Genomic DNA, 56837 nt, shown 5'->3' with positions numbered 1-56837 from the left:
AACATTTCAACATTTTAATCTCTTATTAACTCTTAAACCATTCTAATTTTCTATTTCTAATACAAATGCTACAATACCATCTTATGTACCTTGCAAAATCTTTTTAAAGAAATTGTACTTTACCCTTTATCCCTAAAAAAAATTCCTCTTTTCCCATCTGATTTCAAAACTTTGTGGCTTTTCTCCACCTTTTCCCTTTCTTTCTTCCCCCACCAGACCTTCCTACCCCCTTCTCCTAGCCTCTGCCTTGCTGGCTTCCCTTCTCTGTTGTGTTCCTTTTTCTTTTTCTTTTTTTAAACAAGTTTTATTAAAAATTTCAACAACAAACAAATCATTACATATTTAAATCTTTTCCTGTCTTTCTACAGAAATTTCCCCAATATTCTCATAAAGCACAAACAAACACAAACAAACATTAAAAAATCTTTTAGTAAAGTACCTTGGCCCCAGTTACCTCTCTTTGCATGGGCAGCGCATATCACTCTTCACAATTCTATCTTATTTAATCCATCTTAATTAAATCATTATATTTATATCTTTTGCCCATTCATTATCCCTCTATCTCTTCTTATAATAAAAAGAATTTCTCCTGAAATCACTAATCAGAGTATGATGCCTTTCTATCCTCCCCTAAGTTAGTAAAATTAACATTCAACATAACAAATACCCAATTCGGTTCTGCTTGGTACATTCTATCCACCAAAAATGTTTAAATACATTGTATCCTCCTTTCCTTCAATATTTTATTACATTTTAAAAATCAATCATTATTAAAGACTTCAACATTTTAATTTCTTATTAAATCTTAAACCATTCTAATTTACTATTTCAAATATAAATGTTACAATACCATCTTCTGTACCTAGCAGAATCTTTCTTACAGAAGTTTATATTTCATCCTTTGTCCCTAAAAAAATTCCTCTTCTCCCATCCAATTTTAAAACTTTGAGGCTTTTCTCCGCCTTTCCCTTTCTTTCTTCCCCCACCAAATCTTCCTACCCCCTTCTTCTTCTAACCTCTGCCTTGCTGGGATCCCTTCTCTGTTGTGTTCCCTTTTTCTTGTTTGCTATCATTATATTTACTTTGCATCATATTTTTCTCTTTCTCAAATGTTTTTTAGATCTTAAGTCCTTCATTTTCCTTGCTCTCTTCCTTCCTTCTTCCTTAGATAAGTTTTGGGATTCAATAAAGATGGCATCTTCATCTTTTCCTTGTTGTTGTTCTTCTGTTTCCATCTGTTTCATTGTCTGTTGATAATTGACCAGCGCCATTTCTAGAAATAGAAAAGCTTTTTCCATACCATCTTTGCAGGCTGCTTTTGTTTGCTCATGTTCATCCCTCAGGTCTTCAAAAGGGAAAGCCATTATAAATAAATCTTTTCTTTTCTTTATTCCTCTTTCTTCTTACACCAACCAAATATTCCGAGAGAAAGGTAAAACAATCCCAAAATCCACAATCCTCAATAAATCCAAGCAAGCCAAAATTCCCCTTCCTCTTCCAGGGTGGTATCAAACAAATAAAAAGAGAGTCCAAATCTATATTTTAAAGCCTTATTAAAATTATGTTTCTGTCCTCAAATCTTCAAGGCATCTCCTCCAACAAGATCCAGATTTATATATTTTCTTTATCCTCTCCCTTCCGGCTCAATTCCATCGGGAGGAGAGTAAACTTTCCTTTCAGCACCTCAAAATTGCCGCTTTTTTTCTCTTGTGGAAAAAATCATCAAAAAACCATCTTTTCCAGGAATTAAATTAGATAAATCTCAAAGCCCTGGGTCGACCAAGAAGAACTTTCACTTTCAATAACTTTCTCTTCTTCCTCCTGCGCATACTTGCCCGGCTGCCGACTTCTTTGTGGCGGCCATTACGGACCGCCGCTGCACCGTCCTGGTAAAGGGGGTTCTGCCGCCAGGGAGGGGGTCTGCAACACCCCAGACCCTTCCTCCGGATCCCCTTACCTTCAGCTACCCTGCAGGGCAGCCTTGCTCGCACCCGTCCGGATCGGAGCCCCAAAACGGCTAGCGCGGCAGGGATCGCGCAGCCGCGAATCCCTACCGCCGAAGCCGACAAACCGGAAACTCCCTTTTTTCTTTTGTTTACTATCATTATATTGATTTTACACCTTATTTTTCTCTTTCTTGAATGTTTTTTTAAATCTTAAGTCCTTCATTTTCCTTCCTTTCTTCCTTCCTTCTTTCTTAGTTAAATTTTGAAAATCATTAAAGATGGCTTCTTCTTCTTCTGCTGCTGCTGCCTCCATCTGTTGTAGTGTTTGTTGATAGTTAGCATATTACATACTTATATGCAGCCACACTTTTTGACATATAGCTAGCTGCTGACAGTAGATTCTGGCGGTAGATGATAGAAATAGGGGGCTTTTTGTATCCATCTTACTTCAGTATGTTCCCTGTTTGAGCAAAGTCCATATGTTACTGATCTATCTAGTCAATCTAAGGAGGCAGAAGGGAGTCTTTTTGCAATTGGCCATGTTGGGGGTATTTTGGTAATTGGGGCAATGGCTTCTCTGTACCTATTGACATGGTGGCTACAATCCTCTCCCCCTCTTCAAAAAAGTAGGCCACTGTATCACCTGAGAGAAACTTCCCCTTTGTCAGCTTCCCTTTTTTACGCTCTGGCAATTCTGAAGAATAAATGCATGTAAGAAAACCACTGCACTGAAAAGAATTGTTATATGTGTGGGTGTTTTCTCAATCTTAGCAACTTTAAGATGTTTAAACTTCAAATCTCAAAAATCACCAGCCAGCAAATTTGGATATACCGTAATGATAAAAAATAACTTATAGGTTTAAAGCATGACTTTAAGACCAGAAGTCAGTAACACTTTTGGCAATGTTTAATATTCCTCTGCCCACCCTTATAGGAAATACGTATTAATGCACTAGGTTATTCATAGCACTTTGTAGTTCCTTTATGCTTTACCTCTTAAGAGAGAGAAGTTAAAATTAGTCATTAATTCACTCACACAAGAAGGCAATGAGGAATCCTCTCGCTTGTATCATTCTAGGTGAGTAGACAATTCCTGGTTTAAGGAAATCAGATAATAGCTCAATGGTACAGCAGATATATTCCAGGTGGAAGGTCCCATATAAATGGGAAAGATTTATACTGAGACAAGAGATATCAGTTGGGTGGCATTGCTGCACCTCAGCCTTAAAACAATTGGTGAGAATGGAAGAGTGAGCATTCACACTTTGGCTCTCTGGTGCTAAGGCTAAACTGTCCATGATTCAGCCCTACCAGACATCCCTGAGTAAAAAATATTACAGCTAAAGTATTTCTACCCAGTTATTTTGTATCATGTTCTGCAAGCCAAAATGGTAATTATCAGAAACTTTAGACCAGTATTTAGTAAACCTACTCCTAAAAAAAGTTCTAAGGTCATAGAAGACCTGGGAGCTTCCTTCAAAAAGTCCAGTGAAGACAGAATTTTAAGGAAATTTTAGGTGTGGAAAGTGGGGAGAGTGGGGATGGAAGGTAGGGGTGGGATTAAACAGGGACAGTTTCATTGATTTTGAAGACTTGAAAGAGTTTGATTTCAGCAATTCCCAACTAATCCCTAAAATTGTATTCATAACTATTTAAAATGTTTAAGAAGAACCAATATTGATACAATATTGGCAGTTTTACAATCTTAATTCTTCCACTCAATCATACTGCTATTTTCATTCATGGATGTAGAAGAAGGAGAAGCAAAGCCTGGAGGTGGAATAAAGAGAGGAATCAGCCTGGAGTCATTAGATTGCTACAAGTGGTCTAAGTTCAACCCCTCTTAATTTCCATTAACTCTTACCTTCAATATCAACAGATATTTTGAACTCTATATAGACTTCCTGCTACAGGAACCTCTCACTTGTTTTTCACATAATTTTAGTTTATGCCTTGGTCATGATGGCTCCCATTTGTGCATTACACACCACCTTCTGATGTCAACAAGCAACAGCCATGTTAAGAACGCTTTGCAAGATCTCTAGAAATTCATATGAATTTTCATCTACTATTTAAAACACTTTATACTATTCTCAAGAGAAATTTTTTTATGCATTTCAGCATGACTTTTAATGTAGAGCTCATGGTCAACCCGAATGTTCTTATTTTGACACAATAAATAATGATAATAATTTTATAGTCCTTTTTACAGTGGATGGTAAGTTTTTATATAGTGTAATGATGCAATGATGATAACAATTTTAAATGAATCAGATACAAGTGGAATTACAAATCCAAGTTTATGCCAAAGCAACTGAAATTCCATAGGTCAAAGTTATTTCATCTAAAAAGGAAGGAGGACTATCTTGCATTTTAAAGACAATTATATTATACTTATAATGTTATAATTGCATTTTATTTATTTTAGGTCTTGGATTGGCAATCATTTGTGCAAATGTAAAAGGTAAAACTTATTTACCTTCACAAGAATAATATAAAGAAGTGATCCTAAACACTGATTGTGCTTGTCGTTCAAATGTCAGCTAATACATATATTTTTCTTTGTAATGAACTGAAAAATAGACAACTTAGGGGAACTGAATGTGAATTTGTATAGTAACAAATCCCTTTTGCGTAGTAGCACCATATGGTACTACATCTTGAGAGTTATCTCCAATTAGTATAGGCAAGTATAGTCATACACCTTCTGAAATAAAAACATTTTAAAATATGAATGCTGTTTTTCTTTTGCAGAGAAATGGGTGCATTTTATATACCAGTGTATCTTTTTCCATATGTCCAGTTTTGCACCAAAACTGCCATGTATCATTCATGCTTATGTTTATTTCAGGGTGGAATTTTTATTGACAGATTAATACTTTTCCTGCTAAAATAAATTTATAGCAGATATAAAAAGCTGAATTCTATGTAGGGGGAACCCTATCCAAATTATGGAATATATTGCTGTTTATCCCCCTCCCACTCCTCAACAAAAGAGGCAACTGTGATAACTGACAAAAGTTTCCTTACTAGCTTCCTTTTTTATCATATAAAATAAAATGCATGCTTTTAAATAAACCTCTGCACTGAAAAGATCACAAAAATATTATTACATGCCTGATTGCATCTAGCTACATTTTATGGGAAGAGATCTGTCACAGCAAGATTAACAAAATGAAATCTGAGACAGGTTTTGGGTTTGTAACATTTTTTTACCAGATTGAGAAATAAAATAATACAAACTTGTTAGGCTTCAAATGTAGAAATTAGGTGGAAAACATTTTCAGAACATCTGTGTAGGTAGTCCTTGACTTACGACCACAACTGAGTGCAAAATTTCTGTTGTTAAATGAGACATTTGTTAAGTGAGTTTTGCCACATTTTACAACCTTTCTTGCCACAGTTGTTAAGTGAATCACTGCACTTCATAATTTAGTAGCTTGACAATCTTCCTTTTCCTTTATGGTTTTCCTTTTCTTTATTCTTTCTGCTAAATACTCTGTAATGTCCATGTAACACGCAGTTATCTAAGGTTGGTTATATCCCTACATCAATAAAGAAACTCTAGCAGTCTTGTTCAGCTGGATTTGTCTGAGGATTGAAAGGAATTGCTTTCTTCGGTAGGAACCTCTGGTGAATCAACATGGAACCATTTTGTGTATAAGATCTATTCATTGTTTGGTAAGTTTTAAACTGTGTCTACACCTTTATCACATGTAATCCCCAAATGCATAAAAGTGAAGTGAAATATAATTTCATTACATGGTTGGTGCTTCTTGTCTAGACTACTTCAAAAATTTGAACCATACTAAGCACAGGTTTGGCCTTTTGATGTTTTACCCTTCTGTGGACCTTACAGTTAATTCCACACTTGAATGCTTGCTGATAAATTGGTTTAGGGCCTGTCCACTCTACTGATGTAAGTTACACATTTCCTTTTACTCCACATCACTGGCTGTTTCTTAATGAAAACTGGCATAGGTTAAGGCAGAATCAGGCCATGATAAAATGCAGAGAATTTAAGTTTGTTATATTCCTAGCATGTTACTCCTGCCTTTTATAATAAGATACATTAGGTGCTACTATTGTATAATAAATCACGACTACATTTTTAGTGCAAAAAATCTACACCTGGCAGTCATCTATGTTTTCCTAAAATCTTCAGTTAGTTTATACTAAACAATGTGGTTAAAGAAAGGAAGACACTATACTGTGTCTAATTTCGCTTAAAATGAATATGGTCACTGAAAATGTCCTTCTTATTTTCCAGGCAGCAATTGTAATAAGCCAGGATCGAACAATAACATTCCTAAGAGTAAGTGTATTTATTCATTGACTCTTTTCAATTGTATCTTCTTGAGCTTAACTGAATGGAACTAATCGAACTGTAATTTTCAGCCACTATCAATGTCTTGATAAATGAAATATTCTATTATGGAGAGATGTTGAGCAATTTAAAATAGATATAAACTAATAAAGATCTATGACATAATATGAGTTTGAGAGCAAAGGGTCGCAAGGCCTTCACTGACAGCATTCTTCTTAAAAGATAAACAGTTAAAACTTCTGGCAATTATTAACGTTTGCAATCAGGGAATGGGCTTACATTTCATCTTGAGTTTTATATGGACAGTACATTCTCTCTAGCAGAGAAGTAAAATAAATAAAATTGGATTAGTTGGCTTTTTGGCTTTTGCACATAATATTTCCCTTACAAATTAATACAAAGAGTACCACGATGAATTATGCCAAGCACCATTTTGTCCAGTCAATCACATACCTCTGTAGTTTCCACAATCAATAGATGAAATTCAAATCCAACATCCAACCTATTTTATGGGGATTAAGATGATCATCTCTCGAAACCATCCAAGGTATTGAGTACTAGGAGATTTTGTGGTCAGTTATGCACTGTAAAAAGAAATGCACCTTCTGGTCTAACTCTCCTTCTAATCAATGTCACTGAATGACTTCAAGAACTTTTATATACCATCCATTTCCAAATTAGGCAAAGTGCTTTACAAAAGATACATATAATAAAATGGCAGCCAAGAAGCACCTAATAATTGCTCTTTTAAAAAACAGTTCACATAAATGATCAGCAGAACAGTCTGGTCTTAATCAATTTATGAAAGCCAAGGGAGTTCTATAACTTAGGAGAAAAGATATTTCACAGTGTAAGCCATATATATATACCTTTGCACACACATATACTTGTGTACATGTATCTGTACACACACAGACACACACACACACATGCACAAGTCTATGAGTAGGGAACCTGTAATGCCCCTGTCAGAATCTGATTCGGAGGGGGAGGCTGAGCAGCTGACAGGGAGTGGGAGTGTGGCTTCATTGGCTATGGAAGAAATTGGGGAAGGGCAAAGTCCAGCTGGGCAGAGCAGGGAAGAGGTGGAGCAAGGGAGAAGGAATTCAGAAGAAGACCCAGGCCCACCCCCTCCTCATCCTAGGGCATGCAGGGAGGAACAGAGAGGGAGCAACATGAGTTGTGTGGCTTATGGGAGAGGAAAGGGCCCTGATTCCCTTCATTAGCTGCAGCTGGGAACACAGTGTTTAAAAAAGGAAGCTGCACACAGCAAACGGTTGGGAGCAAATCGTGAATTATCTGGTATCGTTGAGCCTTATCTGTGTTCCTGGCGTCTTCCCAACTGTGTCTGTTTTGCTGTGCTTTCAAGTCTGCAATTCCTTCTCCTGCCTTGTCAAGTTAATTACTGCAGCGTGGTTTGTTTGGATTTTTAGTTACAGTTTGTACCAGTGGTGGTATTCAAATAAAGTTGCCACAGGTTCAGTGGGATTGGCTTGGTGGCCGCGCTTTGCACACGTGCACACTTTGCGTGCACGCGTGCACCAAACACGCACTTTGCGCAGGCGCAGAGGCGTTCTAACTTGCCTCCTGCAAGCCTGCACGATGCTGGTTGTTGCAGCAGCTACCATGCGGTGCTATTCTGTGCCGCGCAAAGCAGCTGTGCTTTGAATTCTGGCCATAAAAGTGAGTATGGGAGCCCAGGAGGGCAGGTGGGCCAAACACAGAGCAGCGAAGAGAACCGGTTCGGTCTCCACTGCTCATCACCCGCTACTGGCTCTCCAGAACCAGGCAGAACCGGTCGAATACCACCACTGGTTTGTCCATACTTTGTTTTTGGGCTGAATTTCCTCCACTTAAAGACTGCTCCTGGGAGAGTTTTTCTCCAGCTGAAGATAACCTGGACGTTGGGGCAAAGTTGGAGATAATAAAAGGACTCTTCTTGCTTATTTGACTGTGTTGCCTTTGTGCCATGCTCTGGGTCATCACAGAACCTTTAAAATTCCTTCCTGCTTCAGGCAGACTGTGTCTTCAAAGGAGAAACAGTTCTGTAGCTTTCTGGGAGATAAGATGTAGAGTTTTAAAGATGACAACCAACGTTTTGAATTGGACTCATAATCAAATCATATCAATGCTGTAATTGTAACAAAGGTTTAGAACAGATAAACATTCTACTTCAGGCAAGCAGATGGGATAATGCACTTCATGTCATTTCAAAAGCAAAGTCATGTAGATGGTGTGGTGGCAGTTTGAGAGCTGACAAGGGCATGAGTCACTGAACTCAGAGCATGCCTATCTAAGTAGGTCTGCAACTTGTACATCAGTTAGAGATAGGCAAAGCCCCAGCCACAGCTTTTTTTTGCTGTTTCAGAAGTAAGGTCCAGGGAAATTCTAAAATTGCACAGATGCTGCTGCTTATAGGGGAGATGATTCCAACAAGGCTCAAAACTGGAACCAGGACAGAGCCACATCTATCCCCAACAAAGAGCAATGCTCTCAAATTGCAGGGATTTAATCTGAAGTTGTTTTGCCCATCTAGTAATCCAGACACCAAATCGGGATTACCACAGTATACTTGGGTGGTGATATTAATGGCATCTCACCCAAAATTGACAGATGGCTTCTCCCAGAAGTTTTAGGAAGACATTGAATGGCATGGGGGAGGAAATTGAACCCCATAGTACCCCACATTGTAGCAACCACTGTCTCAAGTTTTCCCCCCACACAACAGCTGAAATTGCCCAGTAAGCAAAGGGTGAAATAACTACAAAGTCCCTCCAATCCTCAACAAGAGGAATTTGAACTCAGCAGGAGCCTTTCTTAAAGCATATATTTTTTCTTACGACCTTAACATACACAGAAATATTTGAAGATAGAAAAACCACACATTTATAAATAAATCTTGAAAAGAGGGATGCAGGAGTAAAAAAGAGGGAGAAATTGTTCCTTGTTATTTCTTAAACAAAGAATCACTTAATAACAGTAGCCTGATGCCAGATGACCAAGGACAACATGTCAAGACCTTGTCTTTATCTATCACGATTTGTTCTAATGATCAAAATAACTCATAGAAAAGAGATGATACAATTTCCAACACCTACTCTTCCATATGTCCAGAAGAATAACAAGGGTATTGGATGCTGCTGAAAGATCTAAGATGACCATGAATGGTGCACTCCATCCTGATTCCCAAAATAAGTCATCTACCAGGATGATCAATTCTGTCCCATTCCCAGCCTGAGCCCTGGTTGAAGATTCCAGAAAAGATGTTTCTTCTATAACCCTCTACAAATGAAGTTCCATGGCCTCCTCCAGAATTTCTTGTAAAATGGGAAGATTGGAAACTTATAACTGTTCATTATAAATTTTGTTATAATTGGCTAGATCAAGAGTTGTCTTTTCAGAGGTGGGAATAAGATTAATTTCTGAATAAAGCTGCATAAAGTCAAATAATTGTAATAGAATGTTTTGTCTCTCAACAATAACAAAAATGATTGTTTTGTTCCAGTGAGTGTACATAAGGGATGGGGCCACATGAAATATAATTGTTCAATTATAAAAAGTAAGCAAAGTTGCTTCATACACAGGGAAAGGATCAGAATGTTGCCCCCATCCCGAACATGAGACATGTCATCCATCAAAGTATTTTAACTTTTTAAGTGGACAGTTTGCTTTGGACTTAACAGTTTTATTTTCCTTTACAGAAAGTCCCTTTGACTCCCAAGTAGAAAAAGTGCAAAAAAATCTCAATTCAAATAAGTGCTTAGATAAACAAAAAAACGTAAGTATAATACATTATATGTTAAATTTGTATCGTTTTTTAAAAAACCAGCCTGTTTATACTACCAATGCTGCACAGTTATATACTTGGAGTAGTTGATGTGAAACGTGATTTGAATAATGACAAGCTATTAACCACAAGAAACGTTTGTGGCAGTTCACAATCAATTCTGCACAATCAATTCTTGCTCATATCAGCTGGGAGGGGGAGGGGAGTCAATTTATTATTGGGAGAGAAATTGGGATATGTGAAGATGGTAATACTGTAGCTCTGCAATGGTTTGGGGACACCAGTAATGGAATTGCTGGTCTTGTAGTCTTGTTATGAAGTCTTGTCTAAGTCTACCTCCTAAATCCTCCCTCCCATTTTGATGGTGACTCTATTATTACCCACTAAGCAGGCCATCCTGCTTAGTTGTCTAGCTGTGCCTCTATTCCCACTTATTTATGTTCACAGAAATCAAAGAATGAGCACCCTTTAGCATATATGTGCCCCCAATACTCCTCCTCATATGTGGCTTTGAAGCTCTGCAGATCACAATGGCCAGTTATGGATAAGCTTATCATTTTTTTTTTTTTAAAAAAAAGTCAAATATTGCTGGTTAATTAATTTAAACAGAAGCTCTGTTGTCTTTTTTTGTTGTTGTTTAATTATTTTAAAACAGAGTTTAAGAGAGGCATTGAAAACACTGTCACAAATTCCTATAATTTCTATTTTATCTCTGATTGCTGAACAAAGCGTTCAAAAGAAATGTATGGCAACCTCCAGCCCCACTGAAGGTTTGCTAGTCCCTAAAAGATGTGTTTAGAACATCGTTTCTGAAGAAGAAGAAAAGAGCCCTGGATCAGGAAAGAAATTTAAATTGATGTGGCTTTCAGGGTTTGGTGAACTGATCTGGCATCTGTGGTAGGGAAATCCTGCCCTAACCGGGAGTCTCCAATCTTGGCAATGTTACCAGTTTTTGGACTTCAATTCCCAGAATGGAGTCGTGAAGTTGCCAAGGTTAGAGACCTCAGCCGATATAGCTTCTTTCTTCACTTGCCAACTCTGAGATCACATGCTTCCTTTCTCCTTTTCTTTTAGGAAAAGAATTTATACTGCTCAGTGATGGGTTCTGCCTTGAATTTTTGGAAACCTACTGGTGCTAATGACAAGCATACTGAAACCACCCTGAAAGTGAGATTTATTGACAACTGCAAAGACAACATTTCACCACAGCTTCTCTTTCCTGATGAGTAGATAGAGGAAAAGTTGGGTCATTATTCTAGGAACTAAATCAGTTTTTCAAATAAAAATTCAAATTCAGTTAATATCTGTGTTTCAATATGGGATTGGCTTAGGGAAGGGAAGGGACTTTTTCAGTGTTGAGTGGAAATGAGATGGGAAAATTAAATTCTGGAAAATAAGGTAGAAATAAATAAATTGGCTCCATATTTCATAAGATTCCATTGTTTGACATTTAAATTTTGTAAATACATTTTATTTAATTTTGGTATGCAAAATCAAGTTTTATATATGCTTTTGTTAATTAAAAGTAACGAATAATCAAGAATCCAAGATCTATGATTGTATGGATTCCATTGGGGAACCATGTTAGCATTATTTTTTTTTTGATCCCACACAAGAGATTTCATCTCTTGTATTGTAGCATAAACTTTTTTGAGTCATGAGAAATAAATCCATTTATGGTGAAGTGCATAATTAATCTGTAAATGTTAAGATGCCACAAAACCTACTGTAGTTAGGGTTAGGGTTAGGATTAATTTATAAGGGTTAATTAATAAGAAATATTTAGGAAAATTAGAAATAGGTAAAGTCTATACTGAGAACTCCAGAAAAGCTAAATTGTGAAAGGTTTTAAAAATGCAGCATAAAAGTAAAAGACCATTCAAATTTATTTTGTAATGTCAGTCATGGAATTGATGTCACAACTTTGAGTTTTGTTTTGAATTTGAAAAAATGAGCAGGTGAGGTTTTTATATCTACAGACTGGGTTCCAAGTTTTATTTTGGCATTGATTTTTAAAATGATCACAATGGCTATGCTGATAAAACCATCTTTTGGCTATGCATGGAATCTGAATCCAGCCATATGGCCATATAACAGTGTAAAATTCAAGCTGAAATATATTGAGTGTCTTTTACAATATCCTGACAAGAACATTCTTAATGAAATGCTGGAGAAAAACTAAATGAGATTTGAAAAGTTTGCTTCTTGTAATTTGATTTATTTATTTTTTATTTTATTTGGTTTGTCAATTGCTCACAAGATAATAGGTATAAGTAAAAACATAGTTATGAATACATGGATACATATAAGAAAAATAAAAGAAACAATAGGACAGGGATGGTAGGCACGTTGGTGCACTTATGCACGCCCCCTACAGACCTCTTAGGAAAGGGGTGAGGTCAATAGTAGACAGTCTAAGGTTAAAGTTTTGGGGGTTTGGGGAAGAAACCACAGAGTCAGGCAGAGTATTCCAGACATTAACCACTCTGTTGCTGAAGTCGTATTTCCTGCAATCAAGTTTGGTGCGGTTAACCTTGAGTTTGTATCTATTGTTTGCTCTTGTATTGTTATGGTTGAAGCTGAAGTATTCATTGACAGGTAGGACATTGCAATGTATGATTTTATATACTATACTTATAATGCTGCAGGACTCGGTGAATTCCTTCGAAAATCTTTTTGATAATCACTCTCGTTGGGATAATAACATAAAGAAGGATTTTGTCACAATTTTGCCCATGATTATGGAGGAAATAAGCTTAGGTGCACTATTAACAGCTCTTGCAAATCCAGGAAGCATCTCTCAAACAGTGGTTCGAAACTTCACAGGTAAGGAAAAAGAAAGGTGAAGTTTGTCTTTGAAGAAAAAAAAGAAAGGCATTTGCCTGTATGTTGCACAAATCAAATTATCTGTACTGAGCCTTCTTTCATTCATCGGGCAACTCACAATTTTGACTTCTTTAATGAAGACAGCCTGTATATGAGAGTTCAGACATGTTTTCAATTTATTTATTTCATTTATCATTTAAATTTGATTCCTACCTTTGCATGAAACTTTCCAATAAGCTATCCCGATTAATCAAATCATTCATTAAAAACTGAAAACAAAATGATTTATTAATATCACAAGTAGTAATAAGACCAGCAGCATTGTAATCAATTCAGTTGACAGTTTTTTTTTCATGAATGAACCATCAACTGGTAAGGCCCTAATTCAAAGCACCTGCATCTACTCAAAGCAAGTGCTATTATTAGGAATTTTGTTTCATTCTATCATGACACGAGGTTCTTATTTGTCATTAGTTCTGGTTTAAAAAAATGAACTGGCATTCATCAGATCCATTCAGGAACTTGGCATTTTTCTGTCTTTTCAGTGATCCAAACAAATCTTATCAGTCCAGAATCCTTTGAAAAGAATGAAACACTCACATTAAAAGCTCAAGGAGATCAAATGGCCATTCACCCAAGAGCAACAACTGCCATGACCACAGGTATTGTTCATAACTAGCTTGGTTTTTCTACAGAGTAGATCCAAAATTACTTTCACTATCTATTTTATTGCTCCCTTCCTGTCAGCTGCAATCCTAGGATATCTGAGTTTGCGAAGTGTTTCATCACTCTGGTTTGGATTAGGGAAGTTGCAATCCAACACATTTGTAAAATCCTACATTTTACATGGGAAAGGTAAAAGGGAATAGAAAGCAGCTGGTAGTACTTATTTTACCAAGAAGTAAATATATGGATCTACACTGATCCTTTCATTATCAACATTTTCCCAAGTTTGGGGAAATCATGTATAGTTTATTTGGTTTTATGTTTCTCCCTGATATTCCTTCTGTCTCTTGCAGATACCGTTGCTGTGGCTTTTATATCATATGGTGGGCTAAAAACACTTTTAGATGATACTTTACTGCAGAATGGAACATTCCTGGGCAATGAAACGTTGACAGATGTTCATATGAATTCTAGGCTAGTAAGCGTTAATGCCAGGACCAAGATACAGAATATTTCTATCCCGGTCAACCTCACTTTTCAGCATCTCAAGGTATGTAAGTGAAGTCTACCTCAGAAATCAAGCCCCCAAAATGCAATGCATGTGCATCCCCCGTGCATGCGCCCAGCCCCAATGGCAGAGAACCGAAGACTAGCTGGCCGGCAGGAGGTGTGTGTGTGTGTATGTGCGGCAGAGCTAAGCTGGGGTGATGGCTCTGCATGCCACCTCTGGCACACATGCCATCGTGGCTCTAGGTAGGCCTTATTGTTATTCAAGCTTTATAAATCAGAAGTCTGATAGTGCCTTTTCACACTAACAACTCTTACAAACCTTATGCATTTAACAGTATTTGTGTCTCCTGGTCCTTAAGTTCTATTATGTTTATATTGTTCCTTTTGCTTGTCTTACAGTTGTTTCCTTGTTAATGTATAATAACTCTGCAGCTGTGCAGTAGGAGATAAAGTAAATATGTAGATTTTCTCCCTAGCTCCCATCAACATTACTTCCCTCTTGCAGAATAAAGTGGCCCAGGAAGAGGTTCTCTGTGTCCACTTGAATTCTGGGGCCTTGTCCAATCGTGGTTGCCAACGACTCTTTTCTAACATCACCCATACAGAATGCAGCTGTCAATATCTGTCCAGTTTTGCTGTGCTGATGGCCACAACTCATAAACAAGTATGTAATTTCTGAAAACATATCAGAACTGTATCATGGTAAACAACATGTTTTTTTTTTCTCTCTTACTTGTTATATCTCCTGTTGTGTCCTGCTTTTTCATCATCGAAGCAGCATTTTGCTATTTGACATGCTGTAAAGTTTTCCATCATTATTTGTGGTCCCTTCCTTTCATATATAGAAAAGTAAACTAAGAAATGCTTGTGTTCCTCAAGATTTTGAACACTCTGATGCTTTATTTCCAATCACAATACCACAAAAACAGTCAGGTAATAGAATAGCTTTTATGGTCTATATCAGGGGTCCCCACAAGTCTTAAAGTTGCCAAGTTTGGAGACCTCTGGTCTAGATGAAGTATAAACATATCTTCCTTATCAAAAGGTGGCTCATGTGATTCTGAGAACAACTGTCTTCTCTTTCCAGGGAGATCTGATCCTCACCATTATTAGCTACCTTGGGTTGTCCATCTCAGTCATCTGTCTCTTCCTGTGTATTGTCACATTCCTCTTCTGCCGCTCCAGCCACAACAGCAGCACCTTCATCCACCTACAACTGAGCTTCTGCCTGTTTTTAGCAGACCTCCTCTTCATAATTGGAATAGATAAAACAGGCAACAAGGTATTTCAGAAGAATATGTATTGCTCTGTTCACTGGAGAGAGAACCCCCTCTGAGTGTGCTTCCTACTTAGGAATTCTTCATTTTTCTATAGATTGACTGAATTGAGTCAGTTTTCTTTGCAAACCCAATTCTTTTAGCTTTTTTATTAGCTTTATTATAGTGACATATCTTAAATGAGAGTTACTGTGCACAGATTTTTATTGTAGCACTACTGGTGGAAGCATGAATGTCAAATATGATTTGTTCAATTTCTCTGCTTTCTGTAGCCCAGCCTACATTCAAACCAGCAGTTCAAGAATCAGATGCTGATAAAGAAATAACATTTTATTTTTTATTCAGATCCTGTGTTCGGTCATAGCTGGAATTCTGAAATATCTTTTTTTGGCCTGCTTTGTCTGGATGTTCTTGGAAGCTATCAATCTCTACCTCATTGTCAGAAACTTGAAAGTTGCAAATTACAGTGGAGCCAGCAAGTATATGAAGATATCTATGTACCTCATTGGTTATGGGCTTCCTGTCCTGATTGTAGCTATTTCTGCAGCAATTAAACCTGGAGCCTTTGGGACACTTTATCGGTAAGCTTAAGCATAGGGTTAAAAGCTGCTTCCCTCAGCCTGGTGCCACCAAAATGTAGGCTACATACGCACAATTGCTAGTATAACTCAGGGAGCACAACTCTGTATAACACATTGAAGTGTTTAACTTTCTCCTGATGATATTTCTTTTTCTTTAGCTGCTGGCTTAATCCAAATTTTATCTGGAGCTTTATGGGACCTGTCTGTGTGATAATTGTGGTGAGCAAATATTGTCTCTTATTCTTTACAGTAGAGAAATGAAAGAGTTTTATAACTTTTTTCTGAGATGAAGAAGAAGAGAAAAAGATCTTGATCTCATGTAGCTAAAATAGATACATCAACCTTGGTTGATCTTTCTATATTTACAATGTGTTGGAAGATGTTTGTAAATTTTTGAAAACGCAGGAAAATCAGTTCTTCCGGCTACACAAGAGAAATTAATTAATGATATTTTGCAAAGAGCTGCAATTTTATACTAAAGGATAAGGTGTTAGAGATAGAAAGATGAATTTGAGAGTGCAAAGCTAACCCATTTTGTTCTGAGTTAACAGAAATTTCTTCCCCCCGCTGTCATCTGTAATTAAAATAGAGGCAGATGTCCACTCATTAAAAGCATCAGCTACCAAAATATATTATCTAAAACAGCAGTCCCCTTTCTGGTTTGGTGAGGGTGGGGGGGGGAAAATGGGATGGTTTTGCATGAGGGACAGGAGTGGACGTGCGCGCCCAGTTTCATTTGTGTGAGTAGCCACAAGAGGGGTTGTGAGCACAAGCATCTGCCATTCGCATGCGTGGGTTTGCAAGTGTTCATTGCTCACACAGATGGGTCTGATTGCACATGCACACTCACCCGCCATTTGCATAGCCTGGTTCTAAATAGACCATGCCCAGGAGTTGGGGACCCCGATCTAAAACCAACGATTGTTCTCTCTTCTTCATCTTATTTAGTCTTAGAACATTATCTATCTACTATTGTTATCTTCTTTCTAAAGATTTTTTTTCTTCCCAAAGGTCAACTTGGTGTTCTTCTGTCTTATTCTGAAGAATCTGCATAAAAAAATGGCATCTCTCAATTCAGAGATATCTTCAGTCAAAAATACCAAGTAAGAGTTATCACAAAGCATGAAATGTTGAGTACAGTTCCGTGTGATCCTCACAAATAATAATGCTTCATTATTATTATTATTATTATAATGCTTCAAAATCCTTTTTCATGACAAATTGCGAGATACAAAACATGTACAATACAAGAAGGGCATTGGGAAGCAAATGTAGAAATCCATGTAGTGGAGAACAGTGCTGGGGTCTTTGTATGCATGAGGTTGGCAAAATTTAGCAGAGGGGTGAATTGTTTAGAAACAATCAGTAGCAAATGTTCATTATGGAGGTCAGCATCTTTCACCCCATTGAGTTAAAAAATGGTAGAATCTAGGTTGTTCCTCCATTTTGCAGAAATATCTTGTATGGATGCATACTGGGTGGGCATCTGTAGAAGACAGTGACTTTACTAAAGCATAGGTGCAATATGAAATAGGATGTCTCAATATTCATTGATTTTAAAACAAGCATTTTGTCACCAGAATATCAAAGCAGTGACCTTAATCTTGGGAATTAGCAGTAGATGTTAGGTGAACTGTCTCAGCAAAGGGGAAACTCCAAATGATTGATAAGGGCCTACTGTACTATTTCCCATTCTTCCTCTTCTTCTTTGACTATGGCCACAATCAACTTTAGCCATTTCCCATTGCTCCACATATTTCATTTACATCCTCTCTTGTGAAGTGAAAGTTATGGTTTCATTCTACCACAGAGTCAATTGAGGGAGAGAGGATTACCTTAGACCAGAGTTGGACAGCTATGGCAACTTTATGACCTGTGGACTTCAACTCCCAGAACTGAGTGATGCTGGCTCAGGAATTCTGGGAGTTGAAGTCCACAGGTCATAAAGTTGCCATAGTTTCCCAGCCCTGCCTTAGATTGATTCAGATGCTCTCTTTTCAGCAGTGTCATTTCTCTGTTGATTTCTTGCCTTTGTTGTAGGTCACTGATATTTAAGGCTGTAGCCCATGTGTTCATCCTGGGTGTGACCTGGTGTTTTGGCCTCTTTCAACATGGCCCTGTGGAAGACATTATGGCATATCTGTTCACCATCACCAACAGTGTGCAAGGAATCTTCATTTTCCTGGTGCACTGCTTACTCAACCAAAAGGTGTTGTATAGCAATGTTTTTCATTTTTTTCCTCCCTATGTTCCCCTGTCTAGGTTGCATTATTGAGGAAAAAGATTGCCACTTTCCCAGTTTGTATATATCTCAGATATGCTGTGGCCTCCTGTTATGTGTTCTTCACTTTTGTGCCTTTGAAATATCCATATGGCCCCTGGCTGAGAATCACCAATATAGAAAACAAGTGTTGTGGTTAGCTGGCAGCAGGTGTGGATGGCTGAGGAAAGTGAGGACTCAGATGAGGGGCCAGGACCATTAGGGAGTGGACTGCTGCCTTCAGAGATTGTGGGGGCTGGCAGCAGTGATGAGGAGGTTCCCCAGGAGCCTGTGCCAAGTGCGCATGCACGCAGGATTGCTTGCAGTAAAGAGCAGCTGCAACAGTATGGGCGACTTGTGAGTAAGGCTGCAAGGTAATGGCCCTTCCTTCAAGAAGATAAAAGGCAGCTGTGAAGTGAACATTCTTTGCAGGAAGCAAAGGCGTTTTGAAACTCAGCCTTGTGGACATTACAGTATCTTAATTTGGTATTTGAAGACTCTTGTGTTGTGAAATACTTCTTATTTGTGATTCTTGGCAGTCTCGTACAGCTTTGGCATGGTTTGTGCTTATCAAAGTTAATTAGTTTGCAGCAGCCTTTTAACCGGGGATTCGTAAGACTCATTAAAAGGTTTCTGTTCCCTTTGGTTATTATTTGTCTTATTGGAAAAGGGTTTGGGTCAGAACAACAAGAGAGGGTTGCACAGGAATGTAAGTTACCACACAAAACAACCTAATATTTCAAATTTTCCAGATTGGGTTCAGGATTTTGTGAGCTCCTGGTATAGGAATAGTCAGAGCCATCTCCCACTCCCAGTTTCTTGTCCATGCCATGATAAAGAATGTGGTAGTAGAAAATGTTACTTCAAATTCACTCTGCAAATGAACTAAACTTCCCTTGGCATAAATCCTTCCCATTATAGTGAGCAGCACCACCACTGACAGATAGGTATGGAGTGGGATATTTGCTTCCCTTGTGGATCTAAAGCCATATTTGTAATGCCTCTAAAGGAAATGTGTTCATTTTTCACTGAACATTTCTGGAATGTTTTTAGAGGCTGTTGTTAAATATAAAGTGGCCCCAAGAGTGGTTTTGCAGGCTGCAGATTTTTTTTTAATACCTGAATTCATCTATAACTGATATGTGATTATCTGCCCTTTTAGTTAGCCTTTACAGAAAGTACAGGTATTTGTTAGACTTTGTGAAATTCAGTGGAGATTATAGACAGATCAGTAATGGAATTTACTAAATGGCTGTCCAAAATATGTACATTCCTTTTAGTTTATTTCGGGATCTTCTTTAACTTCTTTTACCCATCATTATACAACCAGACCTAACTGGAGGGTTTCAGAAATGGCAAAAATGTATATAATCTTTAACTTTCCTTTAGAGAAAATAAGCAGACTAGGGAAATAGAAGGGGAAAAATGCATCTCAACAGCCTCTTTGCAATGGGAACACTGTAGATTAATTAGTTTGTTTACTAATATACACAAACACAAACAAATCCACAAACCAAACTAAAGCTGATTTGATTTCTTTGCTATGGAGTAGTTCACATACAGGTGATTCTTATTTAGCAACTGCCTCTTTTTGCTATAACAGTGACAAAGAAGTAACTTTGTGGCCAATTTCTGTCATTTACAACTTTTGCAAACCTGTAAAGCAAAGGAAAGCTGAAATAAGGTTGTGAGCACAGCCTAGTTTCCCTTAGCAACTACTTCACTTAAAAGCCAAGTTGTCAGTCCCGATTATGGCTGCTAAATGAGGACTTCCCGCTCTAATAGGAGTCTAGTAAACAATTCCTCCTTCTGACTTTGAATTTTGGATTTTCAGGTGAGAGAAACATACTGGCATTGCATCTGTTGTGTCAGAGAGAGTCCACCTCAGGTTTCTGAGATTGTGGTGACCTCCCTTCCCATCAGCAATCTTCCAGTAAGCATGATCAAAACTTTTGATTACATTTGCAGCAGCATGGGTAAACGGCTTCTACAGTCCAATATTGCAAGAATAAATATGCATAGGATATCATATTTCAGAGATTAGAATTATTTTTTCAAGCTAATATTATTGTTATAGTGCAAATACCATGTATCAGAGGTGCTATTCAGCAGGTTCTGACCAGTTCTGGAGAACCGGTAGTGGAAATTTTGAATAGTTCGGAGAACTGGCAAATACCACCTCTGACTGGCCCCGCCCCCATCTATTCTCTGCCTCCCGAGTCCCAGCTGATCAGCTGGATCTTCTTTTATTTCCCTGCACAGGAGAACAGAGCTGGAAAGCAGGTTAGTGGGGTGGGGAGGGAATGGGATTTTGCAGTAACCTTCCCCCAGGAGTGGGGAGGGAATGGGGATTTTAAGTATCCTTCCCTTACCTTGCCCACCAAGCCAAACCATACCCACCAACCCAAGCCATTCCCACCAAGCCATGTCCACAGAACCGGAGTAAAAAAATTTAATCCCAGAGGGGGAAAATACTGGTAGTCCTCAATTTATGATCACAATTGAGCCCTAAATTTATGTTGCTCAGTGAGACATTTCTTAAGTGAGTTTTGCCCCGTTTTACGACTCTTCTTGACACAGTTGTTAAATGAATCGCTGCAGTGGACAAGTTAGTGACTTAACTTGTTGTTAAGTGAATCTGGCTTCTTCCCCCTTGACTTTGCAGGCCAAAAGGGTGCAAAAGGGGGGGTCATAGGACCCTGGGACACAGCAAAGGTCACAAATATGAACCAGTTGCCAAGCACCTGAATTTTGATCATAGGGATGCTGCAGCTATTTAAGTGTAAAAAAATGGTCATAAGTCACATTTTGCAGTGCTGGTCACTAAACCAACGGTTGTAAGTCGAGGACTACCGTGTTTCTCCAACAATACGGCCTCCACCAATAGGAAGGCCCAGCATGTTTTTTGGGCATAAAATCAAATTAAGCCCCTCCCCCCAAATTTAGGCCTATTTTAAAATATGCAAAATAAGGGGGAAGGGCGGGGAGACTTGCCGTTAGGAGCACCGTTAGGAGCGCCCGGAATTCCTCGCCACCAGCCGCTCCTAACGGGCGATCATGGCCAAGCACAGAGAGCTCCCTACTCCCACCTTTGCTGCAGACACCTTTGGCACCCGCCGCTGTTGCTTTCCCTTCTGCCCATTACGCCGCCACGTTTGGAGTGCCGTGTTTGGAGTGCCCTGTCCTTTCCACCTGGCGCCCTTGCTGCTTTCTGGCTCTTTAGCAACCGGCTTCGTGTTTGGAGCACTGCCGCTGTTTGGAGCTCCAAACGGGCGGCGGAAGCTCCAAATGCGGAAGCTCCAAACATGACGGTGGGCGATCTTTTTATTTTGGTCCGCGCGAAGTTCAGAGCGAGCATGAGAGGGAGACCGCGATGCCTTGCTAAAGAGCCAGAAAGCAGCAAGGGCGCCAGGTGGAAAGGACAGGGTCGCGATCACACGGAGATGCCCAAAGCGCGGAGCGCACATAACTAAAGGCGGCGCATGCAGTTGGCTTGGGGACTACAAGGCAGCATCTGCGCCTCTTCCAGGGCGCGTCTCTAGGCTGCTTCCGGAGCTACGGGATGCTCTCCGTTGCCTACCAGCCCTTCTTCCTTGGGCTCCCTGCCGTGGGGTACACCCACTTCCTCCTGCAAATTATGCCTCGCAACTCTTCTCTCCCTTTCCTCTCGCTCCAAAAAGATCGCCATCGTATCCCGCCCGATTCAGGCTTCCAGCCACGTTGTGGATCCACTAGTGAGGTTGCCATCTCGGATGGAGGCATCGCAGTCTCCCTCTCTTGCTCGCTCTGAACTACGCACGGACCAAAATAAAAAGATCGCCCGCCGTCATGTTTGGAGCTGCCACTTCCGCGTTTGGAGCTCCAAATGGCGGCGGCACTCCAAACACGGAAGCGGCAGCTCCAAACGTGGCAGCGGAATGGGCAGAAAGGAAAGCAACAGCGGCGGGTGCCAAAGGTGTCTGCAGCAAAGGTGGGAGTAGGGAGCTCTCTGTGCTTGGCCATGATCGCCCGTTAGGAGCGGCTGGTGGCGAGGATGCAAGGGGGGGAATTAAGTCACCCCCCGAAAAGACGGCCTAGCCGTTTTTTCGGGGCTCAAAAAAAAATAAGGCCTGGCCTTATTATGTGAGAAACACGGTACCTGTAGTTGGTTTAGTTTGGTGTTGCTGAGATTTAGTTTCACCATTATTTTCACCAAAAGAACTAGGGAATTTATTTATTTGTTTATTTGTTTATTTATTTTGTCAAGCAATTATAAGATAACAGGTATAAGTATAAACATAGTTATGGATACATGAAATGGATACATATAAGAAAAATAAAAAGAAACAATAGGACAGGGACAGTAGGCACGTTGGTGTGCTTATGCACACCTCCTACAGATCTCTTATGAAAGGGGTGTGGCAGGGGTGGGATTCTACCAGTTCGCACCTATTTGCTAGAACCGGCTGTTAACATTCTAAGCAGTTCGGAGAACTGGTTGTTAGAAGAAATTACTGGCCTAATCCTGTAAGGAAGGCAGGAAGGAAACATTCTGGTGTTGCTTACAGAAACTGCCTTTCCGTTAACTCTTATTACATTCTTGGCAGGACTAGACTTCCTGTCTCAGGGACTTCTCTGGAGTTTTTTTCCCCTCCTTTGTTGGTACTTTGCTTGTGTGGAGTGACCATTCAAAGTTACAATGGCACTGAAAAAAGTGACTTATGACCATTTTTCACACTTGTAACTGTTGTAGCATCCCCACAGTCATGAGAGGCCAGGCGAGGAGATGCATGCCTCGATGTGAGTGATATTGAGTTGGCCATGCCCAGCCAATAACATGACCACCAAGCCAGGTCCACCCGGTCACATGACCACCAAGCCACGCCCACCAACTAAGCCACGCCCACAGAACCAGTTGTTAAAAAATTTGAAACCCACCCCTGGGGTGAGGTCAATAGTAGACAGTCTAAGGTTAAAGTTTTTGGGGTTTGGGGAAGAAACCACAGAGTCAGGTAGAGTATTCCAGACATTGACATGCACAAAAGAGCTGTCTAAAAAACCGAAAAGTTATTTGTGTTTTGTTGAAAAAGTGTAGAGGTCTAGTATTTCATGGAGGTTCTGAGACTGATCATTTATATCAGGGGTCCCCAAACTTGGCAACTTTAAGACTTGTGGACTTTAACTCCCAGAATTCTCCAGCCAGCTGTGTGAATATAAAAAGCCTAAGTGATTCTACAATTCTTTTGAAATGACCAGTAGATCTTACTGGAATATTAAAAGCATCTCATCAGTTGTTAAGAATGGAAAAGTTGCTGGAAATTATGTATGTGGAAACCAGCAAAGCTCCCCTACCTAGAATGAGTTTCCCATCTCTTGCATCTAATGTTATGTGGCTCAAGCTGTCACAATAAGCCGTAGTTTATTTGTTTGGACATATATTACACAAAAATAAGGGTGGAATTTGTCAACTTTGGTTTGTTGCATTAGCCTAAATCTAGCCTTGGGTTGCTATGTTGTGTTGTTTTCACATTTAGTTCATGACCTAATAAAAGCTTGTTTTTTTCAGACAAATGTACCAAGTGCTACTGCAGTGGTTGACCAGAAAATAGAATGGGGGAACCCAACATAGCTCACTGTTTCTCCTTTGGACTCTTCTGTTCAGTTTGAACAAAACAGAAGAAAATGTGAATATATTAAGCCCTTTGTTTTCTTGTTGGCTCTCAGTCCTTTAATATAACTTGAAATCCAGACCCATGCTGGAAACATAAGTTTTAGATCATTCCCTATTTTTATTGCTATTTTTTCTCTGTTTTCTCTATAGTATATAGTGTATATAGCATATGCTATATATAATATATATAGTACAGTATTCAGGCATTTCACATTCAGAATATTTCAACTTTGCAAAGGACATATTTAAAATATTTTATACAACGTTTCCAACCATTTTTCTGTACACTGCTCTTTTAGGGAATGTCATGTTTACTAAGGATGAACATGGGTTGAAGGAATACAAAGGATGTGCCAACATAACAGTATCTTGACAGCAACATTCCTCTCTATAATGACAGTGTACTTTTAAATCGATCAATAGATTCCTTTTTTGTGCTGCCCAAAAGAGTATTTATTACAGTCTTAAATCCTTATCTGTGGCAACATAAACATATTGAAAACTACAGACATTTCTGCTTAGAGAAGGAAAACACAACTGAAATAGTTGAGAGAGACAAAATGCCAGTTTGGAAATGATCCAAGAATGGTCAGTTTCCAGACCAAAATTCTGCTAGGCTATCCAAGAATGTCAAAGCACCATCCGTTAGGCTAGAAGGAGGTGGAATGTTCATGTCTAATGTTGATTGCCACAAAGAACCAGTCAAGGCACAGTTTCCTTTATACAGGCCATATTTCTACAGGATGAATCAATTAGTATGGCTCATTTGTCAGACATACTTCTAACTTTCAAGTGGCTGACTCAACTTCCTTTGCTCTTCTCTTGTCAACTTGTGGTGTTTTCCTGAGCTTGGGACTTACCTAGCTCAGCTTCTGTATCAGCTGACTCAGCCTGCACTGACCTGCCTGCACTGACCTCAGCTGCACTGCAACCTCCTCTCTTCAGCTAATCCCTGTGCTTGAGGCTGAGGCTCAGATTGGTCAAGCTCTTCTACTTCTGAACCCCGAAGACTCAGACTGATCCTTAACAGATATACATTGGGTTAAAGATTAGAAGGTTCTACAACCATGCTGGTACAAAAATAGTACAATTAATTAGCAAGAAACAACTTGAACCTTTCAATCCTATCAATCCAGATGGAGTTGAATATTTAGGAATAGTTTATAAAATGTTGGTGTTAATTTTAAACTGCAGTCAAGTTTCCTTTTCTGTATAATTAAAAATGGAACTTGTGTCATAGCAACAACTTTCATTGTCACTGCTTGTAGGAATAAATTCTTCAAAAAATGTTATTTTTGTTTTAAGTAATTCTCATCAGTCCCATATCCCCAAAGCCCTAAATTTACATTTGTTTTTTCTTGAAACAGCCATATTGCACTGCAAACCTACATTGAATTTGGAATCAACTACGTTTCCAAGATCCTATATTGTATCTTTGAGCAGTCTTAATACATCACGGTTACTCTCTTTTTAAATATGAGAATAAATTTGTTCATTTTATTATCATTTTATCTGGTTCAACATTAATTGTTGAGCCAAATCCAGTTAAATATTTCTCCAGGTGCTGAAGGCAGCTTCCCCGAGGATCTCCTTATTTATTTATTCCAAAACAATAATGCTGTGAGATAAAATTGGCTGGAAAAAAGGTCAGCTATTGAGTTTCATTGCTGAAGGGATTATTTGGCTGGATCTGGATGAATCTCCCTGCTCTGGGTCCAATACCTTAAGCAATGCATTATAGTGGCTCTTATATTAAGCCCAATTTTTCAAATACTCTGGGAGGATGTTCTGAGATTTGAAATCACAATTTTAATCTTTTCCAAAATGGTTCTTCATTTATGTCCATAGTTCTGTTTTTTTAGGGGGGGCGGGGTGTTTGTTATGGTTATCTGTTCATTAATCTGTTTAAAATACTCTATTTATAAAAGATGAAGTATTTTAAATGCATTCATTAGTTGAACTTAGCTAATAATTTTACTAGCTGATGTTTTCTTTCTTTATTGTTTATACCCTTGTTTTTGTAGAAAAATAAAGAAATATAAAAATAAAGAAGCATACTTTACATGAAGTATATCCACAACCTCATTCTTTGATGGTTCTTGAGTCTAAGTTTCCTGCCTATATTTTTCAAAAATATATCAGCTGGTGATGTTGCTAAACCTGGGGCCGTAGCTCTGGGTCTATTTTCTTCTGAGCTCTGAATTTCCACTGATGTCCATAAAAGTGTCCTCCTTCCGCTCCCCCAATTAATCTCTATGCAGATTAATCTCATGGGAGTTGAAGGTGATGAAAGAACCAGTTCCGGGTAATATCCTAGCTGGGTGCAAAGAAAGGTCAGACCATCTTTGAAGTTCCCCAACCCTTGTTAGTCAGACTTTCTGGAGAGTGTTTGGTAATTCATTTTCCCACACATAAATAACCCTGATGGGACAGAGAGAAACATCAGAGATTTTTCTGATTGTTACCCTGAAGCTGCCACAAGTTACAATGTGGGTCACCAGCGGCATAAATGGATTGCTGAAGTGCTCCAGAGATAGGCTGTGGGGCCAGGGCTTCTTAGACCAACATACGTTCCTCTCCACTCAAGGGTGGAAGGAAAGCCCATTTCTCCAGATGTGAGGAAGAACCATAAATATGCATTTATAATTATAAATAAGCATATGCACGTTTCCTACTGATTTGTGCCTTGTGGTTCTGAATCCTATAGATTTTGAATATGTGCATATATTTGAATATATCCCAATGTCACACATATGGGAACTTAGTAAAGAAATGTTTTGTGTCAAAGATCAGTCTCTTCTATCTAACAAGGAACAGAATCATTTCAAAGAGTCATTTGGCAGGCAGATATGACCAATATGAAAGTATGATCTCTATCTAGAGACTATTTTCTGTCTGTCTAGGAATCTACGGTACTATATTTTTATCAGAGCTCATGCAAACTGACATGAACATGTGCAAAGAACACAGCTTTGGAACAAGATATCATTTATGTATTTATTTTTTGCATGCAATGGTGATCAGAAATACCTGAATAGTGGTTTGCGAATTATCTTGCAATATATCAGGTATTATGTTTAAAATGACAAGACTAGAGTTCATTCAATACACTGCTGAGAAGTTAAAATACAGCTGGATGTGTTGATTAAACAGATACAGTATTCACTATTGTAAAAAGCAGAATTTTTTTTCTTAGATTGCCTTTGCCAGCCCAACTCGATTGTTGCCTCTGTCAAAAATGCTGTAGTACTCTCTTATGAACACATCTCCTAGAATCCAGAGATCCCCATTAGATGGTTGGAAAGTAGTGCTGCAAAGGTCTGACATAAACTAGAGGGATTATAGAAGAAAACAACAATAAAACAACATTATAGAAGAAAGCAACAACAACAGCAAAAAAATTTAAAAACAGCCATAAAACTGAATCTGTGCATGGATTATTCAATGAATTGATTTTGGTCAAATTGTACCAGGAAATCTACAAACACAAAAAGATAAGCAAGTGAAAATATATAAAGGAAAGAATAAACTAAATAAAAATAATGAAGTAAATTGGTGTATGGTCTACGAAGAGATAATTAGTTAAGATGCTATCCAAAGGAATAAAAATCCAATTGTTCAAGTAAGAAAGCTCTTTAAAGCTCTGTATGGAGATTTCAGATTTGCAAAATGCTTTGTGGGCTGCTTCATTGAGGAAAAAAAATGAACTGTAATATTATCCTATCTTTAAACTGTGCCAGTGGATATACAGTGGGACAGGCTAGTATTGAAATTCTTTCTGCTAGTGGGGGTGGGGGGAGGGAATGCCAGTGAATTTATATGGACATTATAATAGTGTTGTTTTGTATTGCTGTACTTTTAATCCAGGAAGACATAAATAACATATGTGTTATTTGTGTTATTGAGAAATATTAATATCAAGAGTATAAATTTTCAGGAGATAACACTGTTGAGAGATTGGTTAAAAACTCTACAGACTCATCCGAACAAATGGATAGGCTTGGTTAGTGTAAATTTTGGCTTGATTCTTTGTTGCTTAGGATGTTGTGCAAATCAGTTTATTCTGTTTGTTTACAGTTTAACCATTATGTGAATTCAAACATTGACTAATTCACTAAGCACATAGATAGAAACTATAAGGAGATTTAGGCTTGGAAGTGGACTGTGGTTTCCAAATATCCATCAAGCCCTGAAATAATATAATGGAGGAGATTCCTAAGCAGCCTATTTTTTTTTTTTCACAGGGTGGTTGACTTGGTTCTATGTTATCATTTTGGTGTACTAGTTGCATAAAAAGTACTCACTGGTCAGTATTCCCCAGGCATAGATTATATAGGCAGGGTTACACAGATGTTTTGGGACAATGCCTACAATTCCCAGACAGCAGAGCTAAAATTAGGGCCCATACTATTCTAGAATTGTTGGAATTATAATTCAACATATTTAAAGAGTTGAATTGGATAAGATCTTCTAGTTTATTATCAATATTTGGTAAGTCTAGTGCAGAGATGCCAGGAATTGTAGAGGATGACCAGGTTGAACCTGAGGGAGGGGTCAAATGTGTCATCAGTCACGAGTCCCTGTAAGCCTGCAAGAGATCTAAGTCCAGCCCAACTTGAATGCCTCTTAATTCCTGTTCATTTCCCTTGATCGTTAGTAGCTCAGATTTTGTAGAGAGATTAACCTTGCAATAAGTCTTTATACTCATTTTAAGTGCCTGAATCTCTTGATTTCCCCAGCACTTGACAGGTATGCTGGGAAGGATCTTACAAACACATCAAATTTGGGGCTTTGTTTTACTGCTATGTTTATGCTTTTCATTGTGGAAGCATAACAATGGTGTGATAGGATAGCTGGACATAGCAGTATCTGGGACAAGAGAGTAATAAAACTTGCCAGCTTTACATCTCATGTATTTTTTTACATAAAGTAGACCATGTTCTGTCTAGAGATTAGCTCAGATTAGCTTGGCAATTTGAAGATATGTGGACTTCAACTCCCACAATTCCCCAGCCAGCAAGTTGCTAAGGTTGAGAGACACTGATCTAGATTATAGGCTGCTCTTTTTCCTTTAGTGTAACCTTCTGACTTCAAGTAGCTAAAATTAGAACAGCAAGCAGACTTTTTCTTTTCTCTTTGCCATTGCAAAAACACATACTGTGGTCTAAAAAAGAAAAGATTTTGCAATTTTCTATGCAAAGAGGAACTGAGGGGAAAACAGCATTATTTTCTTCCACCTTTTGCCTTTCCTGGAACAACTAAACAAACACTTGCGACAGCTGATATCATATTGCAACTTTTGGATCAAAAAATCTTGATGGAGATAAGCACGTAACCTGCAGGACAAAATTACTAAAAGTCAAAAACCTTATTCAAGAATCAAATCTATGTTAACATAATAGTATCTGAGTGCAGGTATGGTTGCTCTTCCAAACAGCATCTTTATCCTTGAATTTGAGATGTACTTCAAAAGAGCATCTCTAGACCCAAACTGCATTACTAAGAATATTTCTTTAAAAAGATTGCCTCCATCTTTCCGTTTTCATCCCTTGCCTTGCACAGAGTTATGCACTTCTAATCTGCATAGAAATAGTAGCAACCAAACACTTGAATATAAATCCAAATCTGTTATGTACCTTGCGAGTATAAGCTGCTGGCGGCAGTGGATAGTGGATTCCATTGATCACAAAAACAATATCAGGAAGGTTGGAGGGATTGCTGCAGTTGATTACAGACTACACAAAACAAGGAAGAGTGTTCTTGAATTATTCTGATCATAACAGATAGTATTTTTTTTAATCATAAAATGCAACATTTTTGCTCCATATATGAAATTCCAAGAAAGTAAAATTGCTGTCTTAAGCGGTAATTCATTATTATGTTTATTAAGTGTTATGTCTCAAAGGTGCTTTTTCAAAAGGCAGCTGGACTTTCTTCATTTTTCCTTGAAAACCTTTCGCTTCTCATCCAAGAAGCTTCTTCAGTTCAGAACTGAATGAGAAATTAAATGTCTTCAAAGAAAAAAGAAGTCCAGTACCTTTTGAAAAATCATGACCTGGATGACTGAGAATCTCCATAAACATTAAGTGTTTTGCTTGAGGTGAATAATAAGTATTAAGTGTTATGCTTGAGGTGAACATCACCTTGCAAATCAAGATAGTTTCAGTTACTTTGATTACATGATAAATACAGGAAGTATTTTTTGAATCAATCTCTAGAAAGATTTAATATTCTTTACTATTTAATTTTTTTACAGCCGTAAGAACCCATGATCCTCTCATATACTTTATGAGTAAAACATTACCTTAACAGGACTATCACATTTAGATTTGAATTTTGATGAAACATATAGGCAGAAATCTGCTGAAGTGGAAATCCACAATGCAAACTGAGCAGTAATACAAATCAGATATCTACCAACCTATATATTTCTATACCAAACCCCTTACAGCCTGGTATTGTTTGGGTACCAGTGTGATAAAGATGAGTAAAAAAGTCTTTCAAATGTAATGAATGACAAATACAATGGCAGAGAATAAGGGGTTTGATCTTACCTGCCCCGGTTTAGCTCCAATGGCTTTTAGGATGCTAATTATGTCGGATGATGGACCAGCCAGGAGGGAGGTACCTGTATCAACAATTGCTTGACAGCCACTATTGCAGGCAATCTTCTGACCATTCACTAGAACACTAAGAAACAGAAATCATGTGATGGTGATACTAGAAATAAAAAAGGCTCCCACTTATTAAAGTATAATTAATATGTCCCTTAAGAAGTTATTGTGCGGGTGACTAATATGGTACTCTACTATATAATTAGTCAAGACTAAACTATGATATGTGTTTGAAACTGCAGAAAGCAGTTATAATAAATGTAGCTGGTAACTCTTTAGAGCAGGAACCTCTGCTTTTCCAATACGTAACATGCCACGCGTAGTCAACATTTTCTTTCCAGTATTTTCTTTCTTTCTAGAGTTTGACTTATCTCCCTTTCTTTTCACTTCTTATTCCTTCAGGTTATGAATCTTAAAAATATTTCATAAAACTTTCCAATGTAATGTCCAATAATAGAACTCAATCTATATACTGTATATTGTTTATAGGCTAAATAATAGTACTTATAGCAAATCCGGCTTACCTGTCCATTGAAATCTGCCAGTATGTTTGTTGACTCACAGGGATCCAGTTAATAGAACCAGTATAATAAGAATGATCTATTCCACCAAAAGTGATCATGCTCCCAGTTTCTTTCCTGAAACATGAATATGAAGTTGTCAAGCCATTTGATGTGCATTAAGTTTTCAGCTAAAATGATAAGTTTTCAAAAACCTTTAGTGTTACAAAGTGCCAGAAGATGTTCATATCGCTGTTACAAAGAACGTTAAATAATAATTGCTATTCTCCCATTCCCAGAATTAATTAAAAAAAAGATTCCACATCCTCACATGCAACAAAAGAAAACAAAAGGAGCTGCTTGCACTTTCACACTCCACCAAAACGTTCACTTTGTGCATATTTGTCCAGTAATGTGGGCTGTGGGGGGGGGATTCTGAGTGGCTGAACTGTGAAGCCACCAAGCCACTATTTCCTGCAAAGGTCCATGTTCTGTCTTTAAATTGCTGGCTGAATATAAAGACAGCCAGGCAAACTCTACAAAGGCTTCCATACAAAGTTTCTTTAAGGCATCCTCAAGGTATAACTCACAGTTATGTCGAGATTCATCTAATGTCCAATTCTTTGCATAGTTAACTTCATAGTGTGAAAATAGTTATCTTCATACCATAACCATGGAGCAAAGCAGCACGATGCTGCTGGGGTCCAAGCAAGAAAAATGGAAACTCCCCCAACCCAACCAAGGGTCAATTCAGTGACCAATCAGGATTACAGATGTGACCACATGACATGAACTACATTTCCCATGATGCATTAACTACATTTCCCATGAGGCATTCCCTTAAGGGGACAGCTCCCAATTCCCAATTAACTATCCCAATTCCCAATTAACTACATACTGTCTGGACAGCACAGTCCAGGTAGAAGTGCTCAAGTCCAGGACCAGGGTAGAAGATCTCCCCAGTAATGAATTCTGTTCATAAGCTCTATGGAGTTCCAGCTTTTTAATTGCAAAAGAAGCATCAATGTCAACACAACCATACCTGGCCCAGAAATCCACTGGCTCAGCTCTCTCTGCTGCTGAGATTGTGGAATCAGAGAGAGCCCATGCTACTTTAAACCTAATGCAGAATCATTCAGAGAACTTGCCATGAGAAGTTCCAAAGGTGCTTTCCCAAAAGTTAATTGACTTTCTTGGGGGTTTTTTCCTTGAAAAAGTTTCACTTCTCATTCAAGAAGCTTCTTCTGAACTGAAGAAACTTTTTGGATGAGAAACAATAGCAATAGCACTTAGACTTATATACCGCTTCACAGTGCTTCACAGCCCTCTCTAAGCGGTTTACAGAGTCAGCATATTTCCCCCAATAATCTGGCTCCTCATTTTACCCAACCTCAGAAGGATGGAAGGTTGAGTCAACCTTGTGCCTGGTGAAATTCAAACTGCCAAACTGCAGGCAGCTGACAGTCAGCAGAAGTAGCCTGCAATACTGCATTCTAACCACTGCACCCCACAGTGGTGGGATTCAAAAATTTTTACTACTGGTTCTGTGGGCGTGGCTTGGTGGGCGTGGCAGGGGAAGGATACTGTAAAATCTCCAGTCAGAGGTGGTATTTGCCGGTTCTCCGAATTGCTCAATATTTCCGCTACCGGTACTCCAGAACTGGTCAGAACCTGCTGAATACCACCTCTGGCACCACCTCTAAGAATCAATGCATTTTCAAGGGGGGAAAAACCAAGAAAATCCAGTTGCCTTTTAGAAAAGCACCTTTGGGACAACCATGACTAGGATGATAGAGAATCTCCACAGACATTTTGCTGTGAGAAGGTTGGCCTTTACACAAATGCAAGCTCAATAGAACAACAGCTGTCTTATTCTTTGCTGTTTAATCATTTTAGAGTAATAACCGATGGCCATCTCCTACACTTTAAGAGTACAACTCAATTCTTATTCAGATGAAATGATTGGGTTACCAAAGAAATCTATTCCATGGTGAATTTTCCTTCCACCACTAACAACTGGTAGATCAAAATATTATTTACCGGCTGAGATAAAAAGAAAACAAGTCTTGTTGCACTAAACCTTCTTTCACCAAATTATCAAATACAGGAGTTGCTTGATCAACTGAAATTGAAGGGTAGGCTAAGCCCAGGATGCCATCAAACTTTGCATAGGTAAAAATGCTTCCTGGCTCTTCAAAGCTCAAACCAAAAGGTTGATTGGTATCACTATAGCTGGACACCTAGAAGAGAAGCAAAGTATTCCTTTATCTATTAACTTGGTGAATCCCCAGAGCAGACTTTTAATACCGGTATCATGAATGATGGCCACCCTCATAAGCCTATGCTCATATTCTTTAGAACACAATTAGATTAATAAATATCGCAGCTTCAAGACAATAACTGAGCCAACCATAACCTTTTACTAATTAATTAAAATTACTCAAGAGTCTGAGTCTGCCCAAAACCAGCAACAACTCTATTTCGTTGTGCTCTCAGGTCCAAGGCGAATATGTAGCTGCTGGCATCAAGCACAGAACTTAGTGTGAGCTGCTCTTTGTATGTCATTTCTGTCATTTTTTTTCCCCTTCCTTCGCAGAAATGAGCATAAGATTTGATCTTGTTACTGGAATGTTGATGGGGTGGGTGGTAATCAATAAGGTCAAGTTGGTGCCCACAACCATGAATTTGAAACCCCCACCTCTTTTTTAAACCCCATCCCCTTAAAAAGGGCAGGAGCTGTAGAGAGCAGAGAGAGAGAATGTGTGTGTGTGAGAGAGAGAGAGAGAAAGAGCAGAAAAAGTCTATGCATAATGGAGTGACTGAAGAGAAAAGTTAGAGAAGTTCTTGGTAAGTTGAGAAAGGAGAAAGAAAGATCCAACAGTAGCTTTCCTGGAAGAAGGGAAGATCCCAAGGGATGAGAATTCTACCCTAGACCCAAGTTAGGGAGAATGGAATTGTCAATCACTGGTAAAGCCCTAGTCTTTGTGGAAGACCTACAGCAGGGGTGTCCAACCTTGGCAACTTTAAGACTTGTGGACTTCAACTCCCAGAATTCCTCAGCCAGCTTTGCTGGCTGAGGAATTCTGGGAGTTGAAGTCCACAAGTCTTAAAGTTGCCAAGGTTGGACACCCCTGACCTACAGCTTCACCAGTGGACAAGCAGTAGACCTTCAGCCTAAGCAGATCCAGGAGAAAGTCAAGCAGTGCTGAGCATAGTACAGGAAATTTCTAACCCATTCTTTTATTTTCTCTCTCTTTCTTTGGGCAAGCCCAGAAATGGGAGGAGGAAATTGGGCAAAAGGAGAAGGAAAACATCCCCCGTAGGGGAGATGGATGGTATAGAAATTTAATAAATAAATAAAATAGATAAATCAGCTAGCAGATGAGCTGGAAAGAAACATACTCTCTGGGAGGGAGACTTAGGGGAAAAAAACTGAAAACCGGGACTGAGCGGTACATGCTTGTTGTTAAACAAGTGAATAGTAAAAAGGCATAAAAGATTCCAGTGCTTTCCTGCCACCCTTATTACTATTCATTTTATTCAATTATTCGATATTATTATTATTATTATTCAAAAAGAACCTTCTCATACTGTTGATACTACTGTATTAGAACCCCAGGAAAAAGGGAAGAGAATTAGGAATGTCTTTTTTTAACACACAAAATTGTTGTGAACCACAACATTGTTAACCATTTACTATCTGCTCATCTTTTAGGTACCTACAGAACGCATGGTTTTACCTGCACTGTGTCATATCCTAGCATGCCTTTCATGCTTCCTGTGCCATACCAAATGGCCATAGATTGTTTTGTCTTCTTGAAAGTAGAAGAAAGGTTTGGGTTAAATTGTTGATGGTTTTCTAAATGTAAAAACAAAACAAAACACCAGTCATTAATTAATATTAAAACAGCTTTTAATCAATGGTGGGTATCGAGCTCAAATTTCTTCCTGAGGAAAAATATTGCAACATTTTACAGTGCAGAGCATTTGAAATATATTATTATTATTAGCCAATTAAAAGGAAATGCTTTCCTTTTATTATCCCATTAAAAGGAAAAGCCACATAGATAGTTAATAAAACTAGTGGGTAGAATTATTTACTAGAGAAATATCACTTAATATTTAAAAATGGTATTTCTGGAAAATACTATCCGTTACTGTTTCCATCGCTCTTCAAAGAAGAAGACTGATTTTAACATGACCATTTTGAAACCTTTTGCTGAAAATTACCCTGTGCTTTTACAAATTAAAATTTGTCTGTGCAGTCATGTAAATGTCTTCCCAAAATCAAATCCCATAAGTGGATTTGGAACAGTGGAACATGTTCTTTAGAACAAGGGTGTCAAACTCAAGGCCTGGGAGCTGAATCCGGCCCACAGGGTACTTAGATCTGGCCCACGGGGCCATCCTGGAAACAATGAAGGACCGGCCTGCAGTGCTTCTGCCAGTGAAAACAGGCTCCTGAGCTCCCTTTTCGGCTGCCACAGCCTCCTGCAACCCTCTGCCAGTGAAAATGGAACTCGGGAAGGTGGTGGGCAGGATGGGCGTGGTCCGCTCGACGTCATTCCTGTCGAGGGTACTTGTGGTGGCCTGAGCAGTCTGCTAGTGAAAACAGACTCCGGGCTCCATTTTCACTGGCAGAGAGTTGTAGGAGGCCGTGGCAGCCAAAAAAGGAGCTCAGGAGCCTGTTTTCACTGGCAGAGCACTTGGGCCATCTTAGGCACCCCTGACAGAAGTGACATTGAGCTGGTCATAGCTACCCTGGCCCCATGAGGTCAAACACAACCCTGATGTGACCTTCAATGAAATTGAGTTTGACACCCCTGCCTTAGAAGATTGCACTCTGCTACCCAAACGCTATTCATGCTTATTGTTAGAAGCCAAATTCCATTGCATTCAGTGGACCTTGTTCCTAAAATCCCACTGCCAAATGCTCCTGATTCTTATTTAAAGTTCATGGGATACTGTTCTCTACCATTCTACATCTTTTTGAATCTTGGATGTATATGTGAATATGGAGCATTTGAACTGTCCTGCCGATCGGTATCTTTGCCCTTTATGGCCAGTAGCCTTGAACAGGCAAAGAAACCGGCACTTTGTTGTTGATCATAAATCAACTGCTTTGGAGAGTCCTTGGTGGTCTCTTAGTTTGGTTGTTTTCTTGCAAACGTTTTATTCAATGCTAGCAAGAAAACAACCAAGTTCAGAGACCGCTAAGAACTCCACTGTTGAACCCCGAGCTATATATATTCTATTGGTATCAACTGCCCATTTATCCTGCCCGCTTCTTGCCTAGCCCTGTACCCTTCCACCAATCTTTAAAAAATTAAAATGAAATAAAGCAAGCATATTTCTACCCCTGGGCTCATCATAATAGCATGATAACGGACCTTGTTCTGTTCCTTTAATTTATTATTTGGTCCGCTTTTCAAGCCAGCGGAGTGTTAAGCAGCACTGAAAGGAGAAGGATGAGGCAGAAAAGATGTCCTCTCCACAGAAACAAAGGCCATCCTATGTCAAATGCTTTTCTCCTCTGTGCTGCAAAATGAGTTTTCCTCATTTTTAAGAAAGTGCTTAACTCTGTATTCTGCTACAATGGCAGGCCTTCGGGACACACTGGTGAGATTTTAGGGAGCAGGGTATCTCATGCCATTATCATCCCTCTAGAGAAATTCTTCATTAAGTAGAGCAATGGCTTCAGGCATTTTTTTTCATCTTGCAGGATTTTCTAGCTATGAGGCACTGAAGCTGCATCTTTCATAGCTATCACTGCTATCCAGGAAATATAATACAATTTTGTACATTTATTTGATCAAGTCTGATGAAGACAGTTACTTACTGCATGCTGGACTTTTGCAGAAAATAGATGGTACCCAGAGATTTGATGATCCAGTGTCAAACACAACAGTGAATTCCTGCGGTGGTGTTCCAATGTAGATTTTTCCATAGTACTGGACCTGTTAATTTGTAAATAATAAATATATGTTGGAAGACCTGAGTATAGTAGATCTTTTTGACAATTTTAATATTGAACCATGAGATAAACACCATAAGCCTAAGTGTTACAAAATAAAGGAAGAGCAAAAACATCCATAGAAGGGAATAAAACAACAAGGTGGGAATTACACAAATAGAAACCAAATGAATAAACGGAATATGTGTGCCACCCTTTAGCTACATAAATAAGAGAAATCGAGCTAGCATTATTTCACTTGCACTTTGACATCTATAATGGTAAAACAATTTACATTTGTTCAAATATCAGTTTTTATCACAGGAAATTAATAATGTACATTTGGGGAAAGGTTTTTCCATGTTAAAACATACTATCTGGACACAGGGCTCCAAGCTAGAGAGCATCAAGGACTCCACAGTTCAACCCTCAGCTACATATATTCTCTTTTATTGGCAAATCAAAAGAAAACCAGCAACTTACATCCAAGTAGTTCAAGAGTGGTTCATCAGCCAGTTGACCGGGATTGAAAACAGCTGGAGAATACTTGGTGTACTTAGTACTAATGTCATAATGATGTTTCTGTAGAAGATTTTCTAGCAAATGTTTCTGACTAAGAGTATCTCTAAGTTTCTCTCCTTTCCAAATGGGAACTCTGGTATACAAAAACAAAATGAGTAGATGCTGTGTTGTTGTTCCTCTCCTTTTAATGAAAAAAAGTTAGAAATCCACCCTACCTCTAAATTAAATAAAAAAACATTTATGGATTTAAATCAAATATCTTTTCAACTTGATTCCTTCAGCAGCAAAAATATTAATACAGCTCGTACTCATGAACATAATAAACCATACATCCAAAAGAATTGCACAAATGTAAGAGATGAAGAGACGACTGCCTAAAGAAAATGCTACAAGTTCATTTATTCCACCTTTAAACTTTAAAAGCATTAGTTGAAATTTTTAGCCAGTTTGTAGATATTTAATATCTGATTTAGGTAATATTTAAGATGACCTTTACATCTTAGTAAAATCAAAAGAGTATAACGATGCCTTTAATATTGGCTCAATCTGCTTTCTCTTTGCATTGTATTGTATTAAAATAACAATGTAATTTTAAATCTGAATATACCATCCATAGTTCATCTCCCCTGTATTGCCAAAATAGAAAGCTCATGAATAAATCAAGTAAACAAGCAAACAATTGCAGCTGTCAATGATGAAAATATTAGTAATAAAATGAGAACTGACTGAACAAAACTTTCAGAAAAAGCCACAAGAGAGAAGAGAATTGCTAGGCACTTCATGTTGCTCCTTCCACCAAAGATCTCCAGTTGCGCTGGTGCCTCCTCTACATGCTGTTGCTATTTTATAGCTACTGGAGTAGTTCCCACCTTCATCTGAATAACAGGTTATCATAATTCAACAAAGAAACTCTACTCTCTGGTAACCAACTCACTTTGCTCTCTGTAAACACATCAAAATCTTATCAGGATCTCCAATATTTATCATTTGCTGTAGTGACTACACTGCCAATCATCCTGTTTCAAAGTCAATCATGACTTGATTATATGTATAGGATTAAGCAGCTGCCTATCACAATACACCAAACTATTCGTTTCAAATAATATTACTGAAATTCTCAACAAATTGGAGATGCTATACCAGTAGAGCTGTTTAGGATTGGGGTACCATTCTGTGTCTTGGATGCTATATCCTTGTCACCATCTTTTTGGAATCATTTTTGTTGTCTTTATTGCAGCATTACTTTCCTTGGCTAAACATGATGCACATAAAACCATGTTAAAAGTGTAGATATAAATAATAAATTTGATGGGTTAAAATAGTTCTGAATAAAACCCAGGATGGCACCGAAAAGCAGAAAATAACAATTGGATTCAAATTGTAATCTGATGAATTGGAATTTGATTTGTTGCTGCCAAACATGAAGAAGAAAATCTAGACTGATTATTATAGCTTTGGCAGAAAAGATTGAAAAGGACACAAGTACAAGAAATGCAGAGCTAACAGAAATGATGTGTGATGAACTGGATTCTCTTGGCAAGATGGCTGCTGTGTTTTCAGAGGGGCCTTTAAACAATGGATGCTGCAGAGATATTTACATAAGAGACTAATAGTCCTGGCGAATGAGATGCAATTGCTGGGAAAATCCATAGTTAATGGCATTATTACTAAGAGTAATCTAAGGAATGGTTTTATTGTTAAGCGTCAAACGAGGATATTTGATCCTGGATGGACCAGAGATAATGATTGGGATGATCTGTGATAGATAAGAAACCATTGTAGACTTTCTATGAGTTAATTATAATAATACATTGTTGCAGAGAGCCCTGGAATTTAACTTCCTTGTTGATTAACTTGCTAACTATTATATAGATATAGATATAGATATAGATATAGATATAGATATAGATATAGATATAGATATAGATATAGATATAGATATAGATATAGATATAGATATAGATATAGATATAGATATAGATATAGATATAGATATAGATATGCAGGTCTTGGCGTGTTCGGGTCTTTTCCCGTGTAAGATTAAAAGTATCTTGGCAACGTTTCGACGAGGTCCCACTTGCCATCTTCAGGCTGGTGCTTTCGGCTTTGTGCTTGTGTGAGCAAAGCGTGATCGGAGCTGCCGTCTCCCTATATATCCTGGTGGGGAGGTTGGCAGCTCCAATCATGCTTTGCTCGCACAAGCACAAAGCCGAAAGCACCAGCCTGAAGATGGCGAGTGGGACCTCGTTGAAACATTGCCAAGATACTCTCAATCTTACACGGGAAAAGACCCGAACACGCCAAGACCTGCATACCTGTACCCGTGAAAATCTACGAATATATATATATATATATGTATATGTATATGTATATGTATATGTATCACAGGTGAATTGGTTACTAATAGATGTAGAAGCTTATAAATCTTAGATCTCTTTGCAAGGAGAGAAAGCTATTATTCCTGTAACATATTTGTTAGTGCTCAACTAGACAGAATAATATGAATTTCTGTTTTTTGTCTTTTAATTCACATTTTTTAAAATTTCCATCTAGTTTTGTCTTACTTTTGTCATTTTTTTCTTTTTTTTTCCTTTGGAGTTTGTATTTTAATTTTCTGTGTTAAAAATAAAAAAATAAAAAGGAACATTAATCAAAAGATTGTAAGTGCCATCCCAAAACATTCTGTTGTTCTCACTCTTGAATTGTCAAACATATTGTGAAAGATTTGTGCACAGTGAGATAAATTTGTAAGGAGTAGAATTTATAAAGATATATTCATAATCGGTGTATAAAGAGAAAAAAAATAAGCATTTTTAGCACATACATTCTGTTCAACAGACTTGTAGGAAATGTTCATACTTCAACAGCATTTTGTGCAGTAGTTGATTTACTATGTAATCTCCAACAGGACTTTACTATTATGTAAATACAGACTTACTCTGCTTAGAGCAGACATATTGAAATTAATGGAGTTTACATTAAATGAAACCACATTAATTTCAATTGATCTGTGTGGTTAGATTTCATTCTATTGCTACGTTATTGTTTACACACACAAAAACCCTTATATACAGCCCAATCTTAAGTAAATTTGCTCGATATAGTTCTTGCTCACTTTAACTGATTGAACTCTGTTCACTAGGCATTGCAGTCTTATGTTTTCATCAATGGTAAAGGCTATGAAGAAAGGACATATATAAGGGAGGAGTGAAGGAGAATCCAAGGTCCACATGACCTTGTGTATTTTTCCAGTTCTTATGGTTCCAAGGCAAATGTTCCACTTTAATCTGAAGTCCTTGGCACATATCTTTTGAGCATAACCGCTGAGGAAATTTGAGATTATATTAAGATATTGATATTAAATTGATATTAAATATATATTAAATATATTTAATACTAATATTAGTTCAATGTTAGGTCATACCAGAACCTCCTAACAGGCCCTGCTAGCAGTGTTATCATGTTAGTGATATACTTCTGAATGTACTGTAAAAAGCTTTATCATGACATCTTTTTTTTCTGTATCAGTGACAATTAAACATAGAGTAATAGAATCTTCAGATTTGCATGGTAGGCTCTTTCAAATAATGTCTTCCAGTTTCTTAATGTTTTTGATTCTTGAAAACCAGACATGAACTATATTGCTGTTTTTTACTGGTCCCACTAATATAATCTTGGTTTGCTTGTTACAATATTTTTCCTTACCTATTCCATAGCCCAAGGATCAAAGAACTAATGTATCCATGATTAGTTTTCATGTGTTATATCCGTATTTCCCTGCTTCTTATTTTTCAACTAAAATTGTCAAACATTTGTTTTCAACGATGTTTTTTGGACCAATTCAACAAACTTCAGGATGAAATTTATTTATTTATTTATTTATTTGATTTGATTTGATTTGTCAATTGCTTACAAAATAATAGGTATAAGTATAAACATGAGTAAGAATACAGAAAATAGGTACGATTAAATGGGGACAATAGGACAGGGATGGGAGGCATGATGGTGCACTTATACACACCCCTTACAGACCTCTTAGGAATGGGGTGAGGTCAATAGTGGATAGTTTGAGGTTAAAGGAGTGGGGGTTTGAGGATGTAACTACAGCGTCAGTAGTGCATTCCAGGCATTGACCATTCTGTTGCTGAAGTTGTACTTTCTGCAATCAAGTTTGGAGCGGTTAACATTGAGTTTGTATCTCTTGTGTGCTCTTGTATTGTTGCGGTTGAAGCTGAAGTAGTCATTGATTGGTAGGACATTGTAGCAGATAATTTTGTGTACTACGCTTAAGTCCAACCATAGGCGGCGTAATTCAAGATTGTTCAAGCCCAAAATTTCAAGTCTGGTGATATAGGGTATTCTGTTGCGAGCAGAGGAGCGTAGTACTCTTCTGGACTCGCTCAATTGTATTAATGTCTGATATACAGTGCAGATTCCAGACAGATGAGTTGTATTCAAGTATTGGTCTAGCAAAGGTTTTGTATGCCCTAGTTAGCAATTCAATATTTCCAGAGGAGAAGCTTTGTAAGATTAGATTTACAACTCTTAATGCCTTTTTGGCAATGTTGTTACAGTGAACTCTGGTGCTTAGGTCATTAGATATGAGTACTCCTAGGTCCTTGACAGAGTGAGGGTCATCAATGAGGTCATAGCCGCCTAGTTTGTATTTGGCGTGCTGATTTTTTTTACCAATGTGTAGGACAGAGCATTTGTTGGTCGAGATTTGGAGTTGCCAATTGTTTGACCATTCAGACACATAATCAAGGTCACTTTGAAGAGCAATAGAATTGTTGGTGGTGTTGAATAGTTTTACATCCTCCACAAAGAGGACCCAGTTGCTTATAAGGTGATCGCAAATGTCATTTATATAGAGTATAAAGAGTGTGTGTCCTAGAACGCTGCCTTGGGGGACACCGCTGTTAACTGGAGCAGGGTTTGATAAAAATAGGAGTGCCCTATTTTTACTATTTGTTGCCTGTTTTACAGGAATGCAGTAATCCACTTATGAAGGGATCCACAAATGCCGTAAGAGTTTAGTTTTAACAGTAGTTTGTCATGTACCATTGAATCAAAGGCTTTGCAGAAGTCTATGTAAATTGCATCTATTGCTTTACCCTGGTTGAGTAGAGTAGTCCATATGTTTTTGCAGCGTAGGAGTTGTAGGTTGCAGGACAATTTTTTCCTGAAACCAAATTGTTTTTTGGAGAGTAGGTTGTTTGACTCTAAGTGGAGGGTGATGAATTGGTTAATGATTGATTCCATGACTTTGCACGTGACACAACATAGTGAGATTGGTCTGTAGTTTTCAACCAGGCTGGGGTCACCTTTTTTGAAGATAGGGATGACTGTAGCTAAGGACTATAGGTTCGGTAAGGAGCTGGTTCTGAATGATATATCATATATAATGCTTAGGGGTTCTGCTATGGCAGAGAAAAGCTTTTTTAAGAAGTATGCACATAATCCATCGGGGCCAATAGATAGGGATGGTTTTAGATTACATAATGCCTTTTCTATGTTATCTTCTGTAAAGTCAATATGTAGCAGATCATTGCAGTTAGTTGTGGTACGACTAGGAAATGTGGGGCATGAGCCATTGCTGTTAACAAAGACTGAGCTGAAGAATGTGTTGAAGAGGTTGGCCTTAACAGCTTCATCGCTGCAGTATTTCCCATTTGGTCCCTTTAGAGGTGGGATAGTTCTTGAGTCTTTAAGTTTGGTGTTTATAAAATTGTAGAAGGCACGAGTAGATTTTGTACATAGGAAGTTTTCCTCTTGTTTGCAGTAATAATTTGTGCATTCTGCCTTTATCTTTCAGCATAAGGTGTTGTATTGGTTTTTAAAGTTTGCTACATAGCTAGTTTTCTTTTTATGCCATAATGATTTTTTTAATTGGAGTTTTCTTATTGTTATGGGTAATTTGTTTTTTTTTTTTAATTTAGGGGTTACTAATGGTACATATAGTTTTATGACTCTTTCAAGTTTAAGTAAGGATGCATTATAATGGTCTTCTGTAGTATTACAGTTAGAGAACAGAATGTGCCAATCAAGAGATGATAGGTCAGCATCTATGAGATCATGGTTGGCTTTTTTGAAATTGTATTTTGGAGTTCCATCATTATGATCTTCTTTGTGAGGGCGTAAATTGAGACGAAAGTCTCAATTTTTGTCAAAAATTTTTCAATGACCAAAAAATTTTGTCAATTTTTTTCAAAAAATTTCTGGTTACAAAAAAGGAAAAAAATACTGTTTTCTCTGTATCCTTTACTGATGAGTATTTTTATATATTATCTAGTTATAACCAATAGAACACACCTAAAATTATTAATTTACTATTTCAAATTAAAATTAATGCCAAAAAAAGGGGCCAGATTAACCTATTTTGGGGCAGGGGAAAGGAATTCAAAAATTGCATCCAACATTATCATCCTAGAGCATCTTCACTGATGACTTTGATTTTTTTTTCTTTTTGGAGTTTTTGAAATGTGGTTATGGTATGGGAAAAATACAGGAAGAACGTGTCCACGGTGATCTCTAAGCTCTGTACTGTATAAAATATATCAGAAGAATGTTGCATGCTTGGAGGCTGAAGTGAAGCATGTAGGGCAAGTGTCGGTTCCCATTCAGGGACTAGAACAGTTCAGAGGTTGTGTTTTCACAGAAGAAAGCAAGAAAGCAAGAAAAGACCAGAAGGAGGACTTCCACCGGAGCCCAGATGGGAGATAGGAACCTAGCTGGCTGAAAGTGGCGACTTCACCCAAGAACCAGGAGAGGATAGTGGGAAATGTTAGAGAAGCCCTGGTCTATGAGGAAGGACTGGAAATAAGATGCCGAGAAAGGTTCTTCCCCAATGCAGAAATGGGAAGTGTTTCAACTGAGCTGAAAGAAATCAAGCCATATTGAACACTTTTTAGTAATCTAGTTTGTTTCTTTCCTTTCATTCTGTCTCTTGTTTAGCCCAGTAAAGGAGGATAGAGTTGGAGAGAAAAGGGGAGGAAGCAGGAGAGACAGAGGGGAGTAATGGCTGAGAGGGGAGACTTGGGAGGAAACCTGACATCAGGATTGTCTTTTAAGGATCTGATGTTAATAATTATATATAGCGAAAAGTAAAAAAGCCTTCACTGCAGTGTGCTTCTTATGTCACTTGCCACCTTGGCTAAGCAAGACATCTCCAGTTCAGAAGCAAAGCCTGTGACAATCTTATATTTGAATACCCTTGGCTTTGCCCTAGTAAGCCTTGGCAATCATTTAAAAATTCCACCAAAAGCTATTCGGCTCGTTACATAGCTTGTCGTGTCAGAAAAGGTCATTTGTATGTGATATTGATATATTTAAATGAGTCAAATCATATTTTTGTTAATGTTATCTTCCTGACTAAAGAAAGAATTAAACAAAGCAAACAAGATTTCTTCTGCGTTGTAGGTCACCCTTCTTTCTAATGACTTTGGGAGAATGTTGCCCAGTTATCTCAAATTCAGAGCAGTTTTGCTTGGAAAATATTACTTTGCAAGGTCAAGACACATGAGGTTGCAAATACTTACTATTCCTATTGCATTTGAAGAGTGCAACATTCTTTGATGTTTTAGACATCATAGGTTGTAGTACTTTCCTTCAAGTGACAAACGTCCAGCCTTTCTACTGCTGCTCTTGGCATGCCCCTAAGAACTTCTGTAGGGGATTTGGTGGGTCAGACCAAAGATTCATGTAGTCTAGCATTCTGTGTCACATGGTAACCAATCCAACACATTTAGAAAGCAAATGCAGACTTCTGCTGTTGTTGCCTATCAGCTGGAGAAGAAATCCTGTCAATGATTCAAGTGTAGCACATAAACCATTAAAATCAAGAGTTTTTACTGTAGGCAGGATATATAAATAAATAAATTTTGTAACAACTATGAATCTAACTCATCCTCTTTTTGAATGTTCTGGTGGCCATCACCCCATCAGTGAACTCTAAGTGTATTCATGAGTCCAAAAAGTGGACCCTTGGATTACATCTTCTCCTTACTTGAACTAAGAACAAATTTATAATTGCTTTGCTAATAAGAAAATGTAGGAAGATTAAAAAGAAAGCTGCTCAGATGCCATAATAAAAAATACACCAATATTACATTGATCCAATGCCCAGATCCTATAATTTTAATTTGATTAGTGTTAAACCAATTTGGGGCAAAATGTGGAAAGCAAGGAAGATTTTTCACATTTTGACACCTAGAGAATTGGCCCACATATGGGCCAGTTTGTGTGCCACCAAATGCTTTTAAGTTGAAAGTACTTTGGGAAGGAACAGCTCATCTCATGGTGACGGGATCCCAATATCCCACCACCAGATTGGCCACCAGATTGTTTGCTCTCTTCTTCTCTACCCACCCCCAGCCCCCACTCTTTTTTCCTCCTTGTTGTTAATTATTCAGTCTTCGCTGCACACAGACACTCCCATTTTAACTAATATGTTGGATAAAGCCTAAAACCAACAACAACAACAAAAGAGTTTCTGCTGTGGAGAAAAGAAGTAAGAAAGTGCATCAATGGGTGAATGTAGTGGGTGGGAGTCAAGCATCTAGTATCCTGCATGTGGTCTCTTTATAATTTTGTCCCCCCCACCTCTGGAGAACAAAATTTACTGTATTTGCTGTGTCCAAAGAGAGAAATTGGGAATATGGGCTGACTGACAGAAAGAGAGAAAGAAAATAAAAAACCATCTTCTGAAACAGGTACATATTTGCCTTTTGTGTTTTGGGAAGGACGGAATGATGATGTCACATTATTTTGTGTTTTGAATTTCAGGCCATGCATCAACCTTATAATCCGTGCGCTCATGTCTCCATAGTACCAGCTAGCTTTTTGCAGAATGATATTTTATGGTTAGCCAAGGCTCTTGCCATGGCAGTCTATTAAATTCCAAATATGGCCAGATATAAAAAGGGACAAACATTCATGCCATGAGAAACAGCCTCCGAGAACTTCCCATTCATTCCCCAATAGCACTTTGAAGTTGGTCCATGCTCTTCAAATCCATCTGTTGTAGTGATGGGATTCAAACATTTTTACTACCAGTGCTATGGGCATGGCTTGGTGGGCATGGCAGGGGAAGGATACTGTAAAATCTCCATTCCCTCCCCACTCCTGGGGGAAGGTTACTGCAAAATCCCCATTCCCTCCCCACCCCACTAACCTGCTTTCCAGCTCCATTCTCCTGTGCAGGGCAACATCAGCTGGGACTAGGGAGGCAGAGAATAGATGGGGCGGGGCCAGTCAGAGGTGGTATTTGCTGGTTCTCCAAACTACTCAAAATTTCCGCTACCGGTTCTCCACAGAACCTGCTGAATACCACCTCTGATCTGCCGGCTTTACGGTGCTTAGCCTAACAGCAAAAATTGCTTCTTTACCTTGAGTTGCAGGGAGACAAACTGAAGCAAGAATGGGGAAATGGATAAATATAAACAAAATGTCATCAAAACTAACTGAATAGAAATAAAAAATAGAAACTTCACAGAGCTGCATCTGATTAAAAAAAAATAGTGTTACAGAGTCAGAAACAAATCAGCTCTGTTGTCAAACGTTTGCCAATATTTTGGAATCAGAGGTCCAGAACTGCTTTCAAACTGATGCAGTGTGTGTGTGTGTGTGTGTGTGTCTGTGTGTGTGTGTGTAAATTATCATTTTTAAAAAGTGGTTAAAAAGTATGCATTCTTTCTCTGGCCAAAGTATTCTAACAGTAATTTCATGACTTGTATTACATGATATGACAAGAGATCTAGTACTTCTATAATTTATATACACTACAGGTAATATACTTTATTTTACAATAAAGCACACATAACAATAATCGAAGTATATCTGCATGTTACAAGGGGAAAATAATCTTATCAAACATGGTACATATCCAGGCCCCGTAATTATTGGCTTCTATCCACATTCAAAATAATGTTCTTGAGACAGCATCATGGATGAGAATTCATGGGAGGTGAATATTTTATAGTTCTATACTTAACCCGATTTAGGCAGAAATACAAACTTTCAAACTGTGCCTGAAGGGTTTTTGTTCCCATTTCCAGGGGAAAAAAATATGGAAAGGTTAATACTGATTTGGTATCTTTTGTGGCAAACCTGTTTTCTTTCTTTCTTTCCATTATTAAATTCTTTCTACCCCATTCTATTGAGCAGATCTCAGACAAAAATGTGATCCATAAAACAATTCAACACCACTCCCCCACTCCCTAAAATAACAATTATACTTATTTTATTTCACACAAGCATGCTACCTCTGGATTAAATGTTTCAGGAAGTGGTCTTTTTGATTAAAGCATACTGGCTGGGAAATTGTGGGAGTTGGTCCAGGCATGTTAAAATCAAGAAACACTTATTTAAAGGATTGAATTTACAGCATTTAAAGGATGCTGTAGCTAGTGACCACTAAAGAATTAAAATGCTTGCCAAGGTTCAGGAAAGTACTGGAATCCCATATCAGGAGGGTTCAGATCCAAAACTCTTAGTTTGTTTGTCCAAGAAGCATTAGTCTGGTTCTTCCCTTGCCTAAAATATAATAGCCATATAATTATAGCTAGTCAAAGTAGGAATTGTATAAAAACTTTAATCACATTCAAGAGGGGGGTGGGAAATCAATCTGATCAAGGCCACAGTAGGAAAACGTCTTTAAGTTTTTCTTTCTTAGTACCCATGGCAACAGGAAAAAAAGTTCAGTAGGGAAATGGAAGATAAGAGTTATTCCTTTCCTTGTACTGCCAATTTGATTGCTTTCCCTTTCCTGAAATATTTTGTGGCAATTTAACTTTTTAATCAAACTGTAGGAAATGGATGATGCTACGATTTGTCTGCTTTCATCAGGGATTTCTTAACTTCCCACAATGTCACAACATTATGAGACCTAAGTATTTTCTCACTTCTGTCTGGAAACACATCGTTTCATAGGGAATCTGCCTCTGATTGTACTTGTGATGGTCAGAGCTAGCAAACCCTTTGAAGCTGCCAAACTTTTGTCAGTGCAGTGGAAAAGTATACAATCTGTCCATGAGTGGCTTTGCACATTGAGATTAAACTGTGAGTAGGAAAGATGAGGAGAACACCAATATCTATTGTCTATCTATGTCTCTTTGTCTCTCTGTCTAGCTAGCTATCTAATCTATATCTATCATTTTTTCCAGAAACAATAATATTAACTACCTAGTTTATAAAAAAAGATATTCTGGAATAAATACAGATGTTTCCAGAACTACAAAAATATACCCAGCTCACATTATTCACTCTGCAAGTTTACATTTTTAATCCCAGTTCTGGAATCTCTTCATTTGTTTTACAGGAACAATATCTGCACATCCAGAAGTTACTAATTACTGACAGCCCATTTAAGTCATTTGTGCAAACTGACAATTATCTTCAACACTTTTTAACATGCTGTGGATTTAAAGGTATGAAGGTCACAAAGCACTTTTCATTAAAAATCTATGTTCTTGAAGTCTATTGAGCACCGGTATCGACCATCAGTGAACTTAGAACATATCAGATTTGGCAAACAAGGACAGGTGTGAAGTTGTCGTTTTCCAAAGAAAGGGACCTTTTAAAAAAAATAGAAAATATAAATAATGTTAAGAATAAACTTTGCAATCAATTAAAGTAAGCAACTAAATGCACAAAAAAGCTGTAAAACACTTTATACTTAATAAAAGCAAAATGAAATGGATTTATATGGCCTAATCTACCTAAGCCTGTCTTTTTTCAAACATAGCAACTTTTAGATGGAATTTATTTTATTTATTTATTTATTTATTTATTTATTTATTTATTTATTTATTTGATTTGCCAATTGTTTACAAGATAATAAGTATAAGTGTATACATAGTTGTGAATACATGAAATGGGTACATATAAGAAAAATAAAAGAATAAGAGAAACAATAGGACAGGGACGGTAGGCACGATGGTGCGCTTATGCACGCCCCCTACAGACCTCTTAGGAAAGGGGTGAGGTCAATAGTAGACAGTCTAAGGTTAAAGTTTTTGGGGTTTGGGGAAGAGACTACAGAGTCGGGTAGAGTATTCCAGACATTGACCACTCTATTGCTGAAGTCGTATTTCCTGCAATCAAGTTTGGTGCGGTTTACTTTGAGTTTGTATCTATTGTGTGCTCTTGTGTTGTTATGGTTGAAGCTGAAGTATTCATTGACAGGTAGGACATTGCAATGTATGATTTTATATACCATGCTTAAGTCAGACCGAAGACGGCGTAATTCAAGGTTTTCTAGTTTTAGAATTTCAAGTCTGGTGGCATAAGGTATTCTACAACGAGTAGAAGAGTGGAGAACTCTTCTTGTGAAATATTTCTGGACTTTCTCAATTGTGCTAATATCAGATACGTAATGAGGGTTCCAGACTGATGAACTGTATTCGAGTATTGGTCTAGCAAATGTTTTGTATGCTCTGGTTAGTAGTGTAATATTACCAGAGAAAAAACTACGTAGGATTAGGTTAACAACTCTTAATGCCTCTTAATTCTGGGAATGATGACTAGGAGCATTCTGGGAGTTGAAGTCCACTTATCTTAAAGTTGTCAAGTTTGAAAAACCCTGACGTAAACTCTACAATGTAATTTGGAATGGACCCAGGATCTTCAGCTTTCTAAAAATTTCTGAACTAACGGGGAATGAAGCCCTATGCAACATGGAAAAAATGTGGCCCACTTCTCGCTTGGTGATTTTTAGAATGTGTGATAGCATTTCATTAGAGAGAAATAAAAGGCCACATTTTCATACAAAGCTAATGCTATGTTGTCACCTGCTTTCTTAAAAAAAACTTATTTCCTTGCAAAAGTAAATTGTTACGTGAAGCAACTTAACTTAACTAAGAAATCAGAGGTTTTACACACTGTATGAATATAATTGAAAGATGGTTTTATGTTTTTATGTTTTGTTCGTATGTTGTAAAAAATAAAAACTTTGTTTTAAGAAAAAAAGAAATCAGAGGTTTTAGCTGATTTAGCTAAATTTAGCTGATAATTATGCAGCAGATAATGTTAGCATTGTTTTGATTCTATAATTCAACTCAACAAAATCAAACAATGTTTAGCTTGTAGAAAATGGAATTCTCAACTAATGCACAAATGCATTTTGCTTTGGGACCCTCCAGATGCAAATTGATATGTAAACATGTTAGTAAATTAGTGATTAATAATGTGAAGCCTGTGTAAAAAATACAAATAATGTATACAAATAATGTGTAGAAAATGTCACTTGTTCCAGCAGCTGATATACATACCGGTATATATCAACAAATCAATACAAAGAAAAATGTTAACATGAAAAACAATTAGTACTTCATGTTGTGAGCTAGTTGAGGCCATTTACAAATACCTTATGGCTAATAGGGTGGCATTCATCTCCCTCACGCCCCAATGGAGTGCACATACGAAGCCCACGGAGCCACAAGCTGATGGCACAACATGTCCCACTTCCACACTGCAGATCTCTTTCACAGGCCTGCAAAAAAAAAAACACCACAGAAATGGTAGTGTGAAGAGGAAACTGTTATTTACCATTATAGTTTTATTGCAGATGTAAAGATCTGTCAGAATTTTTAGAAAAGCAGTCTTCTAATAAAGAACATCTTACAAATAATTAAAAACATCAAGACCTGGAAAAATGTCACTGGTAGGTCCCAACATTTATTATAGCTGAATAACAGATTTTATATCTGATACTAAATATAAATTTTGTCAGAGAGCTAACCGAATAGAAGATTAAATTTAACATAAACATTAATAATTATAATTTTCACATGACAACACTGTAGTCTCTGCTGAGTGGTACATACTAAGAATTATCCAATAACTCTTACATGCAATTGTTTGTTTAAGTTTGGGAACTGATTTAATGATCATACGAGTACAGAAAACACAAGCTTTTTCAAGGGATTTACTTTAAGGTAGATTCTGCTATATCTGGACTGTAAAAATGCTAGTGACCACTTGATGGCAGCAAAAGGTTGGAGCTTTCTAAGAGGTTAAGAAGAGTGGCAAAAATACACAGAAGAACTATACAAGAAAGATCTTAAATGTCCCGATAACCATGATGGAGTGATTGCTGACCTTGAGCCAGGCGTCCTGGAGTATGAAGCCAAGTGGGCTTTAAGAAGCATAGTCAACCACAAAGCTAGTGGAAGTGAAGTTATTCTAGCTGAGCTATTTAAAATCCTAAAACATGATGTTGTTATTGTGCTGTTAAAGTTGCATAACAAATGCCAGCAAATTTTTAAAAATCAACAGCAGCCACAGGTCTGTTTATGTTCAAATCCCAAAGAAGACCAATACTGAAAAATGTTCACACTGCGCTCATTTCACACTCTAGCAAGGTTATGATCAAAATCCCACAAGCTAAGCTTCAGCAGCAAGTGAACTGAGAACTGTCAGAAATACAAGCTGGGTTTCGAAGAGGCAGAGGATCTAGAGATCAAATTGCCAATATTCACTGGATTAGGGAGAAAGCAAAGAAGTTCCCGGAAAACCATCTACTTCTGCTACTTCTGCTTCGTTGATTACACTAAAGCCTTTGATTGTGTGGATCAAAACTGGCATGTTCTTAAAGAGATGGGAATACCAGACCATCTTACCTGTCTCCAGAGAAACCTGTGTGCGGTTCAAGAAGTAACAGTTAAAGCCAGACAGGGAACAGTTGATTGGTTCAAAATAGGGAAAGGAGTACGACAAGTCTGTATACTATCACCCTGTTTATTTAACTTATATGCAGAGTATATCATCCAAAGTGATAGGCTGGATGAATCACAAGCCAGAATTAAGTTTGCTGGAAAAAATATCAAAAATGTCAAATATGCAGGCGGTACCACTCTCATGGCAGAAAGTGAAGAGGAACTAAAGCATCTCTTGGTAAGGGTAAAAGAGGAGAGTGCAAAAGTTGGATTGAAGCACAACACTAAAAAAAACAAAACCCTAAGATCTAAGTTTAGTACATAAAAGTATATATTGCAATGTCCTACCTGTCAATGAATACTTCAGCTTCAACCATAACAATACAAGAGCACACAATAGATACAAATTCAAGGTTAACCACACCAAACTTGATTGCAGGAAATATGACTTCAGCAACAGAGTGGTCAATGTCTGGAATACTCTACCTGACTCTGTGGTTTCTTCCCAAAAGACCAAAAACTTTAACCTTAGACTGTCTACTATTGACCTCACCCCTTTCCTAAGAGGTCTGTAGGGGGCGTGCATAAGCACACCAACATGCCTACCGTCCTGTCCTGTTGTTTCTTTTTGTTTTTCTTTTTTTTTTAAATAAAGTTTTATTTGGGTTTTCACACATACAAAATACAAGTAAAACATCTTTTTTGAAAATAGCATGGTCCCGGTTGAACTTCTTTATACAGACACAAAACTCAATTTCATGCTCCTTTTTGTATTCTATGCCATATCTTATACTATTTTACATTTTCTATATAGTTTTTCCCCTCTTTTAATTTTCTCAATTTTATTTTGATTATCTCATCTCATTTCAAATCATTATATTTATACTTTTGTCTGTTCTGTTTCAATTTCATATTATCTTTTCTCATTAAACAAATTTTCTCCTGTAGTTACTAGTTGGAGTATGACACCTTTATATCTTTTAATTACATCCATTCAACTCTTATTTAAACTTCAATATATACCTTAAGTTTATGACCTTCAATATAATACATAATACATAACTTTCAATCAAATTCTGCTTGGTACATTCTTATAATACACACTATATTCTTTTAAAAAAAAAGAAAGAAAGAAAGATTGTAAATATATGTAATTATAAACCCTCATTCCATTCCAGTTCAGTTCTATCATTAATAATCATTAAAATCTTAACATCTTTAACACTTCTTTTCAATTAAATATCATACTTCCTTAAAAAACACATATGATCTCCATAATTAATTTTCCTTATTTCCTTCACATATGTTTTATAAATCATTAAATATATCTTTTGTTACATTTATTTATTGACAAGCATTCCACTGAATTACGATAGCTATTTTATCAGACATTTTAATCATACATTGTTTCATATTTTCTAAAATTATTTCTGTTTCTAGTATAACCATACTATCTTATGTACCTTTGCAGAATCCCTTTTTCCATTAAGTTTTCACCCATTATCTCTAAATAGGCCCTGTTTCTCTATATTTTGCTTCTGTCCTTTATAACTTCTTTTCCTTTCTTTCTTCCCTCTCTTCTTCTCCCTCCCCTTTTTACCCCTTGTCTCTCTAGTTCTAATTCTCTCTTCTGCATTTCCCTCTTCTGTTGCTTTCTGATTTTATACTTATTTTTCCCTCTATTTTTTTTTTGGAGTTGTTTTTCCCAATCTTAAACTTTCCATTCTCTTTCCCCCCTTTCCTTCCCCGCCCCCCATCTAAGATTACTTGTTCATTAAAGATGACTTCTTCCTTGTCGCAATCTTCTTGTTCTGCAGGCATTTCTTGTTGCTTCTCATAATTCCAAATCTCCATTTCTAAAAACTGAAATATGAAGCCAAAAGAACCTCTCCCTTCTTGTGCATCTTCTTTGTACTTTTTAAGTTCCATTTTCAGTTCTTCTAAAAGTGGAGCCTTTTTAAACAGTTTTAAACAACCACCCAATTGATTTTAGTCATTCAAAACAATAACCAAGAATCCAGAAATCATCAAGTAATCCAGATAGTCCCGAGTTATATCTTCTTATTTCTTTTTTGACTTTCTCTTCCTGGGGTTTTTGTTGCGATATTTCAGTTAGAATGTATCTTTTGGAAGTCTTCTTGAGATTTTGCTGTAAGTTCTTTTTTAATTCCAGGCAGTCTCCTCCCTTCCAGATCCTGCCCTTTTATTCTTTTTCTCTCCTTTCCTGTTTTCAAAAGCTTTTAATTATCCAGAAATCTTTATTATCCCTTTGACTTTTTATTTTCAGCATTAAATGCCTATGTCAAAGTGGATTTTTTTCCAATTTCTTGCTTAAGTCTCTTAGCTGTCAGTATAGGAAAAGGAGAAAACCAAATCTTTTCCCTTTTCTCTCTCCTTCGCAGCTTAAAAATCTTCTTAGGGAACAATGTTATTGTTTTTTAATAGTTTCAATTCCAGAGTACCTTATTTGTTGCTTTTGCTGTTTGACCCGGTCAACCAAAACTTTCTCTTCTTATCTTCCTCCTGCACATTCTTTTCCAGTCGAGTTCTTCTTTGTGGTGACCATTTCTGACCACCGCTGCAACCGCCTTCGGGAAAGGGAATAATGGCCAGCTGGGGAGGAGAGATGCGGCTCTCCTCAACCCTGCAGGCAGTCTCCCCCCTCTTCACCACCTCTACGGGGTGGCTTAGCCCCGAAACCAGCCGGCTTGGGGCGCTCCAGCGGCGAGCATGGATCGAAGCCTCGCAGAGACAAGGTTTCGGTCTGTTGCTGAAGAAGCTCAAACCGGAAGCCTTTTCTTTTTGTTTTTCTTATATGTACCCATTTCATGTATTCATAACTATGTTTATACTTATACCTGTTATCTTATAATTGCTTGACAAAGAAATAAAATAAATAAAATAAATAAATAAATAAATAAATAAATAAATAAATAAATAAATAAATAAAAGACCATGACATCCAGTCCCATCACTTCCTGGCAAATAAAAGGGGAACAAATGGAAGCGGTGACAGATTTTATTTTCTTGGGCTCTAAGATCACCACAGACAGTGACTGCAGCCATGAAATTAGAAGACTCATGCTTCTCAGGAGGAAAGCTATGGGAAACCTAGACAGCCTATTAAAAAACACAGACATCACCTTGCTGACAATATTCTGTACAGTCAAAGCTATGTCTATGGAGATTCTCAGTCATCCACGTCATGGTTATCCCAAAGGTGCTTTTTCAAAGGTGCTTTTTCAAAGGTGCTTTTTTTTTGCTTCTCCTCCGGCTGAAGAAACTTCTTGGACGAGAAGCGAACTGTCTTCAAAGAAAAAAACAGAAAGTCCAGTTGTCTCCTGCAAAAGCACTTTTGAGACAGTCAAAGCTATGGTTTTCCCAGTACAGGTAGACCTTGACTTACAACAATTCATTTAGTGACTGTCCAAAGTTACAACAGCACTGAAAAAAAATTATTTGTGAACTGTTTTTCACTTTTACGACCATGGCAGCATCTCAATAGCCACATGATCAAAATTCAGAGGCTTGGCCATTGATTCATATTTATGACGGTTGCAGGGTCCTAGGGCCATGTGATCCCCTTTTGTGACCTTCTGACAAGCAAAGTCAACAGGGAAGCCAGATTCACTTAATAACTGTGTTACTAACTTAATGTCAACTCATAAAATATTTCTCTGGTCTTTTAGAGTTGCCAACAGAAAGGGAGGGGGAGTAGTGTAACAGCTTGCAAAACCAAAACTGCATTCCATGGATGTTTTCATAGATAGTTTCCAGGCGACTGAAGTTTCTGCTGCGCAAAATTCTAACTGGAGAGTATGCTTGATGATTCTTGGCTATGGATGTGTCCCATTGGAGAATATGAATTATGATACATAATTCCCTGGGGGGAAACCAGGGTCAAGGGTGACAATGAATGATCTGTCTCAGAGTCGGCTACACCCAGGCAGCACCAGCATGTCTTCTCCTAATAAATCTTCTCTGAGCTTTGAAAATCCAGCTAGAGACTCATAATTTAAATGGGGGTAACAACAAGAGCCCTGACACTTAACAACTGTAGTGATTCACTTAACAATTGTGGCAAGAAAGGTCATAAAATGGAGTTCAAAACTCACTTAACAAACATCTCACTTAGCAACATAAATTTTGGGCTCAGTTATGTTTGCAAGTCAAGAACTACTTGTAGTAATGTACGGCTGTGAGAGTTGTACCATCAGGGAGGCTGAACGCTGAAGAGTTGATGCTTTTGAATTGCTGGTACTGGAGAAGACTCTTAAGAGTCCCTTGGACTGCAAGGAAATCAAATGAGTCAACCCCAAAGGAAATCAACCCTGACTGTTCTTTGGAAGGACAGGTACTTGAAGCTGAAGCTCAAATACTTTATCCACCTAATGAGAAGAGAGGACTCATTAGGAAATACCTCGATGTTGGGAAAGATTGAAGGCAAAAGGAGAAGGGGACAGCAGAAGAGGATGGGGTGGCTAGAGAGTGTGATCAACATAATGAACATAAATTTGGGCAAACTCCAAGAGACAGGGGAGGACAGGGGAGCCTGGTGTGCTGTGGCCAGTGGGATCGTGAAGAGTCAGACACAACTTAACAACTGACCAACAAAATAGCTCATAGAAGAGAATATGTGTACTTTCTATACTGGCTCAGGAATTCGGGGTGTTGAAGTCCACAGGTCTTAGTTGCCCACTCCTATTATGCAGTATCCTTCGCTGGCATCTAATTTATTGCTCATATGGAATTACATTGCTTGAA

General features: G+C 37.8%; 3 protein-coding genes across 3 annotated transcripts in view; 1 reads left to right on the top strand and 2 right to left on the bottom strand.

Moving 5' to 3' along the window:
• Nucleotides 1-2973: 2973 nt before the first annotated feature.
• LOC113419003 (adhesion G protein-coupled receptor E3-like) lies at nt 2974-25809 on the top strand. The gene is made up of 17 exons (XM_026678193.2): nt 2974-3024; nt 4375-4410; nt 5571-5627; nt 6217-6261; nt 9975-10051; nt 11135-11227; nt 12709-12886; nt 13432-13548; nt 13906-14102; nt 14568-14726; nt 15150-15344; nt 15685-15920; nt 16079-16139; nt 16932-17023; nt 17961-18129; nt 20015-20113; nt 23726-25809. The coding sequence occupies exons 1-17, from the start codon at nt 2994-2996 to the stop codon at nt 23786-23788; spliced, it is 1905 nt and encodes a 634-aa protein (XP_026533978.2). The 5' UTR covers nt 2974-2993; the 3' UTR covers nt 23789-25809.
• A 995-nt stretch (nt 25810-26804) lies between these two features.
• On the bottom strand, nt 26805-38374 carry LOC113418854 (embryonic pepsinogen-like). Its single transcript, XM_087958970.1, has 9 exons — nt 38146-38374; nt 37381-37552; nt 36784-36901; nt 34685-34803; nt 32985-33184; nt 30969-31082; nt 30385-30520; nt 29467-29565; nt 26805-27160 (listed from the first exon to the last, which is right to left on the bottom strand). Exons 1-9 carry the CDS (start codon nt 38199-38201, stop codon nt 27023-27025), a joined length of 1152 nt encoding a protein of 383 aa, XP_087815096.1. The 5' UTR covers nt 38202-38374; the 3' UTR covers nt 26805-27022.
• Nucleotides 38375-48038: 9664 nt separating this feature from the next.
• The window catches only part of PROK1 (prokineticin 1), a 16923-nt gene continuing 8124 nt past the window's right edge, over nt 48039-56837 (bottom strand). Inside the window, exons 2-3 of the mRNA XM_087958969.1 lie at nt 50783-50908; nt 48039-48991 (exon numbers count right to left, since the gene is read on the bottom strand). Coding sequence (XP_087815095.1) covers nt 48872-48991; nt 50783-50908 — 246 coding nt within the window. The 3' untranslated portion in view covers nt 48039-48871. The remainder of the gene's footprint in view (nt 48992-50782; nt 50909-56837) is intronic.

Source organism: Notechis scutatus, chromosome 3, assembly GCF_049901735.1.
Source record: "Notechis scutatus isolate UNSWTSFEM ecotype Mainland chromosome 3, rNotScu1.2, whole genome shotgun sequence".
Lineage (NCBI taxonomy): Eukaryota > Metazoa > Chordata > Lepidosauria > Squamata > Elapidae > Notechis > Notechis scutatus.
The sequence above is the reverse complement of the archived record's forward strand: the minus strand, read 5'-3'. Positions and strand labels throughout refer to the sequence as shown.

What these genes read in the sequence shown, in the direction of transcription:
- LOC113419003 (XM_026678193.2), top strand. Translation starts at nt 2,994, where the DNA reads ATGAGGAATCCTCTCGCTTGTATCATTCTAG. An exon ending in AGTGGTTCGAAACTTCACAG is followed by an intron (nt 12,887 to 13,431) that starts GTAAGGAAAAAG and finishes CTGTCTTTTCAG; the next exon opens with TGATCCAAACAAATCTTATC. An exon ending in CTGTCTGTGTGATAATTGTG is followed by an intron (nt 16,140 to 16,931) that starts GTGAGCAAATAT and finishes TTCTTCCCAAAG; the next exon opens with GTCAACTTGGTGTTCTTCTG.
- LOC113418854 (XM_087958970.1), bottom strand. Translation starts at nt 38,201, where the DNA reads ATGAAGTGCCTAGCAATTCTCTTCTCTCTTGTGGCTTTTTCTGAAAGT. An exon ending in CTGCAAAAGTCCAGCATGCA is followed by an intron (nt 34,804 to 36,783) that starts GTAAGTAACTGT and finishes TTTTACATTTAG; the next exon opens with AAAACCATCAACAATTTAAC. An exon ending in TTGGAGCTAAACCGGGGCAG is followed by an intron (nt 29,566 to 30,384) that starts GTAAGATCAAAC and finishes TGTTTTGTGTAG; the next exon opens with TCTGTAATCAACTGCAGCAA.